This window comes from Haemaphysalis longicornis, unplaced genomic scaffold (genome assembly GCF_048455015.1).
Source record: "Haemaphysalis longicornis isolate Haplotype H1 unplaced genomic scaffold, Haemaphysalis longicornis Haplotype H1 scaffold_2, whole genome shotgun sequence".
NCBI classification, from domain to species: domain Eukaryota; kingdom Metazoa; phylum Arthropoda; class Arachnida; order Ixodida; family Ixodidae; genus Haemaphysalis; species Haemaphysalis longicornis.
The window spans coordinates 143,295,829-143,367,917 of NW_027526295.1; the positions used below are offsets into that span (position 1 = coordinate 143,295,829).

General features: G+C 46.1%; 1 protein-coding gene across 1 annotated transcript; it reads right to left on the minus strand.

Moving 5' to 3' along the window:
* Positions 1–5,575: 5,575 nt before the first annotated feature.
* Positions 5,576–33,780, minus strand: LOC144168327 (uncharacterized). The gene is made up of 4 exons (XM_077697334.1): positions 33,039–33,780; positions 32,313–32,582; positions 31,556–32,003; positions 5,576–5,705 (listed from the first exon to the last, which is right to left on the minus strand). The coding sequence occupies exons 1-4, from the start codon at positions 33,778–33,780 to the stop codon at positions 5,576–5,578; spliced, it is 1,590 nt and encodes a 529-aa protein (XP_077553460.1).
* Between the last annotated feature and the right edge of the window lie 38,309 nt (positions 33,781–72,089).

Consider the following 72,089-nt stretch of genomic DNA (forward strand, 5'->3'; position numbering starts at 1 on the left):
AACGGAATAAGTGGGGTGATGATTAATAAATTTCTGCCCAATGCCTCTTTGCATTAGGTAACCACTTGATACGTCAATCTATATTCGTTGGCATAATGGAAAGCATGTGAAGGGCACACCTAGGGGGGAGTTTGAAAAGTTCAATTTTAAGGGCTATGTTTCTTTTGCTTAGCTCTTGAAGGAGTACTCGTTAGCCACGCTTAGACATAGATATGTTCGCTTGTATGTTCTGCTTTTGTATGTGCATTCGTATGTACGGTTGCGTCAGGATTGTTAAAGCTTACCTTTCTAGGCCTCACCGATGGCTTTTCATGTCGTGCCACAACGCAAAGCACGAAAGCCAACTACAAACAACGGGTGTCACAGACGAGATAAACAATGCCACATGAAGCGCAACCACAAGTAAATGCTTCCCGTAGTCGGGATCGAGCCTGGGTTCCTGGCGTTATGAAGCCGACTGGGCCATTCCTAAAGGGTCGAAGCAGCTTCGCGTATTAACCTACTTTCTCCTAACAAAGGGGATTTGGTTTTTTTTCGGGGTGTAACCTATTGTTCACTTTGAGAGACCATAGCCTTTCATAGATCATAGCCCATAGATCATAGCCCAAACACAAAAATTTCGACCTGTCTGTCTGTCTGTCTGTCTGTCTGTCTGTCTGTCTGTCTGTCTGTCTGTCTGTCTGTCTGTCTGTCTGTCTCTCTGTCTGTCTGTCTGTCTGTCTGTATGTCCCATATTTCAACTACACGCCGGAATATGGGAAATTTGACCCCGCATCTGCTCTCTTCGCTGCAAATGAAGTCTGCCGTGACATGTGCGTGTAAATATTAATAAACTGACTCTTGAACAAAATTGACTGAAACAGTAGTAAATTTACAAACTGAGCCAATAAGCCGTGCGGCTGAATTGGAAGGAAAAAGTAATCGCAGATTCAATTCAGGAATGTCGAGAGCCAATTAGGGAAGCCCGCATATATATGAATGTGTCTACTAGGAGGAACAGCGAATAGTTATAATTACGTAGTTTTTTCACGGCCACCACAGACATCCTCTACAACACTTGTTTACATCCCGAAGTTTAGTATTTTGTGTTCGCTCTGCGCACCCTTTTTTTTCTTACAGTCGTCTCAATTTCTCCAGCAAACCATCTGTCTTTACAGTGTTTTATGCGAGAAAAATAATAGTAGTTTTTAGTGCAAGTAGAAAAAAAGGTCCTTTGCAACAAACGCTCGGTGTAGATATAAAGAAGTATTCCCATTTATATACACAGATGTACATATATATACACAGCCTCACATATATCTACACATTACCACCCTCGAAAAACAGAGTTGAACCGTGGGCTTAAAAATTCATATGCAGAAAACTAAAGTCATGCTGAATATCCTCAGGAGAGCACAGTGGAGTGAGATAGGTGGGGAGGCAGTGGAAGTGGTGAGCAAATATATCTACTTAGGCGAAGTTGTGATCCCGGATGCCAAACATGAGGCAGAGGTAATTAGAAGGATAAGAATAGGGTGGAGTGCATTCGGCAGGAATTATTTGATAATGAATGGCAGCCTAACGTTCTTCCTTAAGAACAAAGTGTATGACTGCTTCATCTTACCGGTACTCACCTACGGGGCAGAAACTTGGAGGCTCACAAAAAAGGTTGAAGTTACATTGAGGACGACTCAGCGAGCAATGGAACGGAAGATGATAGGTGTACCGTTAGGGGACAAGAAGAGAGCGGAGTGAGTCAGGGAACAAACGCGTGTTAAGGACATATCAGTAGAAATTAAGAAGAAGCAATGGGCATTGGCACGACATCTATGCGAAGGCTAGATAACCGTTTGTCATTAAGGGTAACAAAGTGTATCCCTTTAGCGGGCAAGCGTGACATGGGTCGGCAGAAAGTTAGAAGGTCACATGAGATCTAGAAATTTGTGGTGAATAATTGGTCGCAATTAGAACAGGACCGGGGTAATTGGAGACCTTTGGGGGAGGCCTCAGCCCTGCAGAGGGCCTAGATAAACTGGTGAACAAGATGATGATGATGATGCTAGCGAGCCTAGGTACGTAAAAATATATAAATATGTTCCAACAAAAAGCAAAACTAAAGCCAGCACTGAGCAAACGAAAAACAAAACTTTCTCGTGCTTATTTATTGAGGACCTCATATTGCTCCTTCGTTACTGGTCCTCGACCTATTGCGAAACTACTCTCATTAATTAACCATGGACCGAGGACACACGCACTCAGGCCTGTGCGCTTTCCAGTTTTTTATTTGCATAAGGATCTTCCTTATTTTTTTTAAAGAACCAGAAGACGCTATCGGAGTTCTAAGCGTCTGCTCCCTTCCTTGCAGAGATAATAAAGGTTTTAAGGGGGCAAGAGGGTGGGGAGAGCCTATTTGGAGCCATGCGTGCAAGCAATTAGCGAGAACTGCATACCGGATAAGTCGATCTAGAAGACAGTGTGACGACCAGTCGCTCCCGGCATGCGGAATGGAAACTTCCTTTATGTTCGCGCGTAGCTTTTGGATACTTTACTTTCGTTTAACAACCATTTGGCTAATTGTATAGTCACATTCAGGGCTCCAATAAATGGGTTACCAAGCCTGCGAATAAAGTTTCAACAACGTATATAAACCGAACTTTAAAAAATGTGTGCATAAAGCTGACTATATTGGCTAATTACTGGGAAAAAAAGCGTAGTGTAGAAACTGCCGCTTCTCGGAGGAAGTTGAAAATTGGCTATAAATGCTTTGGATAAGGTAATAATTATTGTTGTTGAGATTACGTGATCTTGTTTAAACTGACACATTCCCTGGACGTGAACGCTAAGATGAAAATGCATATTAGATACGGCTGATGTCATGTTGCAGCTTTTTTGACGCATTTCGTGTGCGAGTTTGGATACAGCTTTTCATCTACACAGATAAACACGAGTCGGTGGGACCGGCCTACTGTCCAACCGACGAACGAAGACATGGATGGATCGTTCAATCCGTCCACGGCTGACAGAAATTGAAGTTGGTCAACAACCCCATTTATTTATTTATTTATTTATTTATTTATTTATTTATTTATTTATTTATTTATTTATTTAGTTAGTTATTTAGTTATTTATTTATTTATTTATTTATTTATTTTTATTTATTTGCTTGTTTGTTTGTTTCAAGTATCCTCAATCGCAACAAGCATTGAAGGGGAGAGTGGGTTTCGGAGACAAAAAAAAACAACAAAGCTTCAAGAAACATAACATAAAATACATATTCTGGAAACGTAGACTCACAAATGCATCATAAAATGCCGAAATTGGAGTTCTGAAGAGACCTGTGCAAATATTCAGGCTGAAAACAACAAGCAGAAAGGATTCGCAGGCTGCAAAGAAAAAAACACAGTTATGCAATAGTACACAAGAGTATATGCAAGACAGGCGCTCAAAAGCAGTTTTTCAGTGAACATGAAAATAAACAACAGACAGAAAATCATGCAGGACAGCTATACCGGAACAAGGCGAAGAATGACCGGCGAAATAGATTGGAATTGGCTACTGATGCCATATCTCAGCGAACGTGGTTATACTCAGTCCAAGTTTGCGGGAAGAATGAACAAAAAATTCCCCGCATTTCCCCGAGGGGAAGAATGTGAAAGTGCGAATGCACGAGTTGAATTTGCGCGGTTCGGTAATGTTCGCGAAAGAGAGATCACACACACACACACAACTACAAAGAAAGAAAGGTGCATTTATTCACAGACACCTATTTGTGTTGTGGTTGTACTTGATTGCTAGAGCGGATCTCAGCTTTGAAATTTCGTGTCAGTACTCCTTTAAGCGGGCGCATTAGCCCTTCTCACGCCCGATTCTTGGCCAATTCCCCACGTGGGTATGTGCCATGTCAGCGGCCAGGCAGCGCGCGCCCATCTCCCCCCGTTGCCAAGGTAGACGAGGAGATTCCTGGCCAATACCCCACATGGTATGTGCCATGTCAGCGGCCAGGCAGCGCGCGCCCATCTCCCCCCGTTGCCAAGGAAGACGAGGAGCGCGCGCACCCGCAGCTGTTGCTATGCGGACGGCGGCGGACGCTGCAGGCTCGCTTAAGAAGTGCATTCGCACTTAAAAAATGAATTCCTCTGGCGAAAAATGTTTGCACATTTACATTCTTGGTCGACACGTGAGCAGAAATAGGTAGATCTTAAAATGAGTTGACTGGCTAAACACTGAGTCGTGATACATTTTAATGAATAAACGTAGGCGGAAAACTTTTCTTTGTAGTGATAACAGCGGCAGTTTCAAAGCTGTCTTTGTTAGTGTTGCACGACCAGCTCTGTTATGGTTAGAAGGTACGGAACGTACACCGTTATTCTGAAAACGTTTAAGAGTGGATTGATTGATTGATTGATTGATTGATTGATTGATTGATTGATTGATTGATTGATTGATTGATTGATTGATTGATTGATTGATTGATTGATTCGTTCATTCATTCATTCATTCATTGTAGGGCTTAACGCACCGACGCTACACAGGCGAGGACGTGCGCCGTAGTGGAGGGCTCCGGAAAAATTTTGACCACCTGGGGCTCTTTAACCTGAGCCGGAATCTGGATACACGGGGGTGTTTGCTTTTCGCCATTATCAGAAATGCCGCAGCCGCGGCCGCGAATCTAACCTGCGTGCTGAAAGTGTATTGCAGAACCGTTTGGTGCGAATGTCAGATTTAAGCAGCATCTTCTAATTTTGCTCTTATAGGAGCTTTTAAAATAACAGCTTCATTGATGCCGGGGCACTGCGGAAGTTCCATCGGAGGTAACCTAAGGTACAGTTGGCGTTATTGGTTATATACTCGATGTGTGCTTTCCATGTTTGAGTTGAAGTTATAGTTACGCATGAACAACGGCAAGATGGGATCGCTTCCACCTGATTGCCGCGTATGGTCTATACTGACGAGGGTTCGTTTTGACCATAAAACCGCCTTTGTCTCCGTTTCTTTGGGTTCAGTTTCATCAGCCAAGTTTCTACAAACGCAGGAGACTGTTTAAACCCTGCCATTATTGGTCCATATTTCTCGATAGTGGTTCGGGGAACAAACGCGTGTTAATGAGATAGTGTTGTCATGAATGTTGGGCAGGACCACGTAGAGAGTCACGAACCCCGACTAAGTTCTCTCAAACACGCACATGCACCAAGTATATTAACGTGAGATACGTACACAGTACAATGGACAATTACGCACACGCACGGAGTAGACGCGGAAACACACTCAGGAGCGGACTAGAGTGGACACAGTTTAAAAGCGCGAGTCATACACTTGCGACGATCGTAGAGGCGAGACCGTCGTGCAGTGATGAATCGGAGAGCTACTTCTCGGTAGTGGGCGATGAGTAGGGAAGGGCAACGGAGCAGGACACCGTTATTACTTGAAGAAGAGTGTCACCACTGGCCGGGAACGCGATGGTTGCCGATGGCTAGCAGCGGGCGTGAAGAGGTGAGGCCTGGTCCGCAGGAGGCTTCGATGCCCCAGCTCTACGCCACCGGAACCCCGATCACTCCAACAGGAGCAACATATTCTTGTCTGCTTGTCGGCCGTCGCCTCATTGGCAGCCCGGGTGGTTGCTCGAACAGGAGAGCCAGCGACGGTCCGACACCGCGAGCGACACTGCGAAGGTGGCCGTCTTGCTTCCTCTGAGACCGAACAGCTTCTCCACATCTTCTTCCTCAGACCTGCGTCTGTCGTAGGGTACCCCAATTCGGTGGACTGGCCTCTCCTTGATTTGGGTAGCGACACCTCATCATAAATATATATGAAATTAGGAAAAATAATTAGGTGTGGGCAGGGCATGTATTACGAAGGCAAGATAACCATTGGCCATTAAGGGTAACAAAGTGGATCCCTAGAGAAGGCAAGCGTGGCAAGGGGCGCCAGAGCATTAGATGGGCAGTTGAGATCAAGAAGTTTGCGGAGATTAATTAGTCGCAGTTAGCACACGACTGGGATAATTGGCGATCTATGGGAGAGGTCTTTGCCCTGCAGTGGGCGCAGATAGGCTGATGATTACGATGATGATTTCCCGATAGAGGGAGCAGTCATCTGCGTAGAGACGAATATAAGACTATAACCTTTTCGGAAGTTTATTAATAAAAATCACTAACAATAGTAGTTCTAAAACTGAGCCATGTGGCACACCTGATGGTATGCAAATGGAAGGCGAGGAGTCGCAGTTTTCGAGAGGAAGTAATGAAAGCAGTCATTGAGAAGTAATTCCAGCCAGGGTAACATTTTTGATCTATTTTCAGTGGTGAAAGCTTCAACAATAGTGAAAAATTATTAATTTGGTCAAAGACTATTGAAAGGTCGATAAATACGCAGTGTACCCAAAATATTTTGTAAACATGGTCGGCCAAGTGTGTGTAAACAGCAGCAGTTGTGCTTCGCCTGAAAATGAGTGGCACAAGGTATGTTGTGATGAAATAAAAAAATATTGGCATTCCAAAAAACTGACAAGGTGGGTGTTATACTATACGTGATCCAAGAGTTCGCAAGTAGCGCGTGTTAACGAAAGGGCCTGTATTTAAGTGGATAATGTTTGTGGCCTTTTTTAAACCGAGGAACCCTCTTCACGGTTTTCCCATCTTGAGGAAGCAAGCATGGTTATAGATATTTTTCAAGATCTTCGATAAGTGGAAAGATGAATACAATTTTGTTTCAAGAATTTTTAGGTAGTGTTTTCAGACCTTTAAAACGATGGCAGCTTCGAGGATTCCAGTAACTTCACAATTCCCGCGGGTTCAATTTCATAGACAGCATTGGACGAAAATCCGTTTCTGAAAAACTAAGCATTCTATTCGTCGAGCTCCCAAGAAAAAAGAATTTGGAAACGACAGGGTTGGGTTTCGTTCCTGGTGTTTGCTACGCTACCAATTTTTTCAATCTTCTTTCGATGACGGGGAGACAAGCAAACAAAATATAAGAATGCGAATTTACTAATGGTGTTTCTGTATCGTTGGTGTGTTTGATATCTGCATTGGGTCTGGAACAATTTTTGCGCGAACGTATTTCTCACACAAATGTGCAAACGCAAATCCAAAAGTTTTTTTTTTTTGGTTTTAATGCCAAAGAATAATAACATAATAATCAATAACATTTTGCTGAAATATGGTGTTCGCAGCTGTCATTAGAGTATATTGTTTCTTAGATTCGCTCATTCATCTGAGAATCTCACAAGAATTTATACAAATAATTTGTCAAATTTCACTACTTCCAAGACTGGCAAAGTAGTATAATCGTGCCTCGGCATGGCACCCCAAAACATCCAATTGCTGTAAGGCCCGCGATGTGGCTGCTCCACCTACGTTGCAAAATTTGCTTGGGATTATTTCTGGAGAAAGCACCCGTACCAAGGTTAAACATACAAGATCAGCTTATACATATCGTGGACACGTAACTTAATTACACAAAATTTATAACAAGAATACTAGTCCGGTGAATGTTAAAACAAGTGTTAGATTTTTGAAAAACTTGTTTGAAAAACGAGGTAAACGGCGTCGATACCTGTTTAGAAACTTCTCAAATATATTTTACTCATAAAGCCAAGGAACAAGTTTTTCTTAACAAGCGCTTTTGGCACACTTGGTTATAAAACTTTATGGTCATTTGGAACTTTTCTCTATGTTGAGTACGACAGCATATTGAGATATTCTGAAAGCAAACTGAAACAAAATCACTGCAGCACTAAACAATGAGAATAAACAAAAAAACATGATAAAAAGAGTAAAATAGCGGTAAATACAGAAGCGTAAATCTTCAATATTCAGTATTACACGATTTAGTTGACGGAAGAAGTGTACGGTACCTAAAAAACCAATAGTTTTCATTCATTATCTCCTTTGAATTGATCCATCGATGAATTTCTTTCGTTTGAAGAGGGGGACCTACGATTGCTGGCGTCAGAAGAGGGGAACAAGGAAGAAGGCAGGCACCCACTAAACATAAAGTAGCATAATGGTTACGATGGAAAGCAACAATACACTATGTGCAATATCCCGCCGCCATCCTTCCTTGGCTTTCAGCGTTAGCACTGTCATACAGGTAGTTGCAATTTCCTTTGATGAAATAACATACAAATCTTCAAAATTATTCAATAAATGCTCATCGTACTCATTCAAGGGTTCTCGTTTGTTTAGGCAGAGTCCATGAGGGCTAATGAGCCAATGACGAAGCTACTGAACCTCACATTTGCTGCTCACAATAAAGCGAGCGTGTGTTTCATATTTTGTCCTACTGAGGGGAAATACAATTTTGTAGCACTGTAGGGATTGCTAGGACATCGAAGTGGTGTGCCGCCTGCATACACACATTTTTTTATTTAAAATTGTGGTGTACATTTATAACGTTCCTTAAAGGAGCCATGAAGACCAAATACAAGTTGGGTTTATTAGAAAGACTGCTTAGTCCCGATAACAATGATACCAATATCATAGCAATCTTCGAAAAAATAACGGAGATATGAAAGAAAACGTGTGAAGCAGTCGCGACCCCCTAGCCAATTTCCCGCAACTTTTCTATGACGTCACGGAACCTTGTTTGTGCGATTGGCGGCCGCCTAACCAAGCGGTCGCGACGACACATGACTGTACGTCTGTAATGGGGCCTCTATTTCTATTTGACCGCATCACTTGAATGCTAACGTGCAGTTAACGCACTGAAAATTATGTTTTATTGTTGGCCCGTGTGACGTCATTCTTGCTCATAACACGTCACTGTGGCGCAAAATTTGAAAGTTTTTAAATACTTCTTGCTTTTTTTTCGCTAAAAAAACATCTTTTGTGGCTGTAATGGAGCTGAGTGAGATACTGAATCCTACTTCTTTCAAATTAAACAAAGTTGTATTTTCTCTTCATGGCTCCTTTAAAGAGGTCATTATAACAAATACTACAAATTTGTTCTATTGGAATGATTTAGTGTTTAATTGTGCCCTCAGCGCTTGTCTGACAGCTTTGCTTTTGCTTTTGCTCCGCTCACGGGATTTCCGGCAGACTCATTGTTGCTTGTTAGCACATAACTGCTGCCTCCCAGCATTGTTTTGCAACTGCTTACGTGTTTCTAGCGATTAAAGCTGTTTTACGTTTTCGGGGACGTTTTTCATGCAGTAGAGCTTAAAATTCGGTATCGGACAGCACTCTTTTGCTTACAGCTGTGCCGATAAAGAGAAAAAGAATGGTGTGATTACGTAAGCAAAAAATAAATAAAAGCGGAAGCAACCCATGAAAATGTTGCTTGTATATAGCTCTGCGGCAGCTACGATGTGGCCGAAAGCAACACTGTGCGGATGTTTCATTTCGGCTGAGGTATAATGCTACGGGTGGAGCGGGGTGCAACAAAAGGACGGAAATTTTGTGCATAAGCAACACCCGCACCCACTTGCATTGCAAGTAATTATACCCATCTGAAGACGAAGTTCTTCATAGCCTGTGGTTCATAAACGTTGGACTGCATGAGATAGTACAGCTAACCTGTTGCTTGCATAGACGGTCATTGACGGTTGTCGTAAGTCCACGAAGAAATGCTATTGATGTTGCTGAACATGGGGCTGTCTAGGAAAGAGAAACAAAGAAGTTATGCCTTTAAGCAGCAGTGTGTTTTCCAAGAAAAATACTACACAAGGGAAACCGTTGTTAATCATTTATACGAAACAACTAATTTAATTATGTTGAGGAATTACTTAAACAAAAAGCAAGAACCCTGTAATAAAGTCGACGTTTTGATGTTTACAACAAACAGCAGAAAACCCGCAGTCAGAAAATCAATCCTGCTGTTTATACGTAAGCGTATAAGCAAACATTCGTAACAATTTCATGTTAACACCTCAAAACTCGTCGCAACCCTTTTGCATGCCAACGAGGTCAGCCGCAGGACACTTTCGCATACTGCACTAGGAACAGGCTGCGCTGCTGGAACACTTGTAACGGCAGAGGGTGGCTGCCATGTTGCAGCAAGAAGCGTCGCGTCAGCGGGATCGCGATGTAGTGTCGAGCCACGCCATACGGAATGTAGGTAAAGACCCTGTGGCCCGTACGCCGAGCAGGAACCTTGTACAGCTTTGTGGCCTTCGATGTTCTGCCGACATCGAGAAAGAAGGTTGTTGGACCACGTTGCCCGATGGCTTCTTTTGGCTTCGACAAAGAGATGTCACCCTTGAATAAAACCGACGGTTTCTTAACCCGCACCATGTCTCCCGCCACCAGTGTCGGCTTTGCGGTTCGCCTCCTGTCGGTATCGGCTATGCTGCACTGTAGTCTGCGCTTGACACGTTGCAGAAGCTCGGCCAGTTCATGCTAAAGTGTCTTCGCGAACAACTCGGGACATGAGCCGAGAAGGTCAAACTTTGTTCTCAGCAGCATTCTGTGAGACAGTACCGCTGGAGCCATGCCTGCTGCGGCGTGGGGTGTACACGGGTAAGCGGAGAGATAACCCCCTACAGCTGTTCGCTGCGAACGCTGTTCCTGACGGGCCAGTTGGGGATACGTCTTAAAGCCCTGTTGAACGCCTTGACCTATCGATTCGCGTGTGGGTAATAAACAGATGAATGTGAAAGATAGATCGCTCGTCCTTGTAGGAAGCCTACAAATACCTTCGAGGTGAACTGGGGCCCATTATAACAGAGTATCTGTTCAGGATATTCTTCCCTTGCAACTATATTGAGCAGCAACTCGTTCAAGGTTCGTGTAGAAACGTCCCTGCACAACTGCATCTCAGGCCATTTTGAATAGTTGTCCACGAGCGTCAGTGCAAACCTGCAATCTCGATCCGCCCTCTCTACGAGAACGACAACATCAATCGCGGGTTTCTGCCACTGACTCTCCGCTAGCTTGACAGGTTGCAGATGGCAGGCGACCTCATTGCCGGTTTCTTCGCTTCCTGACAGATGCTGCACTTATAGACTGCTTCTTTCACGTGACTGTCCATGCGGGGCCACCAATATTGCTCCTAAGTCTGGATATGATGCATTCGCTACCTTGGTGAGCTTTATGCGCTGTTGCTAAATTTTCAGCCACGAGATATGAAGGGACTACAGCCTCTCCGCATGCAACAACAATTCTCCCACGACTGGCAATTCTTCAATAACTATGAAATATCGTTTCAGACCTTCAAGCAAGTCTATTGGTGTCTATCGCATCCTCGTCATCATTGTAATAAAGGAGTGCTGTGACGCGCACACACCGGCTGCATTTGGAGTACCCTCTTTAATAGACGTTGCACAGATATATTCAAACCGAAGGACAGTGTTGCCAACCTAAGCACTGAAATCGAAACTGCATGTAACACTGTGCAGGATACAACGTCTACTTTTCTCATAAACAGTTCAACCGAGATTAGTGTACCGCAGGGCACACCGCTAGCATTGGCCTGGGTATTCTGACTCTTCTACGCCTGAAAATTGGGTCCGAATAAGAAGGGGTAAATCACGTTCATTAAAGAAATTATTATCACAGATCTACTATTGTGTCTGTGCCCAAAACTTATAATCTACATGTGCCTCTATAACAGCTAGATGTCAATGTATGTCCCTCTTTATCGCTTCAGGAGAAGAATATTCCTGTTACAACCGCCAAAGATATTATTCTCTTAAAAACTGACGAAAGCAGTTGGTGGGTATTACAGTTAAAACTAGATATAACGATGTGTGCAAAAATTCGCAATATGTCGTTACATGCAGGTGTCGAGGTAAGGTTCACGTGAATGAAGCAGAAACGAAACCAAAGTGCTATACAGTTGTGACGGTGAAGTCACCTTTCAAGAATTGATTTTACAGCAAAGATGCTGTGACTTGCACTTGAGGCTTTCCCACGAGCTTGTGATTCCACAGCACTCCAAAAAATCAATGTCACTCACCCCGGTAACCTTTTGAGACTTTTCGGTGTCTTAACGCATTTAAATGACCAAACACATGCTGAAAAGGCGTCTTTTTGCGACCTTGATGCTCTTTTCCGCAATCAAAATTGGTGAGATGGTGTTAGCCGGTAAGCTAGTAACACGGCGGCGGCAGCAGTAGCGGCGCACTAGTAGAAGTTGGCCTGCTACACCCCTTGTTTCTTCATTAACGGACAATTCATCGCTACGTGCCTTTGCTGCGCACGCCGCCCACTGGTAGCCCATCTGGAAGCTGTCTCTCAGCATCAGCCCTGTGGCCACGTGAAATCCTGCGCACCGCAACGCTACCACCAGGGAAGCTGACTACAAGAGGACGGGCGGCGGGCTCGGCGGATCACACGGCGGCAGCAGCAGTAGCGGCACACACGTAGAGTCTTGCCTTTATCACCCCATGTTTCTTCATTAACAGACAGATATCCTGTTTATTTTATGTTGCTACTGCTGCTGCTGCTGCTGCTGCCGGTGTGTTGGTTGCTGTGTTGCCGCTTGTTTGTTCTGACAAACGTGCTTATGTCAACGCGCCAAGGAACACCCATGCCGGCTCGTGAATTTTCGAAGATATGTGACGAGATGAAAGATGCCTTTCATCAGAAATTTACGGAATTGAATACAAAACTGAATAGCGAAAAGCAGGAGCTTACGAAAAGCGTGCAATTTATGAGTGATAAGCCCGACGAGGTTCTTGTCACAATGAAGGCTCTCGGACACGAAAATTCTGAGTTCAAAGCAGAATACCAAGCGCTCGGTGATAGAATGCACCTGCTGACAACACAAGCAAAAGAGACTGATGAAAGAATAGTGGATTTGGAACAGTACACTAGAAACCGGAATGGAGAAACAAAGGGTTTTCCACACTGTTCAAACGAAAACCTCCAGAGCTTGGTTGAAAAGATTTGGCAGGCGATTGTTTGCGGAACCGTTCAAACTTGAGGATGTTGAAATATGTCACCGTGTACCAACAAAAATGTCACATTTATCCCTAACATCGTCCTACAACTTAAACACCGATCCAAGCGCAACTTGATTTTGCAAAAAGCACCGGAAGCGCGGATCAGCACAATTGACATTGGGTTCACCGAAAACAACCAGTGTTCGTCAATGAACATCTTTGCCCACAGTTGAAACGGCTGATGGGCATGACAGTGTCCCCAACAAATAAAGCTGGTTGGAATCATGCCTGGTGTGGGGACGGTACGAGTTTTGCCAAGAAAGAATATAACTGAAACAAGATTCGCATCGTAAACGAGCAGGACTTGGTGAAAATTGCCTAAAATGGCGTGCAAATAATGCGTATAAAGATTTAGCCATGGCGGAACCATTACACACCCCGACACATGCCCTTTTTCAAACACAAGTCGGATTAACACCTTGCTAACATTTTTACGTTAATGCCAATCAGCTCGGAACAAATACGAAGTGTTGGTTTACTTATTTCAGAGCTTTACACGCAACTTCGACATTATCACGCTCACTCAAAAGTGGTACACAATTGAGACTGAGGTGGCTATCATACCTGAGTATAAGTCCTTTTTTCTAAATCGCTCAGGAAAGAGAGGTGGTGTTTTTATCGCCTTGAGTGACGTCCTTCCTGCCTATATTGTGTCGGAATTATTTTTAATAATAATTTATTTCGAAGTCCTCAGAATCCAACACGCAGCGTACTTAATATATGTCGTATACCGCCCACCTCAGGGTAAGTCACCCTTTTTTTAATTTTTAGAGAATTCTTCTGAGTAGGCATTTAGATGCAGATGTGACCTTATCTCGGGTGGCGACTTAATGTTAACCTACTCAGGGCTTCTGCTATTACAACCGAGTTCCTAAATATATTGGAGGCTAATAATTTAAGCAGTGTAATTAACTGCTCCACACATATCACAGCTTCACACTCGTCTCTGCTTGATCTGTTTTTAACCAATAATGACTCGATAATGTATCAGCTGGAACAATAAAATGCGCTATCAGTCACCATTTACCTATATATTTTGCCTCCAAAAAGTTTTCCTAAACCGTAAGCAAAGACATACTTTATGGACTATCGATATATTCAAAGGTCACGCTGACTCGTTTCCGGAACTTAGTAGCGAATGAACTGTGGGAAGGTGTTTACCCCGCAAATGACGCTGAAACTACCTACAACATATTTTTTTTAATTTTGAAGCCATTTACAAAGAATGTTTTTCTGAAAACGTTTTAAACAAGGCCACAAAGTACAGAAGCTTTGGGTAAGCAAAGAATGCGTAAAACTGATACGAGAAAAAACGCCCTTTTTGTAAAATTTATGAAAACCAGAAATATAGGTGTTCTTCAACGATTCAGAAAATGTAGAAACAAACTAAAAAAAGCCATCCTACATTCTAAGAAACGCTACCTATGTGATATTTTCCCCCCTACCACATTGTCTAGTCCCGACAAAACCTGGAAACACACCAGTTTTGGGTCATTCAGTGCCACACGGCATACTGTTAATTCAGAATGGGGATGTGGTACCAGACGGGACTCTTGCCGACATGTTTGATGAACACTTCATTAACTTTAAACAACGAAGTACTATCAAAACACCATACAACTATCTTCCTGAACATAGCATGAAAAGTTTCCACCTCCATCCTTCCACTGAAGCGGAAGTATTTGTAGCCTACCAAACTCTCCGAAACACTAACAGCAAAGATGTAGATGACATTTAGCTACGACCGGTTAAATTTGTGCTGGATATAATAAGGCCCTTTACAACGTATATATGCAACCTCTGTTTCGCCTCTGGAATTTTTCCAAAAAAAAACTTCAGGTATCGAAAGTCAGAGCGGTATAAAAATGGTGACAAAAACGACTTTCCAAACTATACACCCATATCAGTGCTGCCATATCTATCTAAAAAAATAAAAAAAAAATATATTCATCAAAAATTACTGCCTTTTGTAATATTTTCTCATTTTTTCGGACGCACAGTATTGATTACGTCAAGAAAAATCTACCAAAAATCTACCACACATGCGCTACTTCAACAAAAAGAAATCATATTGGACGGTGTTGAGTCAAAGCTACCAACCCTTGGAATTTTTGTGGATTTTTCGAAAGCGTCTCGCAGACTTAATCATGCGACGTTAATAACCAAACTCGAACGATATGGTATCCGAGGGACGGCCTTAAATCTAATCAGAAGTTACTTGCGATTTTGGAGTCAGTTTGTCGTCATTAACAAAGCCCATTTCGATTTTGTTTCTATGTTTGCACGGATTCCGCAAGTCAGCATTTTAGGACCATTACTATTTAATCTGTGCGTCAATGACATTATCAGAATTAACACTGATGCAATATATGTAATATATGTGGGTGACCCTAGCCTTTTTCTCACTGCTAATACCACTGAAATGTTAACTCGTGCAGCAAATACTACCCTGGAAAAACTGCATGGATGGAGTGAGGCTAACTCCTCAGCTATCAATGTTAAAAAAACTTCATCAGTTGTTTTCAGAACTAGAAACACATTAATGCGCAGCCCTGTCAATTTATTCTTTGGTGGCTATAAAATACCCTGCGTGTTACATTTATTGAGCATTTATTTTGGGACCCGCATATTGATCAAGTAAAAGTTAATCTTTCGAGGTCATGTGGGGTTATAGGCAAGGTCCGGTACTTGCTTCCACAAAATGTGATATTGCTTACTTAGAGCTCATTGTTTCACAGTCAAATAACCTATGCTATATTGGTCATGGGGACGACTGCACAAAGCCATCTAAATAAACTGCAAACATTGCAAAACAAGGGATTCCGGAATTTAACAAACTGCTTTGTGATTAACCGTCTAAATACCTATATAGCGATGTAAAAAATGCTTCCAATTAAATGCCTATATTCATACATACTTGTACGACACTACATTAAGGAAATTGGAAGACTGGTAGTAAGTTCATGGAGGATGCTGCGATATTCACACAAAAAAAACACAATACCTTGAAAGCTCCGACGCATCCCACATTGGCTTACCGCCCTCTCAAGGACAAACTACGGAAAGCAACCAGAGCAACATCAGCTACCTTACAACTTAAAAAAACTACACCTATATAAAATATAGCCAGAAAACCTAACGCTTAAATCGTGGAAGCAATACGACGTTGATTTGTCGTTCTTCTGCTGAATGTGCATACGTATTATTTGTACTTGCATTCACTCTCGTTTTTATGTTGTAATATGGTGCAAGTTGTGAAATTCTCTACAATGTCAACAACATGCATATTTTGTTTCGTATGAACTGTGCATTGTATACTGTACCATTTAGAAATTGTTCAGTTCATTTGTTTCTTCATTTTTTTCTTTCATTTTTGTATCTGTTTTTTTTTTCTTTTTCACACTTGGTTGGTCGACTGGGGATCGACTTGTTTCTGTCCATTTTTTCACTTTCTTTGTAATTAGAGGACGGCGAAGCTGCGCTGCCGTCGACGTGTGTACATGGGGTAGGGTCCTCGTCAAGCCAGCACCTGTGCTGGCTTTTTGACCTCACTTCTTGCAACGACACATGTAAATGCATAAATGCATAAATGTGAATTTGAATTCGAAAAAAAAAGTGTACTGGGCGGCGACGTTCATATTTCTCGCCGGCGGAGACGCATTTGAAATTGCGAGCTTGTCTTGAAAAGACCAATCTTTTCGTTTTCTTGCAGCAGAACTAACATGACACCGACGAAACCGACACCACAGATAGCAGTGGAGACGCTCGACTGCACGCCGACTGGCAGGCCTAGCACCTAACCGACACCACACCCACACATGGAAACGCATGATAGTTTGCTGTGCGGACTAAATTGGCTAAGTTAGTGTATTTCTTCACTGGATTTTTTTCAAAAAGGGCAACACCCAATGGCTCATCAGCGTAGAGAATTCGTTACATCATGGTTAACCGTCCACACGCCTTCGTTACATACAGGTCGCAAACACATGGGTTTCCATAGGACGGGTAATGGGGAAACTGGAAAACTCCATTAAAACCAGGAATTCACTACTTAGAGGTTTGTTACATCCAGGTTTAACTGTGCACACAAACAGCTTCTGTAGTACGTTGATAATAGTACTACAACTACAAACCCAAGATGTATTTTTGTTCAACTGAGGTATCAACGCCATCTTCTTCGTTTCCTTTGCGCGAAAAATTCAAAACTGCGTGAGCTCACTGCGAGCTGCAACTATTTTTTTTTGTAAAGTGGAGCTCGGGAGCATGGCACTTAAAAACCCAATGAATGTACTCATCACCCGGCGGTTGTTTATGTTCGAGGGTACCATTTGGTTAGACGCTGTGGTTCACTACGTGCTTTACAAATTTAGTGTCAGTAAAATTCAGCATATGTACCGAACAGGGCACAGTTCAAAATTACCATGATACAAAAACGCACAAAGCCTACTTGGCCTCCAGAGCCGGCTTCCGAATGTTTCACCAAGCGCAAGCTATGCGCCACCAAAGTTGACGAAGAAACGCGCGAGCTGCAGCTCTTTGATCCAATGGCGCTGGCTGATAGTGGCTACTCTCTAATCTGTAGAACACAAAAATGTGACCCCATAAACCACCTATTATTCATAGAAACTTCCAAATGGTAACCACGATGCCTATGTAAATACTTCTTACGACAGGTCCGCAAGTGCGAACCTAGAACGAGAAGAAAATTCGAAGCCAAGGTATGGGTCATGCGCGCTGTTAATAAAGATGCGCAGGCGGGGCGACAGTAGGAGTTGTAGAAGAGGAGGAATATGAGGATCGGGGGCGCTCACGGCCTCGCTAATCGACTATTGCGCTATTGCGGAGCCTGGACAAGGGCACACGACGCTCGATATTTCCTAGTTATAGCTAGTTAGCACGTTCTCAATTTCCCGTATAAATATGTGATATGGGTCATGCCTGAAACAGGTTTCTTCGTTGCGCAACAAAGTCTATAGTGTTTCGGTGGGGGCCACGGGGAAATCTACAGCTTGGTAGTTTTTTTTTTCTGCCTGCGAGGCCTTCCAACACTAAGGAAATTGTGATACCACCACGTCATGATACTTTGACACCCACGCAGCTATGGCTTGTTATGGCGCGCTTGTCGTGGTGTTCTACCTTCACAAACTTTATTTTTACATGACAAGACAGAGACGAACCGGGGCCTAGTGATCAAAATATCTCCTTCACGAGCAGGGGAGCCTCCCTCTGGTTCCTAGAACTGCCGAATTGGCAAAAGCACATTGTCTCACGAATATGTGCTGAGCAGCACTGAGAGCAGTATACAGGGCCCGCCGCATGTAAGAGACAAATGGTAGTGGGCAGAACGCCAGACACTCTAAGAAATGCACCCCAAAACCTTATAAACCATTCACAGCTGCCAGTCAAAAGGCCTCTAAAAATTGTAGAGTTCCAAGGCTACCAAAACAGCGTCTCAAAGTATTCTTAGCCGTCTCTGCAAAAAGCCCTTAAAAACAAAACATACAAGCCGAGGAAAGTTGCATGACAAACGCGGAAAACCAGGTTCGCTCCGAAGCACATAACACATTTCAGGTGAGCTTCACTTCAGTTGGGCTATTTGCCTCAGTCTTCAAAGGACTGCGAAGGCACCAGCTCCCTTAAGGAACGAAAACAGCTTGTTTTCGCTCTTGCACTTTTATGGGCGCTCGCACAACACCAAAAAATTATTGCACCCCCAATTTTCGTTTTTCTTCACAGGCAAGGCACGTTCTGCGCGGCAGCTCGGATGTAAGCACACAGCGTTCTCGTAAACGGCATTTTGCGAGTGCTGTGGTTCTGCATTTTTAACAAACTGGAAGAGGCGAAAGAAAAATAATGCAAAAAGAAGAATCACATCTCTTATTTACCCAAAGAACGTTTTCGTGGGTGTGTTGTATATTCTGGCGTGAATACACAATGTAGGCCACAAAAATAACTTAACGCATTAACGAGTATGAACTAAGAATCCAATTTGCGCTTAGATTATTCTCAGAACCGCCGTTCAACGCTTGCTGCAGTTTCTGGAAAAGGCTCTTTCGCACATTTCTGCCATCACCTATAACTTCGTTGTGTTTTCCGAACGAGACACCTTGTTGAAGTTCTTTACATTATTTTTTTGAAAAACAGACAACCGAAGCGCCAGGACAGCCAACATGCAAACAACAAATATTAAAATTTTGGTGGCAATTTTAATGAGATATTGCATACAATTTCAGAGACAGCCCGTGATAGTTGAAGGCAATTTTTTTGAAATTGACCTAAAATCTTCTGTACCTAATATCTGGTTTGATTGCAGGGGTTTAATGCGCCGACGCCACGCAGGCGAAGAGGCGCGCCGTAGTCGAGGGCTAAAGAATAATTTGGAACTTGCTCCGAAATCTCGTACACACGGGCGTTTTTGCTTTTTGCCTCTATCAGAAAAGTGGCCGCCGCAGCCGGTAATCGAAGCCGCGACCTCATGATCAGCAGCGCACCGACTTAGCCACTGAGCCACCGCGGCGGGTCGTATCTAACATCCCAATAGACACTAAACGTATACAGATGGTTATAAAAATTGCTTAAAGACACAAATCATCATATTCATGGGCCGTTTTTAAGAACTTGCGCATAAAGGAAAGGCATGCATTAACAAACTCCGTGAATGGAGCGTTAAGAGGTGTTACAAATCGTAACTGACAATTACAAACAAAGCCCGCTGTTTCATGGTAAATGAACAATATTTTGGAATAAAATGCACACTTCTCTTTGCGTAGGTGTCCCTGAAGCACAGGTCTTGGTCATTTGTTGCTTTACCGTTTGTTAAAACCCACGTGTAATGCATTTTGTTTTCGGGAAATTATTTAACAGCTTCTAATATGCAGCCCTCATTAGTTCTTGTTTTCGCTACGCGTTTCAGGGAACAATACAACAAATGGCACAAAACTTCCTATTTGTCTGTAGCCACCCACTAAATCTCTGAATATAGGGCCTGTGCATTATACGCTGATAACGCTAATCTACGCGCGATGCGGTCCTCTAAGCAGCAATGCCGGCGAAAACTTCCTGTGATGGCGATCCACATTTTTAGTGTAGAAACTCTGGCTCTTAAGTACTCATTTTAATATTGGTGCCCAAGCAAAGGCTTGTATAAGCTCGGTTGAACAGAGGGAACGCTAACTCGGTGCCGCTTCATCATTGCAGCGCATGCTCTCTCAACGTGTTCACCGCAACAGCGGTATGCACGACCGAACAGAAGTACCGCTCGCTTGAATCGTGTTCTCATACCGGTGCGTCCCAATTTCCTGAACCTAACACAAAGCAACGCGCTTCTCTACATAACCCCAGTAATGCATTCGCTTGTGGGTTGGAACTACACAGTTCGTTTCCATTTTCATTATTAAGGTGAAAGTCTTGTTAACCTCATCAAACGCGAAAATTGGCCGTAGTCTTCGCTTTCCGTCAACACGAATATTGCCAAAATCGTCACCACTCTGAAGAGAATAGAATTGAATTAAGCACATTTTGGTTCGTGCGGGATTCGAAGCCGGGTGACCCGCTTTGGAGCCAAGTGCACTGACCTCTCCTCAGACGCAGCACCTGGTAGGATAGAAGAGGAATAATACCCGTTTCACACGTACGGGAAAAATGCGAATACGTGCTTCATTCCGTAAGGTTTAATGCCATTATTTGCTGTCACAAGCAAAAATCTAATCCCAGTCGCTCTAATGTCATTTTTAGTTTAAGAAGTTCCGCACAACTCATTCGCCTTCACGAACGCCTGAAATTTACCTACTCTGGAACGCGATGAGCACGAAATGAAACCAAAAAAACTCTCTGCACCAGAGCGTTGACGCAGAAACGTAGCTCAACTTTGAAATAAGACAATTTGAGTGCACTCTTGGTGGCGAAGTTCTGGAGAATGCAAAGTTCACTAAAACAGCGGCAATAGGCTAAACATCGTGCTGCTCGTCGTTTTGAATTTGTAGGGTTTTGCTACCGCTGGCAGGCTGCGGCACCTGTTGAATCCGCTTCTAGAAACAGAAGAAACGGTACCATTTTTTAGAAAACGCTATTTCTCATAACGTTTTATTTCACAAAGAACATTTTTAATCCTTGCACGACGTTTTTCGCTGAGTAAACACTTCTAAAATGTGAGTGCGTTTCTCTTTTGTTCATTATCACCATCATGCCAAACTCAGTTAATGCCTTCTGCGCATTCGCGTGTAGCACGGCCCGCCCAAATAATGTAATTCGGTATCTTAAGGCCTTAAACACTTAATTTCATTTTGCGTGTACGTGTGGCACGGGTGTAAGACGGCACGTGTACACAAGGAGGAGAGCTCTGACTATGTGGAAGCTATTTATAGTTAGATGCGGTAGGTCTGCCTGTCGTAACGGCCCATACACATGTACGCAGAGCGACGCGTTTCCGTACGTATTTTCCCCCTCTCCGCAACAGGCCCTGTCGGCTTCTTGCATGTTCCTCAGGGCTGCCGGACCGGTTTCCGGAGGCCGAAAACGCATGCAGAACAGTGTCGCAATCTGCACATGTGTTTGGGACTTAATTCCCGCCTAGAGACTAAGAAGCGAAAGCGAAGACAAAACCGCAAAGAGGTTGTGGCAGTAATGAAGTATTCGATGATTTCTGGCTTTATTAACAATATCGTTATGCCATTCACACAAAACGATTCACTGCCTCCACTTTAGTACTTTCTCCTTTCTATATCATTGTTATTCTATGGCAGTTTCGTGTAATAGGAGGCACAAGGGGCTTTTCCAATTCCATCTTGAGTAAGTAGCAACACGCATCATTTCACTAAAACATGATTTTTCTTTAGTATATATATTTATAACTATGCTAAATATAAACGCTGTCGAGAAAGGAAATTTTGTCTCTATATTTCCCACCAATAAGTTAACTGACACATGTCGATGTTGGCGGAGTCCGTGCTTGGTCAGTTTACGCGTAGGATGGGCATTCGCCTTACCAGTCATAGAATGGCGTGACGGCGGAATAGACGTCTTCCCCCCCCCCCCCCCCGCGTCTTGATGTGGTGACAACCCCACACCCTTTTTTGATAAGCTACGAAAGCAACGTACAGGAAGCAGGAGGTAGCGCTGCCTGATTTTTTTCGTGCAATGACACGCTCCTAGTGGTACCTAATCTCCTTTTGCTTGGAAACTACTTTCCCGACATATACCGCATTGGACGATCGGACTGCTTGATGGGGTTCTCGCTCAAGCGGCATGCAATGACAGGCTCGTTTTCTGTGGTAAAACCAGGGGGAACCCGTGCTCACACGGGTTGTTAGAAACGTAACTCAAGGCTCGTTATCCAGTTCGAGGCCCTGGCAAGCGAGCGACGCTTCGTACACCGCCACGCATGAAATGTTTGATTACCAGCCAACAAAACATTCTCTATAAAACTAGTAACAAAAGTTCACTAGAGCTCAATAACTACTGCTTGTTGGAATTCAACGCGAATTAAATAACAATTTCATTCTAATGCACCAAACTAGCACCTTTTTGGGGGGCAACTTCAGTTGCTCCGTGCCCGATGGACGCTCTGGAACAATTTTAGGCACCCGGCAAAATGGTAAAGGAAAGATCTCGTGGCTTGGATAGAGATGGCGATTTATATCGGTAAGAACAGTAGAGGCCAACACAAATGGGGATTGGTAAGCGATATGTACAGCGATTTGTAATGACAAAAAATTCCCCGCATTTCCCCGAGGGGAAGAATGTGAAAGTGCGAATGCACGAGTTGAATTTGCGCGGTTCGGTAATGTTCGCGAAAGAGAGATCACACACACACACACAACTACAAAGAAAGAAAGATGCATTTATTCACAGACACCTATTTGTGTTGTCGTTGTACTTGATTGCTAGAGCGGATCTCAGCTTTGAAATTTCGTGTCAGTACTCCTTTAAGCGGGTGCATTAGCCCTTCTCACGCCCGATTCTTGTCCAATCCCCCACGTGGGTATGTGCCATGTCAGCGGCCAGGCAGCGCGCGCCCATCTCCCCCCGTTGCCAAGGAAGACGAGGAGATTCCTGGCCAATCCCCCACGTGGGTATGTGCCATGTCAGCGGCCAGGCTGCGCGCGCCCATCTCCACGTGCGCGGACATCGCCAGTGGACGCAGGTTCAGGGTCGCTTAAGAAGTGCATTGCACTTAAAAACTGCGGGATGCAGCGTACATTTGTATCGGGAACCAATATAACAGGTAAATGAGCAAGCAAAAACGTTTTTCCCACTTAACTAGTTCATGGATGCGAAGCGGCCATCTGCAACAAGCTGCAAGAAATCAAAGCAAACACTCAAGAAGCCCTCAAACCCGTCATGCGCACAGTCGAGAGTCAGCGACACAAACGACAGGGACCCGCCGCAGTTACTCGGTGGCTGTGGCGTTGTTCTGCTGAGCCCAATGACGCGGGTTCAATTCCCAGCCGTGGCGGTCGCTTTTCTGATGGAGACGGGAATTGAAAACGCCTGTGCATTTGAAATTTTAGCAAAAGTTAAATTCCCTATGTGATCAAAATTATTTCGGCGCCCTCAACTACGGCGCGCCTCATCGCCTGTGTAGCGTCGGTGCGGTAAACCCCCAAAATCAATCAATGAACAAAAGACGGCGTTTGGCCGTACCGCAGTTAGTTTGAAGTACAGTCATCTCAAAAATTGAATCTCTATTCCCTCGCTGCGAACGTGGGTGCACAGCGAACCTCTCCCAAACTCAGAATAGAGCTCTGAAACGATGAAAAATATTAGATAATTGTACTGATGTTCGATTTTTGGTCTCGGTGGTAGACGGTAATAGGTTCCATCACCATTATAGCTGTACCCTCGGCGTAGGCCAAATCTGTCTTTCTTAGAGCAACCACGCAATATTAGCATGTCAAGTCAGCAGTGTGCATACGAAGAGTGACTAGGAAGATCAACATCAACATCTGTGAGCGTGGTTCCTCACTATCCAGTTACCTACTCTTGGAGCAATCACAAGCTCTTGCAGAGCATAGATGTGGAAAAAGCTCCCCGATCACAATTTACAACGAGTCAGGATTTTTATGTACTACACACTTTGAACATTTTGTCTTCCCTGTGAAAGTGTTGTATCAAAAGGTTAAAGCTGTCTTTGACGTATCACTAAGAAGCTTTGTCATTGAAATAAGGTTATTCTCGAACACCATTCAACCACGCAATTTTCTGCTACGTTGGGCCTTTTCCCGGCGACATTGCGTTTCTCCAGGATGAAAAGTAACCGTGAAATTGCCGAACGGGGCCGAGAAAGTTCCCAGGCTAAAGTTAATCTGTGAAAAGAAGCCAGAAAAGCCGCCTATTCTCAGCGAAGCGATACTAATAAGTACTTTTTCACTCTAAGTACTAATATCACTCATGCATACCCAGCTTTCCCGCTAAAATTCTAACCTCGCAGGAACCTAGGACAATTACTTCAGGAAAGTGATATTTGGCACAAAGCAAGATTTTAACGGGAAGATAGAAATACTAGAAGAATTTTTCAGGATTCTGAATAGTTTATGTGTAATTCGCGATCAAATTTTACTCCCCATGCATTTCTATGGGATAGCTTCCATGGCTCAGGAACCTAGCCGCAAAACGTGCAAGACTTGAAACTGTGCGCAGAGCAAGTTTTCACCCCCAATATTAGCGGCGCGAAAGAACTTTACATTACGCTAAATAACTACAGATTAATCTCTGTTGAACGGACTGCCATGAGCGGGAAAGCTGCACATGTATGGATGTTTTGCCTCAAATATGCCTAAACTTATCGTTTTGATCCGGAAGGTTGAGTGCTACAGGCGCGGCTACAGGTCGTGGTAACACCGAGTGCCGCGACGGGCGCCGCAGGAAACGTGCGGCACATGAGCAATCAGCGCCAGAGGAGGAAATAGCTGCTCGTCGTTTGCCACGGTTTTACCCACTTTCAACGGAGCGCCGTGACTTCAGTGCATTCCTACGAGAGCGCGAGCGGCGAAGTGGAAGCAATCGTAGAGAACGACGCGCAGCTATATCCGCCTTTGGCAATGATTGCGCATGTGAAGCACTATTTCCTGGGCGTCCGTCGTAGCGTTGGCTGAGTGCGGGTTCGCGCTCCGTGTTACCTCTAACAGTCGAGCGTGTGTACAAACGTGCCACCAAATTTAGCAGTTTGGAAGTGTTTTGCCTAAATAAACATCGCGTTCAAAAATCTCTTTAACTTTTGGCCGAGCGGCTCAATCAAAAAGAAAGGCAGAGAGACACACAGACATAAAGAAAGGCCAAAACGTTTGCATTTGGCTCGCCCATCAAAGGCTATAGTCGTTAAAACGGTAACAATCTATTCATGATAGATAGGAGCCGAAATTTCAAATAATAAATCATCAGCAGCCGAAACATCGTCTAAAAAGAAGGGAGTCCGCAGACCGTGGAACAAGGGCTCTTTCAATACCGGCCCTCTACTGCAGAGAAGGAAATCTGCCGCCACGCAACACCGGCACGACACTGAACGTAATGACACTAACAACTGGACACACTCCGTCCCCACAAAAGTTCTTGAAAGTATTGAAGACGCCGTACTCCAGAATGAGGCTGGTGCTGATGGCCTCCCATTTCTCAATTTGGAAAGTCTATTGACTCCTGCACCGTAACTGTCGCTCTCCCGGGGCTTCGGAAACTGCACCCATGGGACAGCGGGACGACGTAAGGGAGCTGGGAATCTCGGATAGAGCAGTTTTTTCTCATTGGCTCTGTTTTTTTTCTGTGGGTGGCGGACACCGTTGCGTCCACAGGCATGCCCTCTTCTCAGAGATCTCTGTTCACGCCATGCGTAGTAAATGTAAGATTGCCTAGTTCGGTCAAATATTCATTTAACAGATAAGCATGACGATATTGAACGCCTGGATCTGTTTGACAGTAACATTGTGCACCGGAACACGAAGTGTAAAGCTTACGGTAGCGTTTATTAGGGAAGCCTGCTTTTTTTTTTTGTTTTGATTCCCCGCCGCGGCGGCCGCTTTTTTGATGTTAGCGAAAAGGAAAAATTGCCGTGTGTACGAGATTTCTGTGCACGTGAAAGATCTCAAGGCGGTCCAAATTAATCCGGAGCCCTCCACTACGGCGCGCTTAATCGTCTGCTTTGCGTCGATGCATCAAACCCTTCAATCAACCAATCTGCCTTTTTATTTGTTTTCTTTCCCTAAATACCGGCCCTTCCACAGCTTGTCAGCGCGAATAGTTCTTAAAACATTGCATGATGTATACGCAACACCTGATGAAAGTGCAAAAATGTACACGTATGAAAAGAAACCAATGAAAATTTTTCCAAAACCTAGGTATTTTCGCATATATTTTCCACCGTAAATTTTCCACCGTGCCACTACTGCATGCTAGCCCCCTTTCGTTTCAAGTGAGGAATGGTATTAAAACAAAGTAACGGAGAAAATGTTCAGATATTTTAGTTGCAAAAAAGATGGAAAAAAATTGTGCCGTGTAAACTTCGGCACTGCAATTTGCATAGATCACAAAAAATAAAACATTGTACTGCGGGCTATAAATTTGTGACCGCAAGAAATATTTATTTGTTTTACACTGAGACAGGGTTGAGCAGTGCTGGAGAACACAGTGACATGTTTATTCTGATATCAGGACGTGAACTTGAGAACTTGTTCTGATAAACGGCGTTTGATTGGGTGGCTGCCAAAGCTCATTCGTCACCTTTTGAAGAAATCCACAGTTTGAGACAGGGAAATGAAATAGCCGAATCTTGCAGTAACGTACTCAAGAACATATAGCCGGACATCCTGCTTTTAAACACACAGGACAAACAAGAATTAAGGTCTAAACTTTGTTTTATTTCTGCCCTGCGGATATTGCATATCCAGTCACCATTCGGGCATCGTTTACGCGTTCAAATGCACGGAATAGGCACAGCCTTTTCGAACCCACTTCTTTGTAATAATTGTTGCCTGTCCCAAGGTAGCACACGTCAATATTCTCTCCTATCGTACATTATATCAGAAGATATGTACACATTTGCGGAAGGAATTTAGGCTTTGTGGTGTGGTTCGCAGTCTGGTTTTTGGTCGTACCGTCTCACGCCTCAGCATGCATTGTTGAAACAGATGATAAAACCTGCTTACTCCTTCTTTCTAATTGTGCTTCTCCGTAATTGAAAATGGTCCTATCTACGTAACAAGTTTCACAAAAGCTCCAACTGGAGCTGGAAGCCGCCCTAGTTTTCCCTCTGCGCTCCCGCGACCGTTTACACATCATTCTATCCACTGGGCATCTAGCAATTGCTGCGCCCACATCACACAACATTCAGGTGAAATAGAGGACATCCCAAATTCAATGGAAGCTCGCCGTATAGCATAAGTTGGTTATATTAACCCTTTCTTTCGTTTGGTTTACATTGGAAACTGTCTATAAACCATTCTCGCACCTCCTGTACTGTTTAAAAAGAACGCGCGGCCACCGGTACAACAGATGGTCCACCCTTTCTGAGCTAAAATCAAAGAGCAAATCAAAAGGTCATTGATGTCTACGTGATACTTTCTTCATCATGGCTTCAAACCACTGGTGCTGCACCGCTTGCAATGTTTAAAAATGCACAGAAATAAATAAACAAAACACGGTCTAGTAAGATTTACGGCAACCGCATTGATGGGCAACCGCATTGATGCTATGTGCTCTACGGGACACTAACGGGTCCAAACAAGTTAATCTTCACCACGGAATCAAGAGCTGATCAGTAATAAGGCAATGCCGAAAGCGTGAAAACAGGCTCACTACCCAACAGGCTTTCCCGCAGTACGAATAGAGACATCAGAAATTGTGAATAGTGAAAGGGGATTGGTGAACTTAAGAGTTTTGCAAGAGAAGCTTGTATCGCTTGAGTCTTGCCGCCGTCGGTGTTGCCGGCGTCGTACACCAAACCCCCGTTATCCGCATTCCCTCCCCCTCGCTGCTTCCACGCTTGGCGGGACAAATCACGCCATCCTCCCAAGCCAATCACAGGACCTCCCTCCCTCCGCTGAAGACACAGGAAGGTTAGCTGGCTAGGTCCCCCGTTTTCCTGTCAGTACAAGGCCAGCTGTGCAATGAGTAGGCCGCACTTAGTTCGTTACGCCGAAGAGCAGGCACTAAGGCGAGGAATACCCGCTCGGGACAAGCTCAGCGGAAGGGAAATAGTTGAGTTGGGGTGGTCAAGGGCTGGGTTTGGATTGGTCGAGGGCTGAGCTGCAGTTGGCCCTAGGTTGGGCATTTGTATTGACAGGTATTTCACAAGGAATTGGTTAGCGGTTTCACAGGGATGAACAAGCTGCGCGTGCACCCCTTTTTTAAGTATACGAGTCGGTCGGTTTGCTTTCCTGAAACAGATAGTAATCCAGGTACATCGAAGTGTAAAATAATACTTTTGCGTTCCCGGGGACGACGCAGGTTTCATCGGAAAACAAAAGTTCATTAAAGCGAACTAGGGCTCCTCTAAGAAGTCAAAGAATACAGAAGCGGTGACACAGCAGTCAACGACCCGACGTGCATAGGCTGGTGTCGGCGCATCGAATGCCATGGTGTCTGCCCTGCGAGTTATCGTATGGTGAGATTGTTTCTTTGACCGCCTAATTACACCAAGACCACTAGAAAAGAAAGAAGATTATTTTAGTCTAGTGACGAAAGGACGAAACACTCCAAGACAGCTAGACAAGGGCAGACACTGGCCTCAAAAACTCATTTGTAACCAAAACAGACTGCATAGTTCGTGGCATTACCACATTCCTTATAGTGCATCGGCCCCATGCAAAATTAAAACTGGAGTCCAAACAATAAAAATGGTTGCGGCTTAGCTCATATAACCTCGGATATGCAAAGCAAAATCTTCGCTTCGTCTGGTTTAGTTTTAGTTTTGTTTGGATAACCTTTGATGTAGGTCTATTGCCGACCACAGCTCAAAGCCGTTCGGTCCCGTACAACCCTCACAGGAGGAGGCCCGGCCTCGCTTTCATTCTCGGCCAACGAGGCGTTCCTCTTTCACGGCGAACGCGGAGCAAGATGAGTCACATAACCCGAGACTACACAGGAGCGTGTGCGTGGGAAGCTGCGCTTTTGGTCGACTGCCGATTAGCTGAGCGGCTGCTCCCGCCGCGTCGGGAGCGGCCGAGATGTGAGCAGAACGGCTTTAAACGGGGCCTTGTGCGTAGCGCCGACAGTGGTCTCGGCGAATCACGCGATGCAGTTCGAGGGGTGTTTCGCCGGGGGTTTGACTCCGGTAAAAGGTTAACTTGCGCCTTCTCCGCGAAACCGCTGGATGAAAGTAGTAAAGCTGTGCTTTAAAAGTCTGTCATCTAGCGTAGTAAGGCTTGAAGCGAACCACGTGGATGACTTTGCACCGCGTGGGTTGTCATGATGCTTAGGAGCCACCTTCGGGGCCAACCTCGTAGTTAAGTTGGCCAATGCATCATTGAATGCGGTGGGGTCTAAGATACCGCCGGAAAAGCTTCTCGCTGAGGCCGTGTCATTGGACTGCGGTCCAAACCCACACAAGATCACCTGGGTGACGCTCGGTGCCTCGGCGTCGAAGATTATAGCGTCCCGCGTGCACGAGCTGCTGGTCCGTTGAACGAACTAAAGCAAGCTGGCGGACATCCTCCGCACGTTGCAGGTACCTTTGGACGTCGTAGTGAAGGCCATTGTCTTCTTGTTAAGTACTTTGTTGAGTACTGCAAATTACTTTATTCGTCCGAGGTTTACATGACTGGCGGTGCACAAGATGGAGACCGTGCCGAGAGAGTTGGCGGGGAAAAACACGGTCACGTGATTGTCTCCCGAAAGGTGCGCACCGGAGACGTGGCGCCACCCATCGTAGCACTGGGGAACTCACGCGTGTAGTTGCGCGAATTTAAATACGCGGCGGCACCTGTCCACTTTGGAATCTCAGACACAACACTTTTCCCCCCTTAGAAGGATGCCTTGTACCATGTAGGCTGTCGTCTAATCCGTGCTGGACGTTTTGGTGTGCCAGATTCCGGTTGACGTGATGATGGCTTCGCTAGTGTGTTTCCCGTTGGATTACTGTCCATGCCCCATGTGAGTGTCGCTGAGGCTTGTCTGTCCAGGGTCACTTCCCCGGCACGCTTCCTGAGCTGGTTCAGATGGCGTGTTACCGTTCTTCCTGCACACTGCACAAGCCAGGATCGGTGACCCATCCTCTTAACCAGAGTTCCTTCTGTCCAGTCGGGCCCCCTGCTGGCTTTGCTGAACTGCCTGACCCATACTGCTTCTCCTTCCACGAGTGTACGGCTTTGGGGTAGCTCAGCTTGTGTCATCTCTTGTCCTTCAGATGCGCTGACTAGGTCCAACTGGCTTGGTAGCTCCCTCCCAAACATAGCCTTAGCGGGTGTTATGCCTGTCGACTGATGCACAGTGGTATGCTGCCTGAACAGAAAACGCGACAAGCGAACGTTGAGCGAACCGGACGGTTCTCTTGCGAGCGCCCTCTTCAGTTCTCCTACATAACGTTCTGCTTGCCCATTCGTAGGAGGGTGGTATGGGGCTGACGTTACACTCCGAATGCCGTTTCTTTTGTAGAAGCCTTGTATCTCCGAAGACACAAACGCAGTCCCATTGTCCGACACAACTTTACGCGGCATGCCGAATGTGGCGAACAGAGAACGCAGCACACTGATGACTGCTGTCGATGTCGGGCTGTTCACTGGTCGCACCTCCAACCACTTGGTGAAAGCGTCGACGACGACCAAAAAGGTATGTCCCTCCACCGGACCAGCGAAGTCCACATGCAAGGTGTGCCATGGTGTCGTCGGCTGCGTCCAAATTGGAACTGGAGCCTTCTTGGGATCGCTCTGGGTGCGCTGGCACTGCTTACATGACTTGACAGTTGTTTCAATCTCGGCGTCCAAGCCAGGCCACCAAAGGTAACTGCGCGCACAAGCCTTCATGGCTACAATTCCACGATTTCCCGCGTGAACCAAGGACATGGCCTGTTCTCGAGGTGCCGCAGGTATGACAACTCTTGAGCCCCAGCTAATGCATCCTCGATGGATAGCAAGTTGGGTAGCTCTTCTTCGGTATGGAGTGAACCTGTCTCCCTGTAATCGCTGCACGGTGCCATTCTGTACTGCTGAAAAGACTTCCGCAAGAATGGGGTCCTCTTGAGTGAGTGTGGATACAACGTCAGCTGTCAACGGTGGTCGCGGTAACGCCTCAAACATTAGGATGTCTCCAGGTGGGTGCGGTTCTTCAATGCGGTCTGGCAGTGGAAGTCGGCTAAGCGCATCCGCATTCTGGTGACGACTACCGGCGCGATACTGGAGGTTGTAGTTGTACGCTGAGAGTTTGAGGCACCACCTTTTCATCCTGGGCGAAAGCATCTCAGGTACAGGCTTTCGTGGCCCAAGAATCCCGAGTAACGGCTGGTGATCCGTCAAAAAGGTGACTTCTCGGCCCACAATGTACTTGTGGAAATGAGTGGCTGCAAAGACTACAGCAAGTCCTTCCCGGTCGAGTTGCGCGTAGTTACGCTCAGCGGAACCCAATGTCCGGGATGCGAATGCAATTGGTGCCTCTCTGCCTTGACTGTCCAGCTGAGCAAGCACGGCACCTACGCCATAAGGCGAAGCATCACATGAAATTAAGAGGGGCTTGCTTTCATCATAGTGTGCCAAGACAGTCCTCGACAAAAGGCACTGTTTGAGCTCATCAAATGCCTTTTGATGCCGCTGCTCCCATTTCCAAGTTTTGTCCTTCGCCAGCAGCTCGTACAGTGTTGACGCCACTGTAGCGCGGCGCTCCAGGAAGCGGTCATAGAAGGCCAGCATGCCCAGAAAAGACTGCAGTGTTTGCTTACTTGTGGGTGCTGGTGCCTTCACGATGGCCTCAACCTTGTCATCTGACGTGTGGATCCCTGCTGCATCAATCTTGTGACCAAGAAACTTGACTTCAGCCACACCAAACTGACACTTGGATTTGCACAGTCGAAGGTTTGCCTGGGCCAGTCGCTCCAGAACTGCCGCAAGACGGTCTTTGTGCTCTTTCGCTGTTGCTCCACTCACTATCATATCGTCCAGGTAAACACATACTCCTGGCAAGCCGCTCAAGGTTGTCTCCATAAAGCGCTGGAAAATTGCTGGAGCAGCTGAAACGCCAAATGGAAGCCTGTTAACTTTGTACAGACCCTTCGTGGTGTTGACTGTGAGAATCTGTGCTGTCTCTGGACTGACGTGAAGTTGAGTGTAAGCTTGGGCCAAGTCCAAGGTGCTGAAAACTTGCCCTCCCTTCAAAGTGCTAAACACTTCCTCTGTTGTAGGTAAGGGGTATGAAGTCTTCTTCGCAGCCTCATTTACGTTACAGCGGTAGTCACCGCAGGCACGCAAGCTTCCGTCTTTTTTCCGTACCCATACTAGTGGTGTAGCCCAGTCTGAGTGTTGGACAGGCTCCCAAATACCGTCTTCTACGTACTTGTCAATCTGCGCCTCCGATGATGCGCGCATGGCAAAGGGCACAGGCCGTGCCTTGAAGAACTTGGGGCTTGCCCCCTCCTTCAGTTCCAGATTTACTGGTGGGCCTGTGTGTCCCGTGGTGTCTTCACAAAAAACGTCATCATACTTCCGTAGCAGCTTGGTCAAAATGCCTTCGTCCGTTGTCTGGTGAATGCCGTGAAGCTCGATGCCCAGCTTGTCAAACCAGTTGCGTCCCAACAAGCTGCATCCTGTGCCTTGGACAACAAGAAGTGGTAGTTGACAAGTCGCGTTCTTGTGAACAACATTAACTGTCGCTGTTCCAATGACTTGGAGTTGCTGACCTGACCAGGTGCGTAGATGAATGTCGTCCTGCTGCAGTGTAGGTGCGTGCGTTGGCCACACAGTTTGAAAAGTGTCTTTGCTAACCATGGTACACGCTGCACCGGAGTCAACCTCAAAAGTCACTGGTTTACCATGCACTGTAAGCTTCAGGGTGAACTTCGGGGTGTTGAACCCGTCTGCCACTGTACAGAGATCATGGAGCGTTGAAACGTCTGGTTTGGTTTGCTCCGTCACGTTGGCAGTCTGTGAAGTTCGTAAGGAAATGCTGCGCTGGTACGTCTTTTCCTCAGCCTTCTTCCTTGAGATACAAGCCTTAACAATGTGGCCTTGCTTCCGGCAGTAATTGCACGTTGTTTTTATGAACTTACATGTCTTGGGACTGTGGGATCCATCGCAGCGCCAACAGCGTTGTCCTTGAGAATGCGCCTTGAAGTTCGTAGCGCTGTCGCTGGCGTGCGCTGCTGCCTTGTTGACTTCCGCGTGATCAGTTTTTATCTTTTGTTGTTGCTGGACGGCGCTTTCCGCTCGAATAGCGAAATCGTAGGCCTTTGTAAACGTGAGCTCCTTCTCTGCGAACAGTCGCTGTTGAAGGTTCTCGTCGCGGAGACCACACACAAAGCGATCCCGCAACATTACATCTAACGGCAGAAGCGTTGGATTGTAGTCCCTAGCTCCCTGCTGTGTTGATGCCGCTCCACCAGCTTGCGTCGCCGGGGGTGCTGTTGCCGTCGGCAGCGTGCCGAAATTGCAGCTCGTAGCTAACTTGCGTAGTGCCGCAACGTAGTCGTTCACCGACTCGCCTGGAAGCTGATCCCGCCTTTGAAACATGGCACGACTGTAGACCTCCGACGGGCGAGGGTCGTAGTGCGCCTGAAGTGCAGCCATGATCTCGGCATAGCTCACTCGGTCCGGCGTCTTCGGTTGAAGTAGCGCACAAACCACGTCGTAAATGTGAGCACCGCACAGTGTAAGCAAATGTGCACGTTGCTTGACAGGGTCGGTCACATCGTTGGCCTCGAAGAAGAATTGTAGTCGGCCGAACCACGATGACCAGTTGGAGCCCGTGAACTCCTCTAAACGTGACGAAAAATCATGCTGGCGGCCAGCCATGACTTACTGGATGCACTGGGGGTTTCCCTGCCGCGGGTGATCCGCCTCGTCGCCAATGTTAAGTACTTTGTTGAGTACTGCAAATTACTTTATTCGTCCGAGGTTTACATGACTGGCGGTGCACAAGATGGAGACCGTGCCGAGAGAGTTGGCGGGGAAAAACACGGTCACGTGATTGTCTCCCGAAAGGTGCCCACCGGGGACGTGGCGCCACCCATCGTAGCACTGGGGAACTCACGCGTGTAGTTGCGCGAATTTAAATACGCGGCGGCACCTGTCCACTTTGGAATCTCAGACACAACACTTCTACATGCGGCAAAATCGCATCCATCATTGTTGTCGGCTGATTTCCTTATAAAAGCTCGAACTATGTCATGTGCGTAGTTTCCTCTATAGCTGTGCTGTACGTAAAACGTAACATAAGCTCTGAATTCGTCGCACGCCTTATGTTCAACCGCAATGCACATGGACAACACATGGACACTACTCGAACAGCTTAGATAAATGGACGACGTGGGGCCGTTGGTTGATTCATCCAAACGCATAATCAATACACACACACGGAAAACGCAAAAGCCAACCACTCAAGCAATGAGCAGCACAAAACTGATATAAAATCTGTTAATGAACTACAACAAAATTCAATCCAAAAGTTACCACACTGAAGTTTTTACAGGGTCAAAACAAACCCCACCTGAACATCCATTGCTAAATCGACAGGTGCTAGGTGCTGCCCCTATAACAACAAGTCCCTATTTGTGCCCTATATGACGTGTCCCGACTGGCCTTGCCGACCCTGGTTGTCGGTGCTGATATGGCGTCCCCGCTAGGGTGACCACGGCGTGGTGGTAGCAGTAGTCGTTTCGTGTTCGGGCGGCGTCGACGCGCGCAGTTATTGTGCGGACGGCGCTGGAACTGCGCGTCGCGATTGGTTCTTCGGCGGCTATCCTTGTGGTAGCTGCTGCCACGGGAGGTACCGAGGACGATCACAATGGTAGCCTTTTGGGACCGTCGCGGCAAATGTCGATGGAGCTTGGACGTCGGCCACAAGTGCCCTACCGTCGCCGCTGGGACCATCAATACTAAGGTTGGTGGTGCGACTAGGACGCCCCAGACGGTGCAAGGTCGGGCTGCTCACGCCCAGGCATAGTAGGCATAGCGTGTGGCCTGGCCGCGTCCGGCAGGCTCTTTCCTCGATGGTCACGTGCTCCGTCCGCCTCCTGGTTACTCGCCTCTCCTTTTCTTCTTGTGCTCCTCTCCTTACGTACCCTCAGGGCTCCCTCGCGGCACGCTTTGATTGGCTTTCATTCCCATATCTAGTAACAATGTTGCTTAGCTCCTGTTATGGAACGGGACGCGGATGCGAGGACATGGCTGAGCCGGACCGAGGTTTATTAGCTTCTTTTTCCTCCCTCCCATAGTTATAATAGTTGGCGGTTAGCCACCTTTGTCCTCTTCCTCTTCCTTACTAAATCTGCAACATACTTCCACCCCCGACGGTGACAATAGTGGGAAAGTGCAGAACACGTTAGTCTAGTTTTCCTAGATGGGTAGTCCGATGTCAATTCCTTTGTAGACGAGAGGTGGAAGATACATCCTTCTTTATCCTCCATCTATGCTTCGCGGCACGATGATTTTTTCTTGCTACCTTCTCGGCTACTATGGGGCACGCTGTTTTGCTAGAACCGGAGTGCCTGACGCAGGAGGCAAAATTAGTCCTCGAGTGAGCATGGATAAATCGTTTTCTGGATGCATCCTCAACCTTCTGGTCAGCGGCCCCTTTTCCCTTTTCTGTTCGCTTTCGATGTCCCGTTCTGAGTCCTGGCTGAGTTTTTTGCACTTGTGTCTGTATCGTCGTCATTTCCATGTATTTCCTTGCTTCTAGTAGTCGAACGAACGCTTAACCTTCACATGCCTGAATCTGCGTGTTCCGAGACTTCCTTCCGAGCCACCCGTTTGGTACCTGCGGTGCACGAGTGAATGCCTTGCTATAGTTGCACCCGGTACCACTGCTAGGTCGTTCATTCATTGTCTTGATTCGAGTATTTCCCATGCACGATGGCTTCTTCGTCTTGGCCCCGAGCGCATCCGAGTCTGGCATGGTATTGTCCAGGTTTCGGCGGGACGCCACGGAACCAGCTGCTTGGCCGAACTCGGTCGTGCTGTACATCCCGCTGCCTGGTTTTCCGAAGACGTTGGAAATGTAGGGTCGCTGTGGTGGTCTATCCTCTCTTCCACAGACGACGACGAACCCGTGGTTTCGAAGGCAGCCCTTGTTGCGAAAGGGAGGACTGCGCTGGCCGTGTCCTTTTTCTGGGAGGTGCAACCTCTGAAAGGCCCCTGCTACTTTTGTGGTGGCGACAAAGTCTTCGTCACGGCTCCCGCCTTTCTCAAAAATTCCTCAGAGATTCGCTCCTTTAGCGAAACCTTAGCGCGACTGACCGTGTATGAGTACTCGTCGGCATCTTCTAAATCCTTTACGAAGGTGTCAAAGTCCAGAAGGTTCTGAATCACCCCGTGAAGCTTTCGAAGTTGATCCTGTTTTTGTTCTACCTCACGGCACAAATCCATAAGCATACTGATATTCAGTGTTGACGATTGCAAGGCATGAACAGTTGTACTGGCTTAGTTATGTCTGCCCGGAGGATGGCCCGTGAAATTCGAAGTTTTTCTACGACCTGCCAGTCATCAGAACCAGGGAGTGCAGTGACGCAAGGGTCGGGATTGTCCGACAGGTGGGGCTCATCTCCATGTTCAAGGCGGTTGGTCTGCGTCCAGCACGCAGCCATGGCCGGCACCGTTCAAGGGTGAGGCCTCCGAAATGAGAAGATCCGACGTACGTGAGGCCACGGACTACCTTGAAGGCGTTGCGCTGTGAAGTCCGCCGGCCCGTCGTCCTCGGGTTTCACGGCACCATAATGTTATGGAACGGGACGCGGACGCGAGGACATGGCTGAGCCGGACCGAGGTTTATTAGCTCCTTTTTCCTCCCTCCGATAGTAATGATAGTTGGCGGTTAGCCGCCTTTGTCCTCTTCCTCATCCTTACTAAATCTGCAACAGCTCCTTCGTGGCGAACTTTGAGGGGCTCCCCAGTTCGCTACCACATTTGTTCATGCTGCCCTGGCGCTCCATCGCAGCATTCGTGGATTGGTGGGTTGTTGGTGCGCCATTCCAATTTCCATTTCTTTGTTCTCTGCCCCGGGGGGTTTCTATGCATCCCCTCTGAGGGGTGCCTGCACAAATGACACTCGTTACCGACGGACGTTCTCGCTGCTGACGAGTGGTATCGGCTCATTGTTGCCGCGACCGCTCACGAACCTTGGCCTGTTTCTGTTGAATCGATTCGTTGCTCTGGGCCCACCAACGTCTGTGGGCAGCATTCTCTGCGTCCACGGGGTCCGTGTTGGCGCCCTGTACTTGTTTCCGATCTCGATGCTTAGCACGACTAGCCTCGAGGCGAGCAGCCTCCTCTTTGTCGTGCGGACGACCCGGGGCCGACCCATCCCTGCGACTTAGCCGGCTCACGCCCCACGGCAGGCTAATATACTTCCTCCTAGCGCATGCGAATGACGAACGCACAGCCCTATACCGTGGGCGGAACCATAACCAGCGAGTGACGTGAGCAATATGTTTGCGATAGCGAAAGTGTTGCCACGATTGGGGCGAACCCTGGTGTGTTTTTTTGCCAAATCTAGGCTATTCCCCTTAAGTGGGTAGGCTTGGTTTGACAAACGTGCGCCGGGGACACTTGGCGGTCGCCGCGTGGGACGCACGCGCGAGCGCTCGGCATGTTCTCGGTATTTTTAGCAGCCCGCAGATCGTCCCCAGGCACGCTCTCGCATGCGCGCGCGCACGTGCACTCGACCATTTTCTAGGTATTTTTAACTGCGGACGGAAAAAATAACGATTTTATAGACAGCTTCGCTATAAAACAATAAAGCAGGCGATGGCTCAGCATACTGCTCTCCCCCTCACGCTTTCACCACCATGATTTCCTCCGCCGTTTTCTTTCGGTCTTCGCTCGCTCGGCCTCTCCTTTCCCATCGCAGACGCACGGATCTAAAGACCAACACTTTCCATAACCACCAACATCTGCACCACATATCTCCGACCACCTACTCCATAAACTGCAAACACTGCTACTCCCAACTAACACCATTCCACTTGGTATGATAGTGCCCTATTAACATCTTACCCTCCCTCGACCTACGAGCAGTGGGAGGGCGCGCTGCTCAAAAACCAGGCTGCCCTTGTCGAACTGGCTAGGTCAGCTGTCATAACACTTGGCCCACCAGAATGGGATGGCCACCCTTGCCCGTTTTCAAAACTATCTTTTACCTTCCCCCAGTATTCAGAAATAAATGTTTACTCTATCTCTCACTCTCGCTGGGTCGGTTACAAAGCCGTCGCCATCGCCATCACCACCGCGAAACCAAAGTAGCTGCCGCCAAAGTGCTCCGTTATGAAATGGCTCCTTTGCAGGCGTTCCTTGGAGTGAGCTTGAGTGTTAATACAGCCGCCCGGCATTGGCGTATTTTATTGAGAAACGGCGGTCTCCTGCAGGCTCTCCAGAGACCTAGCCTAAAGAGTGCAGTAGCGACAGATGGCAGTACCCGTCACTATACCACAGATGAAGAAGAGAGAAGAGCAAGCAGCAAAATTAGCCATCGTCGTTAACTCACCCATTTTACGGCTGCATAAAGGAACAGCGGCTCAAAGTGCAGGAAACAAATCGAAGACATTTGAATGAGTTAGGGCGGACTGCGAACCGAAGCGTTTCCACCGGCAAGATTTGAAATCCCTTCGACAACGCGAGGCGAGGCAACGCCCCTCAGGGGTTCAGCTATACGTTCATGCCTTCGCATTCACTATTCATTAAAAATGGCTAGGTGTCTTTTCTTTGTCTGATTATGTCACAGCACCTCAGTTTTTCTGCGATTTTTTGTGAATGACGGCGGTTATTTTGAAAGGGTACCATGCTGGGTTAGTTGGTGGCGAGATAAAAAGGAGGTAACTGCACAAATTTTGACGAAGAAACACACCAGAGCGCTTGTGGTGTGTGTTTCTGTCCGTCCTTCTTCAGGTTATTTTTACATATAGAGAATATGAGGATTTCGCATCTGGAACTATGGGTACCTAGCGCTCTTATCACGTAGAATGTACGACTCTGTTGCCGTATCATCAGCAAAACATCAGCTGATTATGCTTTTCAGGGAAGATGACAGTGTGGCAGGGCGCGGAGAATTAAAATTTCTACGGAGGCCTCAACGCGCTCATTTTTGTCATGAAGAACCGATCGCACCTTTCCTCTGCAAAGAAGAAATTAAGATGCCTACTTCGAGTACTTTAAGAGGATATCAATAACTGACATTTCAATCAGGAATAGTGGCTAACATCACTAACGGTTTTGGTTGGTTTGGAACCATCAAAGAATTTTGGTCGAATGTCACAGTTTCACTACGAGCTGAAGAAAACACCCTGTTTAGATCACGACTACATGCAAAAAGTTTTTGCAAAATGTTTTTGCTTCAAGCATGCACACCAGAAGAGTTAAAAAGAACAAAACGTTCGTTTTCAAAAAAGCAAACTATTTTGAGGCATATCTACACTCCTGATATTAAACAGGACTTTTACATCATGTGGAGACGAATTGCCTCGGAGCACTTTCTGCAACACTGCTAAATCAAGTACCGTATACCTAAAGCAGAGAAGGCGGGATTTACACGATAAACTTGTGGATAATAATTTCCAGTCTCTAGAAGCACGTGGTTTAATAACCTCAGTACACTAAAAAAAAGTAAGTAAAACACTAGCTACAAAATATCACCGCAGGAATGATCGAGCGATTCATGTAGACCAGTCAAGATATCCGTTTTTAACTGAATATTGCTTTCCACTGGAGATTCCCGAATTCTAAACGCCACAACCATCCACGCTGTTCCACTGCAGGACATGTCATTGGCGAGGACATCGGTCACACGAGTACAGGTCCTCAGCAAAGGGAAAAGCGACATGCGCAGTTAGGCCAAGACAAGGACTTCCTTTGGGGCCAGTCACTTCATATTTCCTGCTGGCACCTAAAGTAAGAAGCGCTTCCATGGTTTAGCTACGGAAGGGTGAGAGTGAAATGCTAATCGTCTTTGGAGAAATTGGCTACCAGCGCGTCGCAGGGTTCCGAGGAAGGAGCATGGACAGCGCACTGGTAAAAAATCTTGGTGCCCCGATGACTTCATTCGCAAGTTCACCTCGCCTGTAGATTTTGAAAACACTGTAAGACCTCTACCCTAGGAGCGAGTCCAGTTTTAAACAGCATTCTCGACAGCGGAGTTTCCGCGTGTATGAGTAAGCCCTCGTACAAACTTTTTCTATGCAACGTCTCTGGAGGGCGGAAGTTCAACATTCGGGACGCGGACTGGCAGTTGGTAGGATGCATTTATATATCAAGTACAATTAGCTTAAATACCATTGGATGCGGGGGCTTTACACAACTAGAAATTTTCGCACGAGCGAGACACTTAGAGTATTTTTGTTTTTTATTCAACATATACCCTAATATTTCCATCCCCAGCATATACGTAATGTTTGTGATCAGACATGGTTCAGGTGCGTTCAAAAGTACGTTCCGTATAAGAAGGCCACGACTCTAAATACTTCGTTTTTTTACGTAAGGGAGCCAGTATGCCGTGAGGGAACAAACTTACCGTGTTCGCTGCAGCTGAAATCTGCTTCTAATGCTAAATTAAACAAATCATTTCTTTATTGTTAGACAGCTGCCTGGCGTACTTCTCGGCAAACGAATTGAGCGCACACTTTGGAAGGAATAGACCAGAAAAATATCCCCAGCTGCGCATAATTGGGCCCCCTACCGTATACGCACATGCGTGTAACGGCGCTTATTCCGCTACTCCAAGCTCAAGAAACACATGTTGCGGAATGCCCTGGAACTAGTTCAGTAGTTCGCCCGACAATAAATATCCAGCGACCTCGGTGCCTGCACAGTTGCCTTTGTGCAAATAACCGTGGGTGCGCGAGCACATGCTGTGCTCGCGTAACGTGAGTGTGCGTAACGTGAGGGCCTGAGCAAACAAACGGCTCTTTGTAGCTGCTGAATGCTGGCTGGGCCTCATCAATGGCGCCAGCAAAACTAGCGCATTGGGCGCAAGTGTGCGTGTGTGCGTGCGTGTTTATGGGCGCGCGCGCGCGCGCGCGTGTGTGTGTGTGTGTGTGTGTGTGTGTGTGTGTGTGTGTGTGTGTGTGTGTGTGTGTGTGTGTGTGTGTGTGTGTGTGTGTGTGTGTGAGCGAGTGCGCGCTCACGCGTGCGGGCGTGTGTGTGTGTGTCCGTGTGTCTGTCCATGCGCTTGCCTGTGTGCGTGCGTGTGTGTGTGTGTGTGTGAGCGAGCGTGCGCTTACGCGTGCGGGCGTGTGTGTGTGTGTGTCCGTGTGTTTGTCCATACGCTTGCCTGTGTGCGTGCGTGTGCGTGTGTGTGTGGGGGGTCGATGTATATATAAGTTGGTTAGATTTCATATGACCGGATGTATCTGATTAACGCTAGCAGGACTGTTCATGTATATTATTGTTTTATTTTGTTTTATATTACATAATAATTTTTCGTAGTGGGGTGCTGGTTGAGGGGTTCGGATAAAGCCTACTAGAGAGTACAAAAGATTCAACCTTCTGTGACGGGTATTATCGCACAACCAAACAAAGGAAAGCAATAAGTTAATAAATTACAAATATACGTTGACTCGTTAGATACAGGTACAATATTTCTGAATCAGTCAAAATAAAATACGTACCCTAAGAGCACGAAAATTGCTCATACAAATAAATATAGAGCATAATGGCGTCACTGTTAAATACATAAAACACAGACAGCAATGTGGTCACTTCTTTTTGTACCCTATTGCAATCTAGGAGTATCGTAAATGAGATTTTAGGTTCTAATTGCGTACTTCTCGTAAGTAATAAGGCACTTAGTGACAAGATGAAAAAGCAATGATTTCTCGGGTTAAATTAGGTTATGGGACACCTAAAGCGCGTCTGTCAACTTTTTTCCCGTCATAAGTGTTTCGAGCATACACAGAATGAACACATCAAACATGTTTGCTAGATGTCCCCACACTACCCGAGCACAAAATTACGGCTATACGCATTCAGATAACTTTAAATGAATTGCGGCAAATATCTTTCGCTTTCCTGCCTCCTTCAAATGGGGTGTTTTCTTTGTGGGCTTAAGTGACTTCCGAGAACCTATATTGCTGGTTGGGCATTTAGTTGCTGCAATAAAAGTCTTTTCTAGATACTCTATTCAGCAACACAAGTGAAGCAGAGACAAAAAAAGCGCCATGTCGGTGAGAAGCGCGAGCTACCGACGGGGACAAGAGAAGTGTAGTCTCTGGGAAAAGTGTAGTTGGTATGGTGGCGCCATCTAGGTTTACTAACGGTAAGGTCCATCTTGCTGCAGCTTTGATTTACTAATGTTTCCTTACGTTGCTGCAGGCCCTGCTTAAAATATCAGCAAGGTATGCGATCATTTCTGTTAGTTCTCATCGGCGGCTCAGTCCTAAGGTGCACACACCATTTATCACCCACTGCATTACCCCACTTTATTGACTTGGTAGTTATTTTAACAGTGCAGCTGTTTAACCTTGTACTTGGTTCGTCGGCGTTAGCGAAAAATAGCAACGAAACACCTCCGGCGCGATGCGCCCGGCGTACGAGCTTAGCACAGCTCCGTAACGTGAGCCAAGCCTCGCCTTGTTCTGACGCCATCGCCCGAAGAAACCGCTCCACCTGTGAGAACACTTTGCGCAGCGTTCCTTGCGTGTTATATCGACTGCTCTTCACCTGGCCAGTTCACGTGCGTTTCAACCTCATTTCAGAAACACAGAAAAGCTCGCGCTACAGACGCCGAGTTCGCAAAGCCGGTGGTTGCGCCCGCTCTAGTGCGTGCTAACGCGGTCCAGTTTAGGGGAGATGTGAAAGCCTTCGGACAACACGATCCGGGCCTACCAATAACGGATAACTTTCAGCGGCAAGATCGAAAATTCGTGTGAGGGGCAACAGCCGGGTCACCTACGTAACGATATATGGAGCGAAAGAATAAGAGAGTCACTTCCGAAGGGGGGGAATCGCGGTGGGAAAGCCGCCGGGCCACACTCGAGAAAGGACGCGACGGCTTTGGTCCAAGCCCAAATATCGCGCCGGTGAAGCGGCGGCGAAACGTCAGCGAGTTGTAGAAGATGGGGAGTTAAGAGCTCGCGTACATTGTACATACTTAATGACCGACTGTTCATTGCTCTTGGGATGCTAACGACAACACCATACAGAAAAGGTGACCGAGTGTAGAGCCATAACCACGCATAAACTTAGCCGAACCAAGAATTAGCTAGGTGAGGCCGCCACCTCTGCTGTTTCTCCAGCCCTGCACAACAAGTGCAAGCTGGGCGAAAGTTTCGAAATTTCATATCGCTCGGCTGCGCACCTTCAGGTGGTATCGCAACCGCTAGCGACGACGTTTACTCTGGCGAAACGCCACACTCCTCACCGAAAAAATACCGCACTGTTACATCATCCTGCACACTCCAACCACTGCACATGAGCTCTGGCCGCTGCTCTTTCCTATCAATTGCAGCACTTGAAATGCCACTTGCAGTTCAAGGAGGTCCAATATTGCCCTTCAACAGGTATTTCTGTTTCATTGGGAGAAAAGAGATCTTGGAGGCATTATGCAACACAGATCTCTTGGGAAATTACTGAGGCTGGTCGAGACGATTTTTTGTTCTTTTTTTACCCCACGCGCGAGTACTTTCTGGCTTCTGGCAACGCTTGTAAGCGCTTAACCGACAAAAGTTCTGTTTTCCTTTCGCAACCCTCCAATCAATAAGTATAGATCGCGGTTGTTGACAGGCTATCCGCAGGGAGCGGCTGTTCTTAGCAGTGCTCTATTTCATCAATTGCTGACCCGTGGCGGAAAAAAACGTAAAGAAAACGCCGTAACTCGATCATAAAATGCTTCTTTTTCAATTCAAACCTTCAGATAAGTTTTCACATCAATTTCCTGGAAGGTAAGGCTGTAGAGTTCGCCTTCGTTTCCATTCATCACCTGGTTTTCCCGACAGCAATGATAAGGTCACTTTCATTAGGTCTGCAAAAAAGGTTTTTTATTAAACGTCACGATTTTTGTGTGTGTGTGCGGGGGGAGAGGGTATTTCAGAATGAAATAGCGGTGTTTCTGGCGCTGTTTCCTTTTCTATTGCCCTAAGTCTAAAATTCTCGCGTTCCTTCAGAGTTGCCTAAGAACTTCGATGGGTTCCTTTTAAAGACATCCGAATTTGGGGAGCTATAGCAACGCAGAATTTGTGTTCGGGTGTCTGGGATTTCTTTGAGGAAAGTGGCAGTGGACAGCGAGATGCATATTTAGCCCCCCTTGAATGTTTGCATATTCTAAAGTCTTAGGAGGAGCTTGTCTGAAGGCTGGCTGGTTTTCTATAAGTTCTACTTCACGCGCACAAAAAGTCAGGGACAGGTGCAGAGAGAGATAACCGCTCATTCTCCTCTTGTCCAAGGCAGCATTTGTGGTTCTGTAAATCGGCCCGAACGTTTTAAAAACGACAATCTTTCTTGGGCTACCCAAACACGAAAATATTGTTCTTTCTGTCTGTCTGTAACTCGATTCAGCCATTCAGCCAAAGTGAAACAGTAAGTGCACAATCGGTTTATATACCTACAACCATATCTAAACGTCTAAATCTGGTGGCAATATTCATATTTGCCACCATTGTTGAAAGAGAACATTGATTGATTGATTGTGGGATTTAACGCGCCGACGCAACGCAGGCGATGAGGCGCGCCGTAGTGAAGGGCTCCGGATTAATTTTGACCACCTGGGGATCTTTATTGTGCGCCGAAATCTCGTACACACGGGCGTTTTTGCTTTTCGCCTCCATCAGAAAAGCGGCCGCCGCGGCCGGGAATCGAACCCGCGACCTCGTGCTCAGTATGAACAAGAACAACACATCACGTAAATACAAGGCAGAAAATCCATAAGTAAGTGGGATTTGCAGTGCTCCTTTATAAAATTCGCGGATGCTTCATATCCGCCATAGCAAATAAAATACATCATCCACTGCAGCAAAAAAATTAGCAGTGGCTTAGCTCGGCTATGCCAGGATATCCGTAGCGTGAGGTTAAGTTCAGCTGGTTATTCTTAGGTTTCGTGGTTTGTCTATGATTATCTGATTACCACGTTTCGTGCTGCTAAAACGATTTCCAATGCAGTCTAATCCAATTAAACCCAATTCAATCAAGTCCTGTCCACTCACAGCTCCTCGCGCATGCGCAGCGCCTCAGCCAAATATTACACGTGCACGTGAAGCAGTGAGCGCGCGAATCGCCGTGAAAGACGCGGAAAAACCAACCGCGCTCTCTTCAGTTCTCCTCATTAGGCACCCCTGGCGTGGCCTAAACGACATCATTGAGGTCATGGCTGCCCAATCGGCTGTCACTGGTCAACTTCGCGGTTAATTTCCCGCATTTACTGTGACGATCGCCGTGGGCGGCGATGTGTACGAACCTCTTCAATGCCGGAACCTATAGGCACGTTTTGCCGTTCCTTTGTGTTTTGAGTTGGCGCAGAGTTTGAGTGATGAGCTCAATATTTCCCTTTCAACCAGACCACTCGACAACAAACGTTTATTATTTCAAAAACGCCCGACTACCCCGAGCGCACGTGTGCGAGCAGGTACCCACACCTGCTTTTTTGTGGCACCAGACCAGAAATAGACCCCTCCACATTGAGGAGAAAAGGAGAAAACTCCCCGGCCCGTGATATATCAGAGGTGGCGGGAAAGAACGCCGCGAGCCGCCCCCTCTCCGTGAGAGAGCGCATAGCTTTCGTCGTGTTTCCCGCGGTCGAGTTGAGAGGGAACGATTGAGCGCGATTTCTCATAGCGCGTAGTTTCGGTGGTAGTGAACAAATTTTCATAATTCTTGTGGGAGGAGATTGCTGGGACAATAGACTTTGCCCCAAAATACATTTCTTGTAGTCGATGGTAAGTGCTGCAGTGCCCCTTTAATCAATAATAATCCACCTGTCCAGATTATTCCATCATAATCCCTCTTTTTGCACAGTGCGTAATCGGTACGCGCTAGTTCTTCCGTAATGTCTGTTTTAATCATACCATTAACTACGCTATTCTTCCTTATTTTATAGTAATTCTATTTACTCTCGCCTAATCTCTCTTTCTACCCTAATTCCTACGCTAATTGGTCTTAATCAACCTTAATCTACCCTATTTCGTTCTAATTGATTTCAATCATCATGAATCCTTCCAGTAATTCATCTTATTCCACCCAAAATCCTCATAATTATTCATAAGCCTACATTAATCAATCTTATATTACCGAAATACACTTGAATTCGTCTTGATCCACTCTAATCTCCCTTAATCACGCCCTATTTATGATTCCTAACAGTCAGTGATCAACCATTATTTAATTCAAAAGTACATAATCAACAGTGATACACGCCTAGCGTGCTTTGCTTCATTTGTGACCTTGTTTGGTTCACTTGGGGTTTTATCATTCGTGTCAACGTCTAGGTCTTCCGAGCGCAATGTTCCAATACAAGGGTTTCACAACAATGAAACTTAGTTTGCATTTTGCGCTTTGCAACAGTGCTTGTCCTTTTCTCGAACTATCGGGAGCTATTGGAAGCTAATCCATTAGCGGGGGAAAAAGTGCAGACAACTTCTGCAATTGCCTGGGCACGCTGGCTACTATTAGTTTACTTGAATGTAACAACGCACAAGTGATAACGTTTGGGGAAATGGGATGTGCTGCAAGTCCGTGTGCCTAACAAAGGTGCCTCGATACGTCTCGCCGGGTTCAAAATACGAGGGGTTAATCACGGCTGGTGTCGGTGCAGGCGCTATTTCATAAGGTGGCCCTGGACAAAGACGCAGAATGTTTTCTGGGGGGGCACTGCCTTTGACAACCTAAATTACTGCCCGCGTTAAAAAAACAGCGCTATCACTAAACACGCGTACATAAAACGAAGACGTCGGTTCTGAATGTGCAAATCCCGTCGCAGTTCAGAGCCCGTTTCCTTAACCCCGCCCCTCTCCCCCGAAAATAATATATTGTGTCACACTGCAGTGTAAGTTGCATAAGAGGTTATGTCAAGACCGGGTGCATACAAAGAAGACAGCGACAACGCAACGAGGGCCCCAGCAGGTCAGTGTGAATTTGCCCGCGTCCCTTAGTCGAGGACAGTTTTAAGTAGTTGTGCGCGTAGTACCTTCGTTAACTCCACCCAAAGCATGTTCACGCCCTGAGCAGACGACTACTTGTTCGATGCGTACATCGTATGCCGCTAGAAGGCATAAGATTGTTGTAATGGTATAGATAATCGCCATAATGGAGGTGCAGCTGCATGCGACACGCATGAATAATAGAAACCTTCTCAACCTTATGGCCTTTATTCGCTAGGGGCTAGTGTACAAGAATAAACGCGGGCAAATTCGAATTATTTATGCTGTATACCCATGGTACGGAAAAAATAATTATTCCTTGTGTGTTAAGGTGTAGAAATTTGTGTATCAATGCATTTAAGGCGTTTAGGAGTTTCCACGCGATTTGCATGTAGGTGGGGCCACGACGAACGTTTACATCGAAACATCCAACGAATATCGAATTCAAATTTTCGCCTTTCTGAAACTGTGATCTTTGTCAAACTCATATTCTACGTTTTACGTGCACGGTCTTTTGGTTATTAAAAGGGATTGCAACAGGGATTTTGATGATCCGCCATTTCACTCATTTGGAAACGCTCGTCTGGGGCGACGTCGTTGCGTCCTGAGAGCTGATTTGTACCCTTTAGTTACTGCGATGAAAAGTTTGACATCCACGTCAATGCAGCCATACGGCTAAAAAGGAAAGCCATACAACTTTCTCATAACGTTCGAAGTTGATGAAAAATTTTCCTGGTTCAGGACCTTTCTCGGAAACTGCGAAGTTTCTGAGAAAGCTGTATAACTTTCCTTGGTAGCCATATGACTGCATTGAGGGGGATATCACACTTTCCTTCCCAGAAACTTACTCCGCCTTGGGGATTTCCCCTATATCTGGGCTATTAACCTTAGCTAATGTTGGTACTAATGCAAAATATTGCTAGTTAATGTAGGTAATAAGGCGAACTATTTGTTATTTAAATACCTGGGCTTCTATCAGCCTGCTTCCCCTAATTCTTGAAGTAGACGCCCATGCTCTTCGCAGTCACAGGATCACTTGGCACTAAAATTGATACTAAGAAGGTTGCATCCCCAGCATCTGCTATCAGCGTAGAGCTGCACGAAAACAAAAAAAGGTACACCTTGACATCGCCCAACGGCCGTCCCCCGCATTCAACCTACCGGAGAACAAAACACTTCCTCTGGAGCCCGTGGCACCAGAAGCTCCGGTCTGGCAACTAGGTTGAGGACAGTGATGGTGCACACTGCCGGAGCTTTAGCGATGGCTCAACCCGTCAAAGCTCAAACAAAGCTGGCGGAAATTGCAGTCAGTCACGCAAGGCTTGAACCATAGTGAAGATGCAGGATCTCCTTCTACGTGATAACTGAAAGACATATGACCACACATTTGTACAAGCTTTTAATTGTTTATTTACATTTTCCGTCGTCGTTTGCACTGTGCTCGTAGTAGTAATCGTCATATGCATCGATATCGTTGTGTCCTCATGCTAAGCGTTACATGCGCAGTAGCGCGTGACGACAGCTGGGGCGCAGCGGCGGCAAGTACGTACACGACGCATGCTCTGCATCCCTGCAGTCGCACCGAAGTTCCGTGGAGCGGGTATTTTACAGCTGTGGTGTTGTGGCTTGCTAGACAACACGAGACGCTCCTCGTGGTTTACGCTTATTTTTTTTGCTGAAGTCACCTTGCGTGCCGGGGACGCTCGGCGGTCGCCATGAGGCACTCGTTCAGGAGCGCTCGGCATTGTATTGGTATTTTAGGCGCCCTACGTCTTATGCGCCACACATTGTGGCCAGATACAACAGTTCAGAAAGGGTTGGTGTGAGGTCAAACAACTGCAGCACATTGCTATCCGGAACTTCATGTGTTAATTACAGCGGCTTAAAACAGTGTGGAAACAGGGTGAAAAGCTTATCAGCAACCTGCGGGATGTTGTTGGCTATAAGAACTAGGAAATCTTCAATATACCTAGTTTTTTTTTGTAACCTCAAGAACTTCCAAGTGTTTGGGAGGCATCTGTCAAGGTCGGCTAAAAAAACCAAAGCCGTTCCACTCAATGTGAAAGCTATCGGAAGCGTAGAGAAGGGATTCATCATAATGGCTGTAGCACCGTTATCTGCGCACTGCTAGCACCCAATGCCATTCAAATTTTCCGCCTCCGCAGTGCTCGCTACCCCCTGCGTGAAACGGTGCCTGCTCGAGTTCTGTTTTTTTTGTGCTAGCTTTCCCTCCCGCATGTGCCGGCGTTGCACTGCACTGTTTTCGCTGACTGTTGTAAAAACCAACCCAATGAGCTTACCAAAATAACTGAACGCGGGCGCTGCCGGTTAATTACGTATATTTTTCCTCAAATGTACCTACAGTTTTCTTTGCGCTAAATATTGGGGAGATGTTTCATAAGCGCCAGCGATTCACGAGTTTCGAACGCCTGTGACTACATAAACCGCTTGGCTTTCGAAGCCACTGGGTTACGCCATGACGACAGCCGCTATGACGGAACGCTGTGTGGTTCTACTTGGGTCTAGCGAACTAGCAACGACGACAAGGAGAGCCCCTAAAGTGTTCTTCACTTAAAACAAATTGCATACACTGAACCTTTCTGAGTAACATGTGTGTTGGGCATACCACCCGCGGGCGAACAAGCCTCTCTTACCCTACCATTCGGCTACTTATATAATTACCAAAAGAGGCATTGCTACTACGTGTTTTAGAAATGCCCTTCAAAAATAGTGGCATCATTCTCATACAAACCAGCTTTAGCAAGCAATAACAACGCTAGCATGCAGCTGGGTTCCCTGCGGTTTTCCTTGTTTCTGTAGTCGAAGGCACACTCAAGAACATAAAAGCTGAAAATGCCAGTCAGAAAAAGCTGGTATCAAGAAAGGAGAAGTCTTCCCATATTTGGATAACACGTCTCACCGGATAAAAAAGATTGCCAGTCGAATAAGTAGAAACGTTGTTCTTTCTGCAGCTACCAAAATGAACCAGCTCTGCAAAATGACTAACGTCCCTACCGCAAAATACCCGTAGAACGCGAAAAACGGATTCGAACGCCCTTTGTAGAATGCACGTGAGGGCTGGTATACGAAGTTCCGCTGTCGTGCGGAAATCAGTATATCGGGCAGACTGGCCGATGACTTAACGACCGCTTGAGAGAGCACAGACGAAACGTTAGCAACCACCGGGATGGTCATTTTTCTGTCCACTGCAACGACTACGGCTGCGTGTCACTGTTTGAGTCACGTGTTGTCCGACCGAAACTTAAAGAACAGTTTGTACGACAAATTATGGAGGCAAAATTGATTGTGAGAGCGAGGTCGACTTGTGCGATCGTGCCGCCATTAAGCTTAACAGACAAGGAGCCGTCATTTCTAGGTATAGATGCAACACGCGGGAAATGGTGGTTAAAGCGCGAAAAGTGTGTACACATGGGCACGTGTCTTTTAGATGAAAACTAGACTAAAGTGGCGCAGCGTGGTGGCTCCGTTTAATGTCCTTGTCCGCATGCGCTGTGAATTTTTCCTACAAAGGTTAAACAGCTGCGCTGTTAAAAAGAAAAATTCAAGCAGTTCAACTGAACATGAAAGCTGTCGGACGTGTAGAGCAGTGATTCGCCAGTGTGGCTGTGGCGCCGTTATCCGCTCATTGCTACCACCGCTCACACGCTTCCACTCCCTGTCTACCTCCTCTGTTGATGAATTGAGTAGAGGTTTGTCCAAACTTGCCGCCTTCGAAGTGCTAGCGCACCCTTCGCCTGGAATAGCACGAGTGTGGGTTCTGTTCTTTTAGGGGCGAAGCTCCTTAAGTCATGGGTCTGTCCATCCCTTGTGTCTCGTGGTACGTGACCGCCGCATGCTTTCGGAGATGTAGCAAAGTGGGCCGCGTTGCACGCGCAAGAACCGGCTGCAACCGGGAGCGCAAACTCGGCACCGGGAGCGCGAGCTTGTCTGTGTTCGCCGACGGAGGCGCGAGCGCACGTGCACTGCGAGGGGGAGATCACGCAAGAGATCACGCCACGAACGCAGGCAGTCGTTCTCGGAGATCGAACGAGACGCAAGGACCTTTGCTCGTTTCCTTTCGTCTTGTTCGGGCACACAAGTTCGCCCTAAATAAAAGTTCTTTCTTTACCGTTGTGTCCCATCCTACGTGACAAATTGTGGTGGAGGTGCGGGGTAGTTCTCGATGGCGCGGGGTCTTTCACCAGGTCTGGGCCTGGGAGCATTGATTCCGAAAATAAAAGTTGATTTGTACAATGTACGCACACAGTCTTACGTCTTTCTTAATGATGTAATGGGCGAACTTTTACGGGAGAGTTACGGTTACCGATGATCTCCCTCTCTCGACCTTCGCCCCACTTATCACCACTCATTCCGTGGATATGGCGTGATTTTTTTGTGCTTGCTTTCATTTCACACGGGCATAAGCCTTCGTGCGCAGTTTTGAACGCGTGTCTTCCGCAGCCACTTTTTCCTCTTACTGTCGGAAAACCAACCAACGAGCATTGCTCACTAAATAGGCACACACGTTTTTTCCTGAGAATTTACCCGCATCTTTCTTTGCGCTAAATAATAGAAAGCTGTATGACAAATGCCAGCGGTTAAGGAATTCCAAATGGTTGTGACTATATAAACCGCTTGTTTTTTGAAGTTTCTGTGTTACGACGTTACGCGAAGGCCCGGGGCTCACTTTGGGTCCGTTGTGTCGCTACCACGCTGTAAGAATAGTTTTACACCGTGTTCGCTACGTCGCCTCATTCCGACGGTGGCTAGACATCCTGACAGCAAACAAGCTACGACGATAAGGCGGGACCCTAAAGGGCTCTGCACCTAATAAAGAAGTCTGTATTCTCGTATGCTCCTTGACGTCTAGGAACAACTTAATGTATGAAAGCTGCGTATTTGCGTTTCAACAGAGCGAGTCATCCCAATGTCACTATAATATACAACTCACGTTTTTATAAAAACACCGTACAGCAGATAGAGAGCGGTCGCAACGAAAACTCTTGAACAGAGATTCGGCACTGTATCCAAAGTCTTATTAAGTTCTTAAGGCTTCGATTTTAGGTTAATAAATCCCACCAAATCTTTTGACATGGCGATTGTGTTCATTTGTTGCATGCTTTTGAAATACTTTAAAATAACACATTCAGCTTACTCTGTTTTTAGCTTTTTTACTTTACCTAAGTTCTCTGTGTCCAATCACAAAGCGATCAGTACCGTGCACAAATACAACGATCTACTGAAGCTGCTTAGGTCACAATGTTATGCATAACTACCAAAGAAAATTCTGTTGCTTCAGATATATCGGTTCGTCAATGTAACATTAAACTGAAACTTGCGATGACGCAACACGGTTACACTAGGTGACAGATATGAGATAGGGTTCACGCGTTGATGCACCTTGGAAATGGTACTGTTTTAACGCTTTCTTTTTAACGATGTCAACTCCGCTGTTTACTGTCCGTCTGAAACAGCAACACCTTTTTCACAACTCTGAGTAATGCTAAACAAAAGACCCTGCGTTATACTTCAAGATGGCCTTCGTATAAACCTGAAAACCACCTGTGACGGTCAGTTGTATTTTTGATCGTTTCATCGAAGAGTTGTGGCCTCGAATGTTGAGCAAACCACGGTACATGTGCCAACTTTTTCGTGCATTCAAACATGTCGTTACCAGTCTGATAACGCAAGAGCAGCCCATGAAGCAGTCGCATATTTAGCCGTGGATACTTGGCAATACGAAAAACGCGAAGTGCTGGATTGCCCACTTCAAAATATAGTTCCCAAACGTAGTTCAGCTCGAATGCACAGTGACAGTGTACCCTTATATTTGTACTGTATAAACGTGTACTGGTTCCTTCGAAGAGACGTTAAATTCAATAAACGTGTCAGAGCTAGGTTGGCCTTTCAAGTGTTTACTTCATCCCAATTAAGAGAATATCTATAGCTTCGTTGGTCAGGTTGTTGTGACCAGCGACTTGTACCTTGTCGCGGGCAACTCGATGTCATCGCTAGGCAGCGTATAACAGCAGCTAATATTTAAATGCAAGCTGGTACACTTGTAGTTTCCACTAGTAATCACACACTTGGGGCTCACTCCACTGTTTCAGTAGAAGTGATGAAAAAGGGTGGATCATTTACAAAAATGGCCTCACTGGGCTGGGGATAAGAGTTTGCCCATGCGTGACTCAATGTAGAGGCCGCTTGGATGGTGTTTTCATTAATCGGTGCTCGTAATCTTTTACAGGCGTAGTACGCAGATGGCTGACAATTCCTCTCGTGGCGTGTTTGCTTGTTTCTTCAATTATTTTTATTCAACGAAGCGGTTAAAGATGATCCCTATGATATGAGAGAAAACCGCGATGTGTGTAGTTTTTCACGGAGTGTACTGGCGTTAACCTATGTCCAGAGTTAGGAATGACAAAAAATATTAACTTTTAAACTGTGAAACTGACTACTGCTCAAAATAATTTAAAAAGCTAATTACCACAGAAGTGTAAGCGGCCTCGTTTTCACTAGTTTATACCATCATTTTGGTAATCCTTCGTCCCGCAGAAACAGCTCATGCTCGCCCGCTTGATTAGTTTTGCTCGAAAATTATTTTACGATCAATCTGCAGCACAACTTTGTTTGTAACTGCTATAATGCAACCTTCACAATTTCTAACAGATCAACGGATTGAACCGAAAGTGTTTCAGGGCTGAAACTTCGTCATCGCCAAAAAGATAAGCAACTTAAAGCTTCGTTCAGCGACTTGTCGCTCTGTTTTAAACTTTCGAATACAAACACGCCGACAGGACGCTAAACCATTCCCACAATTTTTTATACAGTATCCAAGGCACCCTCTTCCTTGCCTACGGACAAAACTTTTGTGTCCAATAATTTGGTGAATAAGCTTATCACACTTCGCCAATCCTTTTTTGGGGCAACGTGTGGAAATATTGAACCGCTAGTGTGATGGAGATAGAGTACCACGAGGTGCTGACGTTACCCACTATGCTAGCCCAATAACTGCACCTGCTTCCTTGGGGTAATCAAGAAGTGGCTGTAGGAGGCTGCCTTGCTTCATTTGGCTCCAACCAGTTCAAAAGAAAATGCGTTTGCAAAACGGTATCAACGCCAATCGTTTTCCAATTCCGACGGCCGGTTAATCGGGACGCCAGCTGCTCAACGGGGTTGTGCGAGGCAGTAACGCTTATACTGCTTTGTTTGTGATGCCACGCCTACCATTTAGTCCTTTTGCAGCCTGATGCCGAATTTTGCTGCAAAATGTATGCTTTCGTGGCAAAGTTGTGCCAATGTGACAACAGCACGACTTATGCCTGAAAGAGGACTACGAACATTTCACGCAAAGTTTGAACATCCGAAAAAAAAACATTCCGCGAAATTTCAATTTAACTGAATTTAATTCAGCGATCAACACATTTGAAGGCTTCGTAGGATCTCCCAGGAGTTAGTAAGTATTCACATCTCTATTGCGCCTTGCTCTAAGGACGTCCACAGTGGCTGACTAAACGATTTGTTTATATGCGTGAGTTTATATTTTATAGCATGCAAATTTCGCCCGTCGATTCTCCTTCGCAGAGCCGAGATGTGAGGGGAAGAATAAGCGATATTTTGACGATTTTGTATTCTCGTATCAAAATTATTTGATGGTTTCACCCTTAGAAGTCCTTTTACCTCCAAGTTGTCGCGAAGCATATAATTCTAAATTCTTGTGTTCCTGAGTGCGTGCCGAAGAATTGAAGTAGCTTTTTCTAAAATAAAATTTGGTTTCCTTTTTCTGTATAGGTACATCCTTTGCCAAGATTTTCTAGGCCAAGTTAAGGATTTGTGATTACAAGTAAATGAAAGCACAAAGTTTACTTCTAAGTGTTACCAAATTATTTTATGACAGCTAGAAGGAAGGGTGTCTTTTCTTTCTTTTTGGTGTAAAATATGTCGGCCTCTCTCAAAGGACAGCTTGAACACTGATGTGTTTGTTGCCTATACACTTTTGGCATAACCCAGAAAATTTCGACAAAGACTCTACCTAAGTCGAAGACCAATTAGACAAAATTTTCTAAAAAAAGCACCCGCAAAGTAGGGTCTCATTCGAGAAATCGCGTGGTGATGCAGGATAATACGACCTGCGTGAGTTTAGGCAGTGATTTGAAAGTGATTAAGAAGACGATAAACCACATTCAAACATTTCTCGGCATTCAGGTGTCGCAGATAAGCTTCAACCCACTAAAGTTGTCATTCGGGACTGACTCAACAGATTTAAATGGAGATATATGATATGATTGATTGATTGATTGATTGATTGATTGATTGATTGATTGATTGATTGATTGATTGATTGATTGATTGATTGATTGTAGGTTTTAACGCGCCGATGCAACTCACGCGATAAGGTGCGGCGTAGTGGAGGGCTCCGGAATAATTTTGACCACTTTGGGATCTTTAACGTGCGCCGAGTTCTCGTACACACGGGCGTTTTTGCTTTTCGCCTCCATTATAAGACATGGCGGTCTAAATCTGAGAGAGCTGCTATTATGCTTACGCCTTCCAACCTACTGCAAAAGAGTTGCATATTTTTCACGACTGCTTAGATACACACGAGTATTTCTTCCACTAATAAACACCATGTTGTTAGTGTTGCCCGAAAATTTTGTCGGTGCTTCCTTTATCTCTGGCCAGCTCACTTATACGGGCATGTTGTTTCAATTAAGCTGAGTTTAACTTTAAGGTACGCTACCATTTGTCCTGACGACTTGCCAAGCAACGTGAAAGGAAGCAATACCTCGAAGCGTACGTCAAGGGTAATGTGGAGCCGCCAAACACGATGACGTTATTTCAGCGAGTACTGGATCGCAGCCCCAGGAGGCGTTGAAGTCTTAGGGAATATCGGCGACAGGTGGAGCGCGTTCTTCATACAAACGATCACTAAGTATCTCCGCTGGGGCCACAAAACAAAGCCATAACTTACGGTAGCGGAATTCTGTACCAGTAGTCATAACTGGCGCCGAAGTACACCTTTTTTGTAGCGTAAGCTACATTGGTCGAGGTTGAGCAGTTTTGCGTGTGCCGTGAAGGGCCATTCTTGCAAGCGCGAGGGTCATTGGATTGGATTGGATTGGCTTGCTTGGCTTGGCTTGGCTTGGCTTGGCTTGGCTTAGCTTAGCTTAGCTTAGCTTAGCTTGGCTTGGATTGGATTGGATTGGATAGGATTGAATTGGATTAAAGTGGATTGTGTTGGATTGTGTTCGTCAAGCCGCGGCAGACGCACTGGCACCGGCGCGTGCCCAGGTATGGGCCTCAATTGCGCAGTAGCCAAGTCTGACGCTGCACCGGGGCCGCTTGATAGCCCTTTCGGGTGGCTCGTGAAAAGCATGCGCGAGGAGCAGTGACTGGACAGGACAGGACTGGACTGGACTGGACTAGACTGGATTGAACAAGACTGTATTGGATTTTACTGGATTGTTGAATTTTAGCTCATGCTCCGTTTATCCTGGCAGAGCAGAGCTAAGCCACTACTAATTTTTTCGTTCCTCTCACTATCACGATGCCTTGCTGCTCTTAAAATAGATTTTAGGCGCACTCAGTTTGCCCCTTATTGGCTCCTTGCTAGCCCGTTTTGCTGCCGCTGTGTTCAGGCGGACCCCCACTCGCGCACCCACTTGCCTACTCACACGCATGCGTCTTGCTCAATAGGAACTTCCTTCATTTTGTATTTTTGTAAGCCCAGACTTTGGTCTGCTCTATTGCTTTTACTCTACCTGAAAAGTGGCTAATGCTTTTTGGCAACAGGGAAAACGTACATTTGATCCGGAAATAGTTTTTACGAGACCCTGCATCTGTTTTTTAGCGGTAACTACGTTTTTTTATAGGGACACAATAATTCTTAGTGAACTTTTAGCGCACCAAATGTTTCTAAATCTTATAGTGCTACACATATTGTAAGCCGGATCTTCTTGAAGGAGGCTCTTTATTATTGAACAAGCTTCTTAATCTCCACTAACGTGAAACCTGGCGGGGGCCGAATCATGCAGTGTATCAGAGTATTCAAATATTGTAAGTGCGCCGGTGAGAGAAAGATTGCGCGGTTGCTGAGGCAGTGGCGCCCTCTGTTGTGTTCAACCGGATTTAAGCAATTTGCGTGCCCCATCTGCCCCAGTTTGGGTAGTGGCTGAGGTAAACGCGAGCGGAGTGGAATGCCCGCCCTGGAGGCTCGTCCTCGATGGTCAATGAGGCCTTGGGAGCAGGTAAGTATGCCTTTTCTTGATTCACCGACCACCCGAACCGATCAGGCCTAGCGTCAAGTGCCAGTGGGTACTGGAGTGTAACGAAATTATATCACGCCTAAAAATAACATCTGCTTGTGCTCTACGATTGTAGAAGCGGGTAGGTGGCGTAACAGAAATCTTTAAGTCATGTTAGTTTATTTTCAACCGGTCTTATTCATTATAAACTTTTAGTACGCGTTAAGTTGTAGCGCGTGAAGTTGTAACACCAGAACCAGTGTCCCGGTCTTTTAGTACCCTGACCACGTGAGAATGCGACATGAGATGCCGATAGTGCGAGTCCATAAGGCTCGCGCTAGGGCCTTCGCCCCTAGAACGATATCAATACTACCGTAGACGTACGTCAGAATGTTAAGGTTCGGTATTCCGCCACTGCTTTCACACCAATTTCGACAGCCCATATTTTCAGCTTATGTCGCTTCGCAACCAGTAACAATAGACGTCAGCACGTGGTTGACAGCAAGGTGATGCATTGGTTGAATGTTAGTGATTTTAGGTCCAGCCTTTAGAGACAAATAAAAATATCTGTACGTGCTCACTACTCATGTAAAAGCCTGGCAAAGGAGTGAAGGCAATGAGGTTTATTGCTGTCAAGAGGCAGAAATAGCGATGCGTCATTCACACTACTCCATCCAGTACAACGAACTAATACACGTCCGGTCGGGTCACGCACTGTAAAACTGTCGTGGAAGATCCGTTGTTTTTATTCCAGTTTATTTTATTTTAAGGCCAGTGAGCCTTTCATGTTTTATCAAGTAAAAATGTCCCACAGCATTGGTAAAAACGAGCATAAAAACCCGCGTTTCTGAAACATTGAATTTTGCAAGGTAAAACCGTTCTCAAAGAGGCACGTTTATCAATGTACTCTGAAGCACGCATTAAGCTGTTGGAAATTGTTTTCAGCCTTTTCCTGCAGTGTACTTCCAAACAAGGATTTGCTGGGTTTTTTTTTATTCAGTTGAAAGGGAACCAATGAATACAAGGTAATCTCTGACAGAGACTCTTGGTTAATGTGTCGAGCAAGAAGGTGCAATGCCCTAGAAAGAATGCATAAAGTTAAGAGCCGTTGGGTCGTACTCACCCTCTAAGACATACTAGTGGCTCTCCTGGTATACTGTAACATTTTACAACGCACCCTTCGTAAAAAGATTAGGCTATTGCAACGCATTGCTAAATCGGCATTTGTGTTGGCCAAAATTCTTTTTTCGCGAGGCTTTCAAGAAGAAACTAAGAAAATAATGTGGGGAGCGCTTGTCACTCACATGCGATTCACGAATATTCAGGTAAGAGATTGTCATGTCGCAGTTTCAACTGGCTAACGCCGCTCATAAAACTTTACTTCTCAGGGGTGTAGGCCAATTCATAAGTTCCCTGGATTCTTGTACTATCCGCATTCCTACCTATTTTAACTCTCCACCCAAAGACTGTACAAAACCTTTAAGGGATGCCTCTTCGCACATCACAAGTTTTGTTTAAGCTTCCTTGTGCGCTCTAAAGACCCTCTACGAAATTCTTTCTAAGCTTTCTGTTTGTGCATGTTTCTATTTAGTCCACTCATGTCATGTTTGCCAATTGCACGAACATGAGACAAAACGCAGGCGCGTTGGCTACACGCACCTCGCGATAACGACCAGCGATGTTGGGTCGGTGAAGTGATTAGCAGCTTTTCTTGTATATGCGGGAACCGACGTCTTCTTACCCGCGTAGATGCGCGCCCGGAAATTGATAATAACGGGGCTCTTCCCTTCTTGTTAGTACGTTTTGTTGTGCCGCAGCAGACATTAGGCGTATCAGCTCTTCAAGCATTTTCTTCTTCCTTTAGCAAGTACCATGTGCGTGGATAAAACCGCCCCACGTTTTATCGCTGAGGCGTTTCAGACTTCAGCGAAGTGCGCGGTTCTCGTGGTAGAGTGGGTAAATGCCACGAGATTTAAAGTACACCGACTCACTTTCCTTTTGCGCACTGTAAACTTGTTTATGTAGGATACTAAAAAAGGGGACGTTTTACGGTCTTATAGCCTTGAACCGCTTTAGCGTTTAAAAGCGACAGCTTTGAACTTTTGTTTCATTAAAGGTGTGTGGCAGAAAATCGTTGGGAAGTACACACAATGAACAAAAATGCCGTGTTACCCCAGTGGGGAGCTTGAGCCGTTGATAGTACCTCTAGAGGGAGCGTTATCACCATATCGCACGGCAGATAAGAGAAATAGCAGTGCGGGAGGAGGGCCGGAGAAAGGCTCTGAGAAATCACAAGCAGCGCCCGCGATAAAAGAGACGCAGCTGCGCAAAAGGAGAGTTAAACACCGGCGCGTGTGGAATACCAGGCGCCTCGACAGGTGAATGTACCAACAAAGGCAAACAGATTGTTTTATGGATGGCTAGAACACGGAAGGAGCTCTGTATGCTCATGGTGATGGCTCATGAGCGGAACAAGTTTCGGAGAGAGCTTAGTAGGGGGATGCTTAGGTGCTGACGGGCACGGCCGCAATGTTCAACGGAAATCGTTCAAGAGCACATCAACCGAGGGAGTGCCTAGGCTCTTGTCATATCTTAAAACGTATTAAGAATTTCTCGAATTTTATAAGGTTTGTGACTCCTGAACACAGTCTACACAATAACAGAATAAAAATGTTCCTGTTATTTTCTATTTCCAAGAGAAAACATTTATATTTTTCGTTTGTTGGAATAATTCCCATTGGGCAGTTCGCCATCCTCTCTTCGTAAATTTCCCACCATAAGCGCAGCCAACACATTCAATCATTCCAACGCGAATAATTGCATGTACACGGGGAAGTGTTACGTGTGCGAACTGAGCTTCCCATGCCGTCTTCGAAACAGATCGAGCGGAAAAAGCCGAATTTGGGAAAAGGTGCTTCCACTGAGGTAGGTCCGGTACATCATTTCTGAATCGGTCCTCTATAATGCCTTCAGGGCACGCTGATTGGCCAGACAACAGCAGTGAATGAGATATGCTTTCAAGTGCAAGATTAACCACTGCGGTAGATAACGTAGCACATAGGCGACGCCTTCCAGGTGTTTTCACGGTAGCCTCGATGCATCCATGGCCGCTCATGCCTGTGAAGGAGCTGGAATACGCCAACTGAACGCTTTTGAATCACTGTGGTATTACTTGTAGGAACGGTTTTGCCGTAAATTGCGTTGTCATCTGGCTTCGGAAATCATTTGCAGTCACTATGGTAAATATGCCGACGAAAAATCAATTACGCTGTTCCGAAATTCTAGGCATCGCCGTGATTAAGTTTTTCTCCATCTACTCCTTCGGCCACGTGTTCCATTTCTCAACAGGCGAGCTGACATTCACTGAAGAGGTATTAGCACCACTTCCACAAGCGCGATATTTTTCAACACGTCTACTGGACCACTTGGGTCGGGGCCACCTGTTACAAAAAGATGTAGCTTGCCCAAAAACTGAGGAAAACCTGACTGTAGTACCTAGGCACCAATACTAGAACAGAAGTAAAAGCCTTTTGTGCCAGCTAAAACGAATCCAATTCTTAATCGAGGTTTCATTTAAAATAACTGGGGAAAATGGTGCAGCGGAGAGACCACCCAAATAGCCTTCTCAGCACACCTTCACGGAGCAATGCATGATCACTGGGCCAGAAGATGTCTCATTTTGGTAAAGTGTATTCCTGTGGGTTTCAAATTGCACTACAGTGTATACGAGTGGTTATGGCTTCTATTTACAAAACCAAATTAAAAAATGCCATTAGCAACAGGTTGCCGGAAACTTTGGCTTCTTACTAGGGTGACTTACATGACCCTTTCCTTTATGCAGGTTCCACTGACTGAGTAATTGAAGACTCCATCAGTATCACATTAACGAATTACCCGTTAACACTAACTAGTATTTATGCCTTCCTTGGAGTGTGTAAAGCAACATCATACATAAAATGTACGCTCATTTTATGTCTTCACTTAGCCTGTGCCCAAAACACCCTTCTTAGGAGATAACCACGAACAGTTTTATTTTTTTTAGAAGTTCTTTAGGGCTGATCGGCATTCCACGCCTGCATCAGAATTTTTTCACTTGTCTTGCCTTTGCAATTCTCAGATCAGCTCTGCCACTTTTCTGTGCGGCTATAAGGAGGATTTTTACGTGATCGTCGTCTGGCATGATCTCGCGGTTAATTCTAGGGTGATCATTTCAATTGGCCGCGTTGCGCTTTCCATCGTTTGCGGGACATATATCTTAAAATTTGACAAATCCTCTGCATAGGTGGGAATTAGATGGAGCGAAGCTTCAACGGTGTGCCGTTGAAATGCCGTCCTTCACAAAGTTCTTTTCGAAGTATTTCTCTGCGCTGACAACCAAGATGTGCTGCTCTCGCAAGGCCACGAGACGACTCCGTTCGTGCCGCAAACTCTTCGGTACTATTCAAGAGGGCCCGGGTTCAGCCTACTGTCGAGTTTCCGGCTGCTTTGGTTAGGAAAATAGTGATAGGGGAGCATACGCTACACCTCAAGGGAAACCAGCGCAATAGCGCGAAGCTTGTTTGACATATTCAGCGCGCCGCATTGGGGCCGCTTAGCTTGAGAAAGTACGGCTCGGGCTGTTATCCGCGTGCAGCGACATCCGTAACCGAGCTGCTATACTCACTCCCTATGATAAATTAGATAACCCCACCACCCAAACTACTACATCCAAATCCACAGACTGGCTGTTGGCCATGCTTGGCGCGGGGCGGTCGGTTTTTAATAATGTTCTGCTCTTCCCCTGAATTGTGTTTGCTACTTCTCTTGAGGGTACACCCAGTGCAGCTCTGCGCAAGCACAAACCAAGTAAGCAAGGGGGATCACTGTAGCGAACAGAACGCACCCTGCTGCCGACCGTCAATAACGGTTTGGTTTATGGCCTGGTTGAGTGTTCCCGGCGAGCGCCTATTCAAATTCAGCATGTCCAGAGCGTGTTTGAGCACTAACGAGTACGTTTGGGACGTTGAATTAGTGTCCTTTGTCATCGACTGTGTTTTCACGATGTATAAAAAAGGCTTTTCTGGAAAAACCTTTTCGTCTTGGCCTCTCCTATTGGCTCGGACAAGAGTGAACTCCAGTTCGGACCAAACACCCCCACGAATGTGGCACCATTGGTTCACGGTTCCCGGGGGACTTCAGTTTTACATGGTGCTATGTTTCTGTCGCTGCTAACGGGCATCAAACTACGACGTCGTGGCTACTACGCTACGCCTACACATAGTGGACGCCATAGGTGGGTGTGGCTTCGGTTGCTGTGCCACACCCACGAATGCGCCGTTCGCATCTTTGCTTTCCAACCACCTTCACGGGGTGGATTGGCGCGGGTTTTTTATTTCTCGAAAAGTACTGTGCATTGGCTGTGCAGTCACCTGGCGACACGCAACCATTCGCGACGGCTTAGAGGCGTAGTTCTCTCCATAACCGTCAAGAAGGAAGTGCTGCGTGCTCGCAGGTTTTTTACAACGGAGGCCACCGAATTATAGACAGCCACCAGTCGACAGTGAGCCGGTGGGTGCGGTTTATAATCACTGGAGACGTGTTTCCCATACCTCGCCTTTCTTTTACGTGGTTTGGCGGACATGGCTTCCGCAGTGTTTACCGCGCGTCTATCCGCCTTGAGTCGGAGGGTGCGCTTCAGTTATTGTCTGCTCGCAAAGCAGTTTCCAACGAGGCATTGCATGACCGGGCGTTTCGTTTATCGTCAGTGCGGCAGCATGTTTCCCTTGAGGCGTTAAGTGACATACATTTCCTGTGAAAATGCCAAGGGCAGAATAGTTTATACGTATATACGTATACAATGTACGGCACGTGTCTGTTGTCAGAGGCTATCTCTACACATTTAAATGGGTTTTGTTCAGTGTCACCGTCATATGGCAAGAAGCAGAGCATGCAAAGCGAGTAAAAGGGAGAATTAAGAATTAGAGTAAGCACGCGACTCCAGGCAGGGTAAACGATGCTCGAAAGGGTGCGAATGAAGAGAGGGGAGCAAATGATTTGACACTAATAAAAAACGACTGTGGAAAGGGTCGTCGAACAACAGTGGTGATTAAACAATAGAAACTAAAGCAAACACACCTGAAAAGTAGTAGTTGTTGTTATTCCTCCTTCGTAGCAACGGGGTACTTGTGGGATTGGCACTTCATTGGGAGTTTCAGGAGCTGATGTGATCGGTTCGCAAAATTTGTAACACTGACTTTGAAAAGTAAAAAAAAAGTTATAGAATAGTGCGTGGAGCGTGACGCCAAAACGTGATGTCATGGTAGTAGGACAGGTTCACACCACCCTCGCAGAATCCCGATCCTGTTGTGGCTGCAGCGTTTTCAAGACTGCCTGCTGAAGTAACTACGGACTAAGACGCACAATTCAAAGAGAAGAAACTGACGCAAAAACGTTATAGCAGAAAAGAAGCCGGTCCAGGCAATCCGTGCCAAAATACAAAGAAACGAAAGCGAAGGGAAATGCGCGAGTACGATGCATCGGAATAAAGGTAACTAATACGTATCGCCAGGTTTTCGTCTTAAAAACGCGTAAACCGCGAAGAAACTTTGTGTCGAAACGCAGAGGGTTTCGATAAAATATTACGAGAAGCAACTGTTTTGAATGTGGCGCGCTTCCATCACCCGCGTTCTGTTTTGCAGCGGGCCATAGTCACGTGCTACCATTTTTTTTTTTTGCAAATGACGGCAGAAACTGCTTGTTCGGACGAAAATTTTCAAACAAAGAGCTCATACGAACGCCTGGAATAAGAAATCAATAAAATTGGTAGTAAATACACATTAATAAACCAACAGTGCAATCAACTAAAGTACTTGGATTTGCTTGCCTCCAGAAACCGGTGGTGCAACAGTGGAGTGACAGAACGCACTGAAAGATGCGCCACGCCCTACTCGCGCATCATTTGAGCCCGCTGCCCTGGACCGGTTACATCACCTCAATAATCAGCAAATAGCATTAATCGTATTTTCAAAGCATTTGAACCCATCCTCGAAATGTCATGAGCTTATTGCTTTTGCCACAGCTCCGCCTTGACTGAGTTGCGCTCAAATTCGGAATAGCACCCTTCTGGAATACCATCCTTGGTGCGGCCGGGGACCGAAGTGTGGTCTGTAGCGCTTGTGTGATCGTCAGAAGTGAGAGGTACGATACCAGGCGATTCCCGTTTTTACACCTGGAATCATTAGCATCGCCTAAACCTACGCCCATGCACTAGATACAGAACGTTAACTAGCGAAGTTTTAACGCGCGTCCGGTGCTTACTCGTGCGTTGCCCGCTGTTGTTCATTAAAGCCTGTTATTGTGTCCGGGCTGCAGCATCAGTGGGGTGTAGACGAGCTTTTTCTCGTTCCTCCTCGCGGCGTGGCTGATTATAAGCTGCCTGCTCCTTGTTAGTACAGGTGCCGTTAGAAGTAATAGACACACGGGAATTGTGGCCGAACCACTTCGGAGCGCCGTGTATTTCTCACGGCAATGAAACAAAGGATCATAACGCGCATGCCGACGGAGATAGCGGAACTATACCTGTTAAACCACTTCCTTAACCTGACTTCGACCATTGGTCGCCGCATATGGTCTCAGCGATGGCGCTGATAGCAGAAACACGGAAAAATATTTGGAAAAAAAAATTACCGCCCTTCCAATGTGTGAAGAAGGATGAACTGCGAAGCTGGACGCCCTCCACGGAGTGCACGAAAAACAATACGTTTGTTCGTAATTTGCGATTGCGCATAGTTTCTAGCAATTGCTGTATGAAACTTGGAAGGACCCGAGCTTCAATCTTTGTCACAAACATGGAGCGGTCTCTTTTAGTCCCGCTTAGTACGCAGCTAACTGTTTGTTTAACACATCAACCGAACCTCCCTCAGTACGCATCTTACTGCTTGTTTAACACATCAACCTAATCCACTGGACCACTGAGAGTACACCTTACAAGTGGCATTGGGCCGTTTGACGTCCATGTTTAAACCTCCCATCAGCACAACAGACATGTCATCAGTAAGGGTGCGAAACATTTACGCCTCAAGCTTTCCGATCGGTGCGCAGCCTGCCGCCGCTTCTCCGCTGCATTTGCGGGAGCAGCGCTGAGTGGGTAATAGTGAATCGTGCAGGTGGTTGGTTCTTTCTCGCTTACTTTTGTTTTTCCGCGCCCTAACAAATGCTTGTTATGCTCACATCGGTACGCAAATAGTACGTTTAGGGCACTTCAGAAGCATCTGCGCCTTGGTAGAGTGCTCGAACGCCAACAAGAGCTACCCGGAAATGCGGTTCTATCAGCTTCTTCGCCGCTCTTACGGGCAGTGGGGATGGTACCAGCATATCACCACTGTCATCGCCGAATTCTTCAGGTACAAGTGAATTCTCTATTCGTCTCGTCTAGACCTGGTACTGTCGCAGTGAGAGGTTGATTTTGTTTCGCAGCGCAGACAACAAATTCCGCTTCGTTTCGATTATATACGTCGTAGAAAAATACGTCTCGAGGATGTAATTATCCAATACCTCACAATATATTGTGTCTTTTACCGGAATATAACCCACGTGGAAATGTTAACTATATCCCAAAGCTCTGCGTCGTGAAATATGCGCCCACTCATGCCGTATAGTAAGAACAAGTGTAAGTTAATAAAACCACGGAAAAATAATTGGTCGGCAAGTCCAGGAGAAACAGAACAGCTCTTACAGGAATTCAAAAACCCAGTGTAGCTTCTAAAAACATAAAGACGTCCGTCTATATTTAAACCAGCTAGGACTCACTAGACCAACTAGATGGAAAATGTCCTGCTACTTCGAGACATGCGGGGGGGGGGGGGGGGGACTAGAGGGGGACGCTTAACTCTGGCTGTGTACAGTAACGAAGGGCAATCAAAGCATGAACGTTTTAGTAATCACACACACAAGCTGCGAGTTCACTTTCCTTTTGTTTTTCGACTTCAATGAACAGCTCATCACTCGGCAGACGCGTTTTCTTAAATATACAGGGTAGCCAGTTCACAAGCGATAAACCGTTTCGTTGGAAGAGTGTGGTATCTAATAAGGCCCTCTGATTTCAGTTTGTTCTAGATTCTCCAGGCTCCCTGGTTCTTACGATAATGTTTCGAAGAAGCTTTTCATTGCGGACGCGGGTTACTCTATAAGCCCGTCTCTGCACTGCTCGAGATGACAGATTTAGCAGATGAATATCTTCGAGCGCTTACCTCGCGACAATACGACCCAGCATTAAAGTGTTTATCGTGTGTTGATTCCAGAGTATAATTTTGCCTTATCCATCGTAAATGTTTCGTAGAATTTTCGGGAAATGTATGCCACACTATCATGTCAAGGGTATATATATATTGATCAATATCTGAGGTATGATATTGGCAAGCGTGGCTGGCGTCCTGTCAGGTATGAGTGGTCCGCTAGGTTATGTAAGCGCACATAACCTATTTACGTAGTAGTCTATAGCCCTAGCATTATCATCTGAAGAAACGCTGCTTACGGAGACACTACAAGTACATTTAGGGGCAGTGGAACTACAATCAGCAGCATGATTATGACGCTTTCGCGACGTGGGCCTGTGACACACACCTGGCGCTTACACAGACCGAGTGAACCACACTAAGATCTGTTGAGAAATATTTACACTCGTAAATACACCAGATTTGAAAACAGAATGACTGATCCACATAAACATAAATTTACAACGCATGCAAAGAGTAAACCTAAGTCGTGAACGTGCTGCAAAAGATGCGGCGACAGTGTGGAGCGGGCCGGAACCTCCGGCGGCTACTTTCGAAACGGGTTAGGGGGATTTCAGTGGTGCCCCTAAAGGGCGCGCACGAGGCGTATAGCTTCGCGTGCACACCCACTTCCCCTCCCAATCTGTGCACGCCGGAAACCGTTTACGTGCCTGGACTTGCAAGTGAAAGAAACCGTCGAAAATAACGTTCTGAAAGCCCTTTACGCTGAACAAGTAACATTGTCGCACGTCGGCGTTCCAACCGGGCAAGCGGCCTTTTACTTCCCATCTGCTCGGCGAGATGGAATTTGAGGCGGGCGCAGCGGCGGTGCCACCTTTCGGTCATTTGCACGCCCATTTGCGCTTGTGTGTGTTGTCCGCAATCACCTGATAATGGCGCTACAGCCCTTGTCAGCCGATAGAGCAACTTGTGGAAGAGGCATATGTGGTGGCGAGGGGAATAGCAGTTGTGATAGGTCGTCGACGGTGACGCCGAGAAAATCAGCATCACCAGAATAAAAAGGGGGGCTTAGAAATATGCTATTTCGTAGTAATATTGCAGTGCACGTCTCTGGGATAGCGCCCCTTCTCCAGCAGTTCGCCTGTTCTGGAAATGTGCGAGAGACGCTGCCGGGTGTGTACCTGCGATCAGCGCCGTCGCAGAGACCAGTATGCTGCGAAGAATGCTCTTGGGCACGTTAAAAGTGGGTTGAGAGGTATAGGTGGGCTATCACCGTCGGAAGGCACGCATGCGTGCTCTGCACCTTTCGGTTACTGCCGGTGTAGCCACACGGCGCTCTATGCGGCTCGGCTGCAGCTCCCGTGTTCCATTTGCTTCTGACGGCACCTGTAAGTACGCCACGTGGCCCACCCATTTTGTCGTAACGTGCGGCCGGTGTTTGCTATTGTCACATTGACGTTGCTCCGCCCACACCATCGCAGCCCTTAACAGCCGTCATCGCCTAAGTTGTGCTCCGCTCAGTAGCTGGCTGCCCACGCGTTCTGTTGCAAGAGTGACTTTTTATTGCTCCCTCCCCCACTTGTAACCCCCTTTAACCTGGTTTCTTCGCGTATGCGCATGGGATTGCGCAGGAGGAGATTTCGGCGTACGCGGGACCGCCGGACTTTCCTTATATCTAGTCACATAAAGCGTCGATTTAAAAATTTGTGAAATTAAACGGTATAAGATCAGTTTTCTTTCCAATTAGGACACATTTTAGTTTGTTTCTGAATTTAACCACAGCCCTTCTCGGATTCTGAGAGCCTGGGGTGATCTTCTTCCAGGTTTTTTATTTACATAACACAGTGTTGTCGGCTGCATCAGTTCCCATGGTAGCGGCGTTTTCGTGGGGTGCCATTAGTTGCGGGAGTATCTGGCGACACTATACTTGTCGGGCATGCGACTACCGACGGCGAAGAGAGCGGACTTGAGTGCGCAGGCACGCAGCTGCTGAAATCGCATGTCATTTCCTCTTATCTTTCGTACTGCTGCCCTCCTTTCGGTATTGGAGTTGCAGCTGCGCCGTATTCGGGCGAGCACTCGTATGCTGCTGCATCAAAGTAGTTTGCTCTTGGCAGTGATGACGCACCTCCGCGGGCGCTTTTATATCACGGCTGACAGCGGACAGCTAGAACCCGTGGAAAAACCGGCGAATGTGGGTAATACATTTGTCGCCTTACAAAGGTAATCCAAGAAATACGACGGGGATTTCCGCAGGAACAGACTAGTTAAGCGGGAGACGGGACGCAGCCTCTTCCAAGCGCGTTCCGCTCCTCCGGGGAGCGTGCTTACTAATTTTCCTTGAAGTACAAGGGAATATTACCTTCCCAAGATAACATTATCTACACCAGCACGCTGCAGGAAACGAGTGGATATCCAAATCAAGTTTATTGAACGACTTCCAGTCAATTTACTGGCAGTAGGCAGAAACTCGCCATAATGTCCAATGACTAAGTAAATCTTCAATGGTAAGCTTACATTGACCGTAGTGCTGAGTACGCAGAGGAGCTTAGCTTCGAATAGACTGTACTGTGTTACATGCCGAAAAATTTACAATCCCTCAAAAGAGTTGGGAGAAGCGCAAAAGATAGAAGGGCGTCACATTATTGCTGAAAGTGTCTACAATCGATTAACCCTAAAATATCTAAATCGCAAAAGAAGAACAAAACCACGCGACTATTTTTTGCGCACAAAGTCAACGCACCAGCGAAGGATCAAAATGTACATCGATGCCTGTTCATGACATTAATATTTACTATTGTACTCCTTGTTTCGATGCGTCTATTGCCTTATCCAGAACCTTCCCTTTTCTCGTGATTTTCAAGTGACCGTTTCCTCTTGGCACAATGCCAGCCAGGTTTCACGTAGGCGCCGTGTGCTCTAACATATGTTAAGCTTTCTCGATGGACCAAGCGGTTTATAGGTATTAGTTTTTTTAAAAGAAGGGCCTCGGTCCGCTAAGAATTCTTTCGCTTTAAAAATACCACTCAGTAAAGTGTTCCGCGCGTAATTTACTAGTGAGAAACTTATCTTTCCGTTGTTCGTACCGGGAACTTTTGCACGGAACTTCAGATACAGTACTGCGCGGAAGCTACATCAGCAAATAGCTAGAGAAGTTTTGTTTTTCTTGCCGGCACGATCGGTGGCCGCTACTGCGTGGTGTGGTTGTCAGAGCCAGTGAGCTCAAAAATGTGGAGATCCCAATTCTACCGTTAAGGTCAGGGGTTCAATCTTGGTTCGGCAGATAAACATCATGAACGCAAAGCAGATAGCAGGCGCAAATGCACGCAAGGGTCCATGGTAGTTTGCAATAAGTGCGCGTGGTGCACCCAGGTTGCTTGCGAATGTGAAGAACAACAATTGAGTTAGGGATAAATGACCTCGGCAGTTTTAATGCGTACCATTCTTTGCCGAGCACCGCGATAGCCAGGGCAGTGTTCATCAGGTGTTCATCATTTCCACAAACTGTGCATTTGGCGGAAGTAACACCTTTATTCTTTATAACAGCGTAAATGAAGAGATTTTGTCGGACAGAATTGGAAAAAGACAAACAAATAATAGGAAAACACAAAAATATTTTTTTTTGAAAAATAATCTGAGAAAATTAGAAATACGCATTTTACAGATTTCCCTTCACAACGGAAGACTTGGGGAAACCAGTCCCCGAAAGAACGTTCAAAATACGAATAAAAGGTTTTCACAAATGGCCAACTGTGCAACGACCTGCCTTTCAACACCTTCAATCCTCACCTCTAATGGTTATATGAGCGAAAATAGAGAATATTGGTCGGACAGAATTATGAAAACCCAAAACATCATAAAATATTAAAAATAAACGTTTCACTAACATCATCCGACGAAAGAAAAAATGTGTATCTTAACCAGCTCCCCAAAAAACCAAAGAACAAAATAATACGGTCCGGAAAAGCACGCTCAAAGAACGAATAAAAATTAGAGAAAATTGGGAACCCTGTAGCGCGCTGAATTTCCACAAAAATGCACATTTGGCGGAGGTAACACATTTAATTGTTTTAATACCTTAAAATTGCTCGGACAGAATGGCGATAACACCAAAAACGAGGTAAATAGAGCAAATGAAGTTTTCACCGGAATAATGTGAGGTTTAAAAAAAAACATGCATCTTATACACTCTTCCTTCTAAAACGGAAGAATAAACGACAACATGTCCACGAAAGAACGTTTAAAATACAAATAAATATATCGAAAATGACGAACTGTGTAATTCCTTGCATTTAAACGAAAATGAAGATTTGGTGGCAGTAACACCTTCAATCGTTAATAAAGCGAAATGAACATAATGGGTCGGGCAGAATTTGGAAAATGAAACCTGAGATAAGTAAAACAATAAAATTACCACAAAAAGCATCTCACAAAATAAAAAATGCATTGTATGAATCTCCTAAACACCAAAAATTAGCAAAATAAAAACCGCAAAATAATGTCAGGAATACGTATAAATTTATACCGTAAATGGACTAAGTGTTGTTACGTTCGGGAAGGCGTCCGCAAACCAGGCTCCGTCACCTTCTTCATGCGTGTGGTAGCGTGGTGAAGAACTGCAAAGCAAAAGTTGCTGACGTGGTGATGACGACAAGAAGTCGAAAACTAGCAACTGGTTTACTGCATAGCGAGAGATCAGCCGAAGTAGCACAGAAACAGCACCCTTCCGGGCAAGCTTACAGCATACTCGAACGACAAGACGGCATGGATTCGCTGCTGCAAAACGTATGCGAACTATACACCGAGTCGCCGGCCTTATACACGATAGCCGTAACGGCTCCGCGGATTTCACAATGCCACTGTGCACACGGACCGACCATAGTAGAGACACACAACACTCTTTGCAGATTTCGTGAGGGGCCGGAAGTAGCGCCGCTCATTGAGTCTTAAAAAAGGGGGGGAGTAGAAATCTCGGCTCCGGCGTCCACTTCGCCGGGACAAGTTGCTACATTCAGATACGTTGGGTTGGGCTGCAGCGGTTTGAGTTACCGACAGTGAGGCACCCAGACGGAAGGCGAACGTAGTGGTAGGCTTTGCCCCCAAGCACAGGAACGCATTGCGAAGCTTGTAGTACGCCCGAACGGAATTTTGGCGCGCTGTATCGTAACACTCTGCAGTAAGCCGTGAATCTTCGGAGAAAAAAAAAACATATTTAGCGAAGTAAAGGCACTTCATCGCTCTAATGGTACATATTTACATTATTGGCGAAAAGGAACAAAAGAAAACTTACAAATATTAGAATTACCCAACGCCTTTCGCTACTTATAGCCATGCCTGGCTATAAAGAACTCACACTCTAGAAGAGCTACTTATAGCCATACCTGGATATAAAGAACTCACGTTCGAGAAAAGCGGCATAAGAATGCTACGTATTAGAAGCCAATCGTGTGAATTCCTTCCGAGTTTTTTCCCCTTTCCCGTATTTTAATTGAGCACTGTTCATTTATGGGAATCACACTACGAACCGTCCCGTATATGCATACGCTGTGCTTACGATACGATATTCTATAGTTGACGTTCTCATTTGCCGCTGTTGA

Coding starts and splice junctions, on each gene's coding strand:
- LOC144168327 (XM_077697334.1), bottom strand. CDS start 33,780: ATGGCTGGCCGCCAGCATGATTTTTCGTCACGTTTAGAGGAGTTCACG. Junction 32,583..33,038: donor ATCCCACAGTCCCAAGACAT/GTAAGTTCATAA, acceptor TTGTTGTCCAAG/GCACAGGATGCAGCTTGTTG. Junction 5,706..31,555: donor GCATTTGATGAGCTCAAACA/GTGCCTTTTGTC, acceptor CGACAGACGCAG/GTCTGAGGAAGAAGATGTGG.